Source organism: Hylobates moloch, unplaced genomic scaffold (genome assembly GCF_009828535.3).
Source record: "Hylobates moloch isolate HMO894 unplaced genomic scaffold, HMol_V3 SCAFFOLD_5, whole genome shotgun sequence".
Lineage (NCBI taxonomy): Eukaryota > Metazoa > Chordata > Mammalia > Primates > Hylobatidae > Hylobates > Hylobates moloch.
Genome location: NW_026652280.1, coordinates 79656496 through 79725827, shown reverse-complemented (window position 1 = coordinate 79725827; position 69332 = coordinate 79656496). Strand labels below are relative to the sequence as shown.

The following is a 69332-nucleotide window of genomic DNA, read 5'->3' as shown; positions in this document are numbered from 1 at the left end:
TCTCTCTCCCTCTCAGACCTCCCTATTTCCTTAGACACAACAATATTGAAACTAGGCCATTTAATAACCGTATTATGGCCTCTCCGTGTCCAAGTGAAAGAAAGTGTCCCATGTCTCTTACTTAAAATCCAAAGCTAGAATTGATTGAGCTTAGTGAGGAAGGCATGTGAAAAGCCAAACAGGCCAAAAGCTAGGCCTCTTAACACCAAATATTAGTCAAGTTATGAAAGCAAAGGAAAATTCTTGAAGCAAATTAGAAGTGCTACTCCAGTGAATGAATGATAAGAAAGCAGAACATCCTTATTGCTGATATGGAGAAAGTTTCAGTGGTCTGGATAGAAGATCAAACCAGCCACAACATTCTTTTAAGCCAAACTGTAATCCAGACCAAGATCCTAACTCTTGAATTCTATGAAGGCTGAGACAGGTGAGGAAGCTACAAAAGAAAAGTTTGAAGTTAGCAGAGGTTGGTTCATGAGGTTTAAGGAAAGAAGCTGTCTCCATAACAGAAAAGTACAAGGTGAAGCAGCAGATGCTGATGTAGAAGCTGCAGCAAGTTATCCGGAAGACCTAGCTCAGATCATTGACAGTGGCCGCACTCAACAGATTTTCAATGTAGACAAAATGCCTTCTATTGGAAGAAAGTGACATCTAGAACTTGCACAGCTAGAGAGAAGTCAATGCCTGGTTTCCAAGCTGCAAAGATCAGAGTGATTCCCTTGTTAGGGGCTAATGCAGCTGGTGATTTTATGTTGAAGCCAAAGCTCATTTAGCATTCTGAAAATTGTAGGGCCCTTAAGAATGTAGGGCTAAAGCTGCTCTGCCTGTGCTCTATAAATAGAACAACAAAGTCTGGATGACAACACATCTGTTTACAGCATGGTTTACCGAATATTTTTTAAGCCCCCCATTAAGAGGTAGTGTTCAGAAAAATAGATTCCTTTCAAAATATTACAGTGCACCTCATTACCCTGAAGCTCTGATGGAGATGTTTCATGCCTGCTAGTATCCGATCTTCGGCTTACGGATCAAGGAGTGATTTTGACTTTGAAGTCTTATTACTTAAGAAATACATTTTATAAAGCTATAGCTGCCATGAATAGTGATTCCTTTGATGGATCTGGACAAAGTAAATTGAAAACCTGGAAAGGATTCACCATTCTACATGCCCTTAAGAACATTTGTGATTCATGGGAGGAGGTTAAACTATGAACATAAAGAGGAGTTTGGAAGAAATTGATTCCAACCCTTCAACCCTCATGGATGACTTTGAGGGATTGAGGACTTCAGTGGAGGGAGTAACTGCAGATGTGAAGGAAGTGGTAAGAGAAGTAGAATCCGAAGGGGAGTCTAAAGATGTGACTGAATTGCTGCAATCTCATGTTAAAGCTTTAATGGATGAGGAGCTGTTAGGGATGACCAAAGAAAGTCGTTTCTTGATGGAATCTACCACTGGTGAAGATGCTGTGAACATTGTTGAAATGATAATGAAGGATTTAGAATATTACATAAACTTAATTGATAACGCAGGTGCAGAATTTGAGAGGATTGATTCCAGTTCAGAAAGTTCTACTGTGGGTAAAATGCTATCAAACAGCGTCCATCACAGATAAATCTTTTGTCAAAGGAAGAATCAAATGATGTGGCAAACTTCTTTGTTGTCTTATTTTAAGAAATTGCCACAGCCACTTCAGCCTTCAGCAAACACCAGCCTTGTCAGTTAGCAGCCATCAGCATCAAGGCAAGACCCTGCTGGTGGGTCTTGGAAAAAGATTACAACTCACTGAAGTGTCTGATGGTTGTTAGCATGTTTTAGCAATAAAGTATTTTTGATTAAGGTATGTACATTGTTTACCAGACATAATGTTATTACACACTTAATAGACTACAGTATAGTGTAAATGTAACGTTTTTTTTTTTTGAGATGGAGTCTAGCTCTGTCGCCTAGGCTGGAGTGCAGTGGCACAATCTCGGCTCAATGCAACCTCCACCTCCCGGGTTCTAGCACAGATGGGCACCATCACACCCGGCTAATTTTTGTATTTTTAGTAGAGATAGGGTTTCCTTATGTTGGCCAGGCTGGTCCTGAATTCCTGAACTCAAGCGATCCACCCGCCTCGGCCTCCCAAAGTGCTGGGATTATAGGCATGAGCCACCATGCCTGGCCAACATAACTTTTGTATGTACTGAGAAAGCAAAAAAATGTGTGTGTCTTGCCTTATTGCAATATTTGCTTTATTGGTGGCCTGGAGCTGAACCAGCGATGTCCCTGGGATATGTCTGTACATAAACTAGTAACGTACTGTACCTAATTGTGTTATACTTTTTTTTTTTTTGAGATGGAGTCTTGCTCTGTCACCCAGGCTGGAGTGCAATGGCGTGGTCTTGGCTCACTGTAACCTCCGCCTCCCGGGTTCAAGTGATTCTCCTGCCTCAGCCTCCAGAGTAGCTGGGACTTCAGGCGTGTGCCACCACATCTGGCTAATTTTTTTTTTTTTTGTACTTGTATTTGTAGTAGAGACGAGGTTTCACTGTGATGGCCAGGCTGGTCTCAAACTCCTGACCTCGTGATCTGCCCACCTTGGCCTCCCAAAGTGCTGGGATTACAGGCATGAGCCACCACGCTCAGCTATGTTATACTTTTATACAACTGGCAGTGTAGTAGATTTGTTTATACCTGTATCCCCACAAACATGTGAATAATGCATTGCACTGTGACATGATGATGGTTATGACATCACTTGGTGATAGGAATTTTTCAGCTCCACTGTAATCTTATGGGACCAGTGTTTATGTGGTCCATCGCTGACGTGTCATTATGTGACACATGACTCTATGGCATCCTGAGCTACAGAAGGGAGTAGGGGGCCTAAGGCTTCTAGGGGGTGGTGGTGACACAAGTTATGTGGGGGATGGGGAGGAAGTGCACTACAGAGTCTCTCAGGTAATAAAAGTTGTCTCAGAGCAGACCTTAAACAATGCATGACAGTCTGTGACAAAGACTGGCATCTAGTCTTCTGTCTTGTGAGACCAGTTCATTTTCCCTGGTTTAGAGTCCCAGGAAGGGGATTCATGATGTTCCTTTCAGATGATCTGCCCTTAGTCAGGCAAGAGACAGGAGGGCAGGACATGGTCAGAGAGACCTTGGTTCAAAGCCCTCAGCATGCCAAACCACCATACTTTGGGGTATTGTTTTCTGAGATCCAACATTACTTAACCTCTCTGGAGCCTCAGAAAAGTGGGAATGATAACTATAGACTCAGTGGGGTTGTTGAGGTTTAGATGAAAATACATACAGGTGCTCCTTGATATATGATGGAGCCACATCCTCATAAATCCATCATAAGCTGAAAATATTGCAAGTTGAACCACGGTAAATCGGGGACCGTCTGTGAATACATAGGTCAGAATGGTGTCTGGCACATAGTCAGGATTTGTAGTTGTTCTTACTCAGCATTGGGTCTTAGTCTTTTGTGGGATAGAGCAGTGAATAAGACAGACCCGATTTGGGACTGATGTGATTTATAGTCCGGTTAGTAAGGCAAATGTAGATTAATTTCACACGTACACATTTAATTGCAATTATAAGTGCTAGAGAAGAAAAGTATGAGATGCTGAGAGAATGGGTAATAGGGTTTCTAACCTAACAGTTAGGTGGCCCTGGGGGTACGTGACTTTCCCTTTCAGATCTTTAGCTCCTTCATCTAGAAAATGGGAATACTGGCACAGCTTTGTAGGGTGTGACAGCTGGTGTTGTGGAGGTGGCATGCTAATATGCTGGTAACAGGGTGCCTGATGCTCACTTAAGATGCTGCGTGAATGGGAGCTACTGCTGTGTGTGTTGATGAAATTTCCCGTCCTCGTTAGCAGGTTGTGAGCAGGATACAAGATATTTCTTCTTGCCCCGTATTCTCCTGAGCCCTGCTCAGTGTGTTTGTGTAACAAAGGTGTCCATCCTAACAATATGGCTCACCGGTTTTCACCCTGTACTGTACCTGGTGTTTTGATTTGGAGCCGAGTTAGGTAGCTGAAAATACAGCGTGAGCTTTTTAATGGGGAGTTGGTTGACTCCAGGTGTGATCCTAAATCTAGAAGGAATTTGGCCAGATGTTCATGAATTTCCAGAGTCCCATGAGGAATGTTGCCCAGCCTCATCTGCCTCTTATCTGGTCCTGCTCTGTGTTAGGGGCCTGAGTGCCCTGGGGTTGGAACCCTATGAGCTGGAACATGCCAATTGACTGTTCCACTTAACGAGCAAGGAGTGAGCACTAGGCATAAACAAGCTGAGCTCTGAGGTTTTCAACTAAACCTAGCCGAATCGCAGTTGCCCAGAAAGCTCAGGTGAGAAGGGGGGCTGGCATTGCTTTATTCATTCATCCCACCAGTGAAAAATGCCAGGCACTGAGGGAGGCACTGGGGGTAGTGTGCAGGTCAGCCTAGGGAAAACAAACAGGAGCCTGCGGTATGATAAATACTAATTAGAGAAGGCCTGGTTGTTTGGGAATATGTTATTAGGGATCAGTGTTCAGACTAAAGGAGGATAAAGGAGGAAAAGCCTTCTCACAGTTGCCTCTTATCTTTCTCCTCAGAGCATAGCGGCCTGACCACAGGGGTGGCCTTTGGGCATCACGCCAAGTTCATCGCTTCAACAGGCATGGACAGAAGCCTCAAGTTCTACAGCCTGTAGGCCCTGGCCCTTCTGATGGAAGCTGGGCCTCATCTCAATAGAGGGGTAGAATTAGGGTTTGGGGGGTGGGGGGAACCTATGGGGGGAGGGGGCTCTGTGGGGTGGGACATTCACATCATTTCACTCTGGTCTGAGTGGTGGCCTGAGAACCATGGTGGCATGGACCACCCTCATCCATGCACCTCCAGGCCCCATGGGAACGGATGTGGAAGGAAGAACTGTCACCCTCTAAAGGCCCAGGGTTGGAGCCCAGGGTCTCTCCCTTCCTGTCGTTCAATGGACGTGGTGGTGGCTGTTCCACACCCATTTTGTTGCAGTTCCTGTGAGACAGGAGAGGCTGAGCCAAGGGAACTGTGAAGGGGATGGGCAGGAGGGCTTGTGCAGGGTTTTGTAAGCAGTGATCTAGTTTCATTAAAAAAAGAAAACAATAAACATAACCACCTCCCCGTGTCTGTCTGCACCAGGCGCACCCGGGGCTGGGAAGGTCAAGGGGAGGGAGCACACACTGGGACACTGGCTTCCGGGAAGCCCATCTTCCTTTCCTTTCACAGCTCTTGCCCTTTTTTTGGTTTGTTTTCTTTTAATTGCATAGCAGAAATAAAAATAAATCTGCAGATGAAATCTGCCATGTCCCTGCGGTTTTTGACCTTGTGTTTCAAGGCCTCAAGTCACTAGTCCTGCCACTTGCCTTGTGGACTTGGTTTCCTACACAAGCCTGGAAGGGAGGGAGACCTGCAAGGAAGATTAGCTGGATCTTGCTGGTGGGGAGGTCTGAGCATCTCCATCAGGGTTCTTTAGTTGTAGGTGCTAGAAAGCCTGTCCTCAGCTGGTGTAAGTCAAAAAGGAGATTTTTTTATTGACTGTGGCGATTGAAAAGCTGAGGTAGGACTGGTTTCGGGACAAAGATCTGATAATGAATGTGCCTTATAGGGAATTCCTGTAGGGTCACGTGACTGCTTTAGATTGCAGGTCAGGAAAGGCCTCTGAAGTGATGGTGAAGCTGAAGCTGGAATGAGAGGGACCTAGGAGGGGAGGAGTGTTGCAGGCAGAGAGCAGGTTCTAGGGCTGGACTGAGCGAGATGTATGGAGGAACAGGAAGGAGGTCATGGTGGCTAAGTGGAGGGAACCATGGCGTGCAGTCTGGGGTGATTGACAGTCCCCTGACAAGGGCCATCCCAGTGGAAGGTCGGGGCTGGCTGCTTGCCTGGAGTGGGGTAAGAGGATATGAGGTGAGGAAGTGTGGGAGTCAGTGATTATAGACAAAAAATAATGCTGAGAAGGGGAGCTGAGAAATGGGGTATTACCAGGAGGGGAGCTTTGGGGGCAAAGTATGGTAGGCCGTATTGTGGCCGTAACAGGAGACCTCCAGGCATGTTTTGCTGGGGCAGTGTTCTGTTGTCAGGGAAGCTTGGGCATGCCGTATCTGCCTGGGAGGGTCAGGATGCGTACTAGCTAGGGAAAGCTGAAAAAGCCCAAAGTAAAGAAACCACTTAACTTATGCAGGTTGAATATAAACCATTTAACTTACACCAGTGTTTATTATTAAGAAAAAACCTGGGCCAGGCGTGGTGGCTCACACCTGTAATCTCAGCACTTCCAGAGGCCAAGGCGGGCGGATCACGAGGTCAAGAGTTCGAGACCAGCCTGGCCAACATGGGGAAACCCCATCTCTACTAAGAATACAAAAATCAGCTGAGCATGGTGGCGGGTGCCTGTAATCCCAGCTACTCGGGAGGCTGAGGCAGGAGAATCGCTTGAACCCAGGAGGTAGAGGTTGCAGTGAGCCGAGATTGTGCCACTGCACTCCAGCCTGGGGGACAGAGCAAGACTCCATCTTGGGGGAAAAAAAAAAGTCCAATCATACAGTTCTCCCAAGACAGGACATACTTAAAAAAAAGTTAGGACAACTGCCTAGTAAAAGGTGGGCTAACGACAGCTATGGTTTGCAGGTGGTAGAATGGGTCACTAGAGTGGGAGAGGGATGAGGGCATGACTGGTCAGGAGTCCGCCAGCCTCAGCCTCCGAGAGTCCTGAGATTACAGGTGTGAGCCACTGCGCCCAGCCACTCATTTAATTCTTAAAACAACCTTGCCCTTAGCCGGGTGTGGTGCCTCACGCCTGTAATGCCAGCACTTTGGGAGGCCGAGGTGGGTGGATTGCCTGAGGTCAGGAGATGGAGACCATCTTGGCCAACGTGGTGAAACCCCATCTCTACTAAAAATACAAAAAGTTAGCTGGGCGTGATGGTGCATGCCTATAGTCCCAGCTACTCTGGAGGCTGAGGCAGGAGAATCGCTTGAACCCGGGAGGCAGAGGTTTCGGTGAGCCGAGATTGCGCCACTGCACTCCAGCCTAGCGATAGAGCGAGACTCCATCTCAGAAAAAAGAAAACAACCTTGCCCTTTGCTGTCCAGCAACTCGGCAGATTCTTGGTCCCTGCATAACATGTGGACTTCATATCTCTCTTCCTTTGCAGAACGGAGCAAAAGGTGGGAGCATAGTCCTGGCACTGGACTCTCTGGCTTTGAATCCCAGTTCTGGCACTTAGTAGCTGCAAGACCGTGGACAGATTATTTAACTTTTTTCTGTTTGAGTTTCTTCATCCAAAAGATGGGGATAGCATACTTACTAGAGATATAGTAAGGATTAAGTGAATGTAACAAGTGCTTAGAATAGGGACTGCACATCATAAATGCTGCTACTATTACTATTACCACTCTACTGCTCCCTCTCCCTGGAGTCTGCCCTCCCCAGAGACAGGCCAAGTCTTTCAGGAAGCCTCTGGAGCCCATTGCTGCCCTGCCAGGTGAGTGAGCTTTCTTGGAGCCCATGGTTCATGCCTTTAGCATAGCTCTGTGTTACCTTGAAGGTGTCTGCACATTTGTCTTCCCTACCTAGATTTTAATCTTAAGGGCAGAACCGTGTATCCGTTGCTATCATTCATCTCTTCAGCTCATGTCACACTGCTGCTAAGTAGCAGATTGAGAGATTCAACCTTGGAGCTCAGTCCAATGCCCAGGCAATGTCTGTCTCTTTCTTTGATAAGTAAACACAGAGGGCTTGACAGAATGTTAGTTATATCAGCCAAAATGAATGAAGAGCTATCACCTCCTGCCACAGCTCACCAGATGTTGGCCCAGCTGCCTTGTAGGTGAACCTTCTGGAAGTAGATCTTGGTTGGGGGTTGGTGGATTCTAAAGGACTCACCCATATTGTCTAACTAGTGAGTTTTGTATTTAGGACCCAGCAGCAGTCAGTAGTCCCAGGTGTCCGTAGGGAAATTGTTCGGTGGTGTAATCAGTGATTACTGCATCCTTTGTGCACTTGAGCCTTTGGTGATCAAACCCTGCCTAGCCTCCACTATTGAAAGTGAGGAAGCATCTGTATTGTTCCTGAGCTTGGAGCACTAATCAAAGAGGTCACCTGGGGGCAGTGTAGTCACACCAGTCTCCCCAGTAACGTTGGTACTGTGATGGAGCTCCTCACAGTGAGTACCACAGAATGACCCTGCCAGACAGGTGGTGGTGTCCCCATTCTATAGATGAGAAGACAAGCTCAGAGAAGTGCCTTGTTTAGGCCACCCAGTAAATAACGCAGCTAGGGTTTTTAAGCCTTGTGGCTTCAGAGACCAAGCTGATTAAGATAGGCATGGGCAGCTAATGACCCACTGCTCAGCTTTGCAGGAGGTAGTGTCATAGTTAAATGCAGGCTCTGGAGCCAGCAGCCCAGGTGTGAATCCCAGCTGTGCACCTTTCTGTGATGTGCATCTTTATGTCTCAGTTTCTTCATCTGAAAAGTCAGTTCCTGGTGCCTACTTCGTAGGGCTCTTGAGAATTTTTATTTTTATTTATTTATTTTTTTAAATAGCATTTCTAATAGAATCTAGACATTGATTGGTCTGACAGGTCTTCTGTGTGGCACTTTTTTGTGTATATGTTAAACTTCTTAGTGTTTTTTTTTATTATTATACTTTAACTTCTAGGGTACATGTGCACAACGTGCAGGTTTGTTACATACGTATGCATGTGCCACGTTGGTGTGCCGCACCCGTTAACTCGTCATTTACATTAGGTATATCTCCTCATGCTATCCCTCCCCCCTCCCCCCACCCCAGGACAGGCCCTGTTGTGTGATGTTCCCCACCCTGTGTCCAAGTGTTCTCATTGTTCAGTTCCTACCTATGAGTGAGAACATGCGGTGTTTGGTTTTCTGTCCATGCGATAGTTTGCTCAGAATGATGGTTTTGAGCTTCATCCATGTCCCTATAAAGGACATGAACTCATTCTTTTTTATGGCTGTGTAGTATTCCGTGGTGTATATGTGCCACATTTTCTTAATCCAGTCTATCACTGATGGACATTTGGGTTGGTTCCAAGTCTTTGCTATTGTGAATAGTGCCACAATAAACACACGTGTGCATGTGTCTTTATAGCAGCATGATTTATAATCCTTTGGGTATATACCCAGTAATGGGATGGCTGGGTCAAATGGTATTTCTAGTTCTAGATCCTTGAGGAATCGCCACACTGTCTTCCACAATGATTGAACTAGTTTACAGTCCCACTAACAGTGTAAAAGTGTTCCTATTTCTCCACATCCTCTCCAGCACCTGTTGTTTCCTGACTTTTTAATGATTGCCATTCTAACTGGTGTGAGATGGTATCTCACAGTAGTTTTGATTTTCATTTCTCTGATGGCCAGTGATGAACATTTTTTCATGTGTCTGTTGGCTGCATAAATACCTTCTTTTGAGAAGTGTCTGTTCATATCCTTTGCCCACTTTTTGATGGGGTTGTTTGATTTTTTTCTTATAAATTTGTTTCAGTTCTTTGTAGATTCTGGATATTAGCCCTTTGTCAGATGGGTAGATTGTAAAAATTTTCTCCCATGCTGTAGGTTGCCTGTTCACTCTGATGGTAGTTTCTGTTGCTGTGCTGAAGCTCTTTAGTTTATTTAGATCCCATTTGTCAATTTTAGCTTTTATTGCCATTGCTTTTGGTGTTTTAGTCATGAAGTCCTTGCCCATGCCTAGGTCCTGAATGGTATTGCCTAGGTTTTCTTCTAGGGTTTTTATGGTTTTAGGTCTAACAGTTAAGTCTTTAATCCATCTTGAATTAATTTTTGTATAAGGTGTAAGGAAGGGGTCCAGTTTCAGCTTTCTACATATGGCTAGCCAGTTTTCCCAGAGCCATTTATTAAATAGGGAATCCTTTCCCCATTTCTTGTTTTTATCAGGTTTGTCAAAGATCAGATGGTTGTAGATGTGTGGTATTATTTCTGAGGGCTCTGTTCTGTTCCATTGGTCCATATCTCTGTTTTGATACCAGTACCATGCTGTTTTGGTTACTGTAGCCTTGTAGTATAGTTTGAAGTCAGGTAGTGTGATCGCTCCAGCTTTGTTCTTTTGGCTTAGGATTGTCTTGGCAATGTGGGCTCTTTTTTGGTTCCACATGAACTTTAAAGTAGCTTTTTCCAATTCTGTGAAGAAAGTCATTGGTAGCTTGATGGGGATGGCATTGAATCTATAAATTACCTTGGGCAGTGTGGCCATTTTCACGATATTGATTCTTCCTATCCATGAGCATAGAATGTTCTTCCATTTGTTTGTGTCCTCTTTTATTTTGTTGAGCAGTGGTTTGTAGTTCTCCTTGAAGAGGTCCTTCACATCCCTTGTAAGTTGGATTCCTAGGTATTTTATTCTCTTTGAAGCAATTGTGAATGGGAGTTGACTCATGATTTGGCCTGTTGTTGGTGTATAGGAATGCTTGTGATTTTTGTACATTGATTTTGTATCCTGAGACTTTGCTGAAGTTGCTTAGCACCTTAAGGAGATTTTGGGCCGAGACGATGGGGTTTTCTAAATATGCAATCATGTCATCTGCAAACAGGGACAATTTGACTTCCTCTTTTCCTAATTGAATACCCTTTGTTTCTTTCTCTTGCCTGATTGTCCTGGCCAGAACTTCCAACACTATATTGAATAGGAGTGGTGAGAGAGGACATCCCTGTCTTGTGCCAGTTTTCAAAGGGAATGCTTCCAGTTTTTGCCCATTCAGTATGATATTGGCTGTGGGTTTGTCATAAATAGCTCTTACTATTTTGAGATACATCCCATCAATATCTAGTCTATTGAAAGTTTTTAGCATGAAGTGCTGTTGAATTTTGTCAAAGGCCTTTTCTGCATCTATTGAGATAATCATGTGGTTTTTGTCTTTGGTTCTGTTTATATGCTGGATTACGTTTATTGATTTGTGTATATTGAACCAGCCTTGCATCCCAGTGATGAAGCCAACTTGATTGTGGTGGATAAGCTTTTTGATGTGCTGCTGGATTCAGTTTGCCAGTATTTTACTGAGGATTTTTGCATCGATGTTCATTGGGGATATTGGTCTAAAATTCTCTTTTTTTGTTGTATTTCTGCCAGGCTTTGGTATCAGGATGATGCTGGCCTCATAAAATGAGTTAGGGAGGATCCCTCTTTTTCTATTGATTGGAATAGTTTCAGAAGGAATGGTACCAGCTCCTCTTTGTACCTCTGGTAGAATTTGGCTGTGAATCCGTCTGGTCCTGGACTTTTTCTGGATGGTAGGCTATTAATTATTGCCTCAATTTCAGAGCCTGTTGTTGGTCTATTTAGGGATTCAGCTTCTTCCTGGTTTAGTCTTGGGAGGGTGTATGTGTTGAGGAGTTTATCCATTTCTTCTAGATTTTCTAGTTTATTTGCGTGAAGGTGTTTATAGTATTCTCTGATGGTAGTTTGTATTTCTGTGGGATTGGTGTTGATATCCCTTTTATCATTTTTTATTGCATCTATTTGATTCTTCTATCTTTTCTTCTTTATTAGTCTTGCTAGCAGTCTATCAGTTTTGTTGATCTTTTCAAAAAACCAGCTCCTGGATTCATTGATTTTTTGAAGGGTTTTTTGTGTTTCTCTCTCCTTCAGTTCTGCTCTGATCTTAGTTATTTCTTACCTTCTGCTAGCTTTTGAATGTGTTTGCTCTTGCTTCTCTAGTTCTTTTAATTGTGATGTTAGGGTGTCAATTTTAGATCTTTCCTGCTTTCTCTTGTGGGCATTTAGTGCTATAAATTTCCCTCTACGTACTACTTTAAATGTGTCCCAGAGATTCTGGTATGTTGTGTCTTTGTTCTCATTGGTTTCAAAGAACATCTTTATTTCTGCCTTCATTTCGTTATGTACCCAATAGTCATTCAGGAGCAGGTTGTTCAGTTTCCATGTAGCTGAGCAATTTTGAGTGAGTTTCTTAATCCTGAGTTCTAGTTTGATTGCACTGTGGTCAGAGAGAAGTTTGTTATAATTTCTGTTCTTTTACATTTGCTGAGGAATGCTTTACTTCCAACTATGTGGTCAATTTTGGAATAAGTGCGATGTGGTGCTGAGAAGAATGTATATTCTGTTGATTTGGGGTGGAGGGTTCTGTAGATGTCTATTAGGTCTGCTTGGTGCAGAGCTGAGTTCAAGTCCTGGATATCCTTGTTGACTTTCTGTCTCGTTGATCTGTCTAATGTTGACAGTGGGGTGTTAAAGTCTCCCATTATTATTGTGTGGGAGTCTAAATCTCTTTGTAGGTCTCTAAGGGCTTGCTTTATGAATCTGGATGCTCCTGTATTGGGTGCATATATTTAGGAGAGTTAGCTCTTCTTGTTGAATTGATCCCTTTACCATTATGTAATGGCCTTCTTTGTCTCTTTTGATCTTTGTTAGTTTAAAGTCTGTTTTATCAGAAACTAGGATTGCAACTCCTGCCTTTTTTTTGCTTTCCATTTGCTTGATAGATCTTCCTCCATCCCTCTATTTTGAGCCTATGTGTGTCTCTGCACGTGAGATGGGTTTCCTGAATACAGCACACTGATGGGTCTTGACTCTTTATCCAATTTGCCAGTCTGTGTCTTTTAATTGGAGCATTTAGCCCATTTACATTTAAGGTTAATATTGTTATGTGTGAATTTGATCCTGTCATTATGATGTTAGCTGGTTATTTTGCTCGTTAGTTGATGCAGTTTCTTCCTAGCATCAATGGTCTTTACAATTTGACATGTTTTTGTAGTGACTTGTACCGGTTGTTCCTTTCCATGTTTATTGCTTCCTTCAGGAGCTCTTGTAAGGCAGGCCCGGTGGTGACAAAATCTCTTAGCATTTGTTTGTCTGTAAAGGATTTTATTTCTCCTTCACTTACGAAGCTTAGTTTGGCTGGATATGAAATTCTGGGTTGTAAATTCTTTTCTTTAAGAATGTTGAATATTGGCACCCACTCTCTTCTGGCTTCTAGAGTTTCTGCCGAGAGACCCGCTCTTAGTCTGATGGGCTTCCCTTTGTGGGTAACCCGACCTTTCTCTCTGGCTGCCTTTAATATTTTTTCCTTCATTTCAACCTTGGTGAATCTGACAATTATGTGTCTTGGAGTTGCTCTTCTTGAGGAGTATCTTTGTGGCTTTCTCTGTATTTCCTGAATTTGAATGTTGGCCTGCCTTGCTAGGTTGGGGGAAGTTCTCCTGGATAATATCCTGAAGAGTGTTTTCCAGCTTGGTTCCATTCTCCCCATTATTTTCAGGTACATCAATCAGACGTAGATTTGGTCTTTTCATATAGTCCTATATTTCTTGGAGGCTTTGTTCGTTTCTTTTTACTCTTTTTTCTCTAAACTTCTCTTCTTGCTTCATTTCATTCATTTGATCTTCAATCACTGATACCCTTTGTTTCACTTGATCAAATCGGCTACTGAAGCTTGTGCATGCATCACGTAGTTCTTGTGCCATGGTTTTCAGCTCCATCAGGTCATTTAAGGACTTCTCTACACTGTTTATTCTTCACGAAAGTTAGCCATTCATCTAATCTTTTTTCAAGGTTTTAGCTTCTTTGCAATGGGCTCGAACATCCTCCTTTAGCTCGGAGAAGTTTGTTATTACCGATCATCTGAAGCTGCCTTCTCTCAACTCGTGAAAGTCATTCTCTATCCAGCTTTGTTCTGTTGCTGGCGAGGAGCTGCGTTCCTTGGGAGGGGAAGAGGAGCTCTGATTTTTATAATTTTCAGCTTTTCCGCTCTGGTTTATCCCCATCTTTGTGGTTTTATCTACCTTTGGTCTTTGATGATGGTGACGTACAGATGGAGTTTTGGTGTGGATGTCCTTTCTGTTTGTTAGTTTTCCTTCTAACAGTCAGGACCCTCAGCTGCAGGTCTGTTGGAGTTTGCTGGAGGTCCACTCCAGACCCTGTTTGCCTGGGTTTCACAGCAGAGGCTGCAGAACAGCAAATATTGCAGAATGGCAAATGTTGCTGCCTGATCCTTCCTCTGGAAGCTTCGTCTCAGAGGGGCACCCGGTCGTATGAGGTGTCAGTCGGCCCCTACTGGGAGATGTCTCCCAGTTAGGCTACTTGGGGGTCAGGGACCCACTTGAGGAGGCAGTCTGTCCGTTCTCAGATCTCAAACTCCGTGCTGGGAGAACCACTACTCTCTTCAAAGCTGTCAGACAGGGACGTTTAAGTCTGCAGAAATTTCTGCTGCCTTTTGTTCCAGGGCTCTTGAGAATTAAGTGAACTGATTCATGTAGAGATTAGGCACTCAGTAAATGTTGACTACCATGCGTCTTCCCTGCTCTGCCTGCACTGGCATTGTCCTTGAGATTTAACTGTATTGACACATGTAGCCAAGGTCATGGTGGTCCTTGACACTTGACACCTATTGAATAAAGGCATGGTCTGACTGCCTTCTCTGCTGCATTAGTAAACCTAGGGCTCTGTTGACACAAAGTGGCTGGAACATAATCCAGGCACGGAGACAGGAGTCAACAGAGCAATACAGACATGATGCTAGAGTTCCGATAGAGGTGCCAGCACAGAGGACAGGATGTGCAACTGTTGAGGATGTCAGGTGGACCTAGGGGAGGTGGCACAGCCGCATTTTGAAGTGGAAGTTCCCTAGGTGGACATAGGACAGAGGAACAGAGTAGGGGTGTCTGGTGTGAGCAAAGGCACTGGCAGCCCCACTGCCTGGGGAAGGGGTAAGAAAGCAGGTTTGAGGGAACAGGCAGCTGGGGAAGGAGGAGCAGCACTGTGGTTGGAGACAGGCCCAGCAGATTGTAGTAAGGCAGGCAAGGAGGTTAAAAGTTTTCTGAAATATTCACCCAAAGTGTCTAAAAATGTACCTGTACAGTTTAAAGAATAGTAAACATCCTTGTATCCACCAGCCAGCTGAAGAAAGCATTAGGGGCCATCAGTGTGTTCCTCAATGAATGCTTCGCTCCCTGCCCCTGCAGAGAAACCCACTACCCTGAAATTGGTGCTGACCATTCCTTTGTTTTTCTATACAATTTTACTACTACATTGGGGTTTTGGGGACTGATTTTTGAACTTTATATAAATGAAGTCATTCAATCTAGTTTCTTTGATTTCATCTTCTCAGCATCGTCCTTGAGATTTACCTGTATTTACACACATAGCCCTAGTTCATTCACTACTGGGAAAACAAAGGAAAATGGCCAAACAGAACTCACACCAGGGTACTGTGACAGCATTTATTGAAGGTAGGAGCAGCTGCAGATGTGCCGGTCCTGTGTGGCCCATTCATTCTAGGACAGTGCACGCTGGGAGAGGGATCCTGGCCATTGGGCTACGGGGCTTTTAAGCTGCATAATTAGGAAGCACAGCTCCTCCTCCTGCTGTGATCAGGGCTCTAGGGTCTGAGTTTTGCTGTTGCAGTTATCTAATGTGGTCAGCCAGCAGCAGGATTTACTGCAGTGTGTTCATGGCTGGAGAAGCATCAGCCCTTCCTCTGATATGATTAAAGGGCTGGGGTCCAAACCTTGTAGTTGATCAGTGTCTTAGGCACTTAGCAATGCTAGATTCCATGGAACCTTGTAAGGGGCCAACTCCTTTCCTGGGAGGCCAGCCTGCAAGGGACAAACAGGTTAACTCTTACCTCTCATTCATCGTAGAATTTGATTGTAGGAATATACCAGAGTGTATTTATATGTTCTAGTGTTCATGATGGACATATGGGTTGTTTCTAGTTTTTTATTTTTATTTTGCTATTATAGTGTTTCTGTGAACATTCTGGTGCAAGAGTTTTTCTAGGATAGTTAGGAGAGGACTTATATATTAGGGAATAACAATTTTTCAACATAGGTATACCAGTTTATATTCTAATTAACATTGGTAGAATGTTGCTGTCTTCATACCCTCACCAATGCTTATTTTCTGGCTTTTTAATTTTTGCCACTCTGGTGGGTGTATAATATTATCTTGAAGTTTAATTTTTCACATTCATGATTACTGTTGAAGTTGAGCATCTTTCCAGCCACTTACAGACCATTTGAGTTTTTCCTCTTGTGAAATGCCTGTTAGTGTCCTTTGCCTGTTTTTCTATTTGTGTTATCTTTTTCTTGATTTGTAGCAGTTTTAAACACATTTTTGGATAGTAATCCTTTGTCAAGAGTGTATTGCAACTATCTTCTCACTTTGTGCCCTGACTTTTCACTATTTATTGTATCTTGTGACTTCTTATTGTGAGGTGTTCATCTTGTTTGCAACTTGATCTGTCAGAATTCTCTGAGGCTTTGGCTAAAATCACCTTTCAGACAGGACCTGCACTTGCTGCTTCCTGAAGCCTGGGAATCACTTTAATTATGACCTCACCTGGGATCACTTTAAATTAAATTCAGCCCTTGAGGTTTGTTGCTAGATTGAACCTGAGGGGTTCTTTCTCTTCTCTCCTTCAGTCTGAGGATTTGACTGCACACACCAGCGAAGAGGGAATTACACTTTTCATTCTCAAGGTAATTTTTTTATTTTCAATACATCCAGCCCCATGATAAAAATAGGCAGGATTCCTTGCTGCCCACTCTTGCCAGAGGCTTGCTTCTCCTTCACTCTCGCACTGAGGACTGGGCCCTCTGGAGTTCCAGCTTTAGAGGAGGCCCTGCATCTGGACTTATTGCCTTTGTAGGTTCCAGGCTTGATCTGCAGTTCCCTGGACTCATCAAAGCAGAAGGCCAAGGTCTCCAGGGTCCCGTAGAACTTCCCAGAATAGAAGCTGATTTTACTTCCCAGAGTTTTTGCTTTTTATTTTTGACCTATCTGCATGCCTCATTCCCCACATTAATTCAACAGTAGTCTAAGAATATTTTAAAATATTTATAATCTGGCATTTTAGTTGTTTACTTCAGGTTAATCTGAGTATCTAGTGTTCCTACTGCTGGAACAGAAGTGGTACTTTTCCATGAAATGTTCTCACATAAGTGTCCAGACAGGGAGTTGAATTCAGCTGAACTAACAGGCGGTGAAGTATTCTGTCCCCTTTATTAAAAACAAAGCACCATGAAGTTAATTTGCTCTCAATGTATAATGTAAGTATATGGGAGCTGGTGGGAGCCTGGGGAATGGAAAGACGGGATTCCCTTAGGTCTTATATAGATACAGCCACAGTCTCTGCCCCCGTCCCCGTCCCCACCTCCCCAAAAGGGCAGGAAGAGACAAAACCTGATGGGCCCTGAGCAGCTCTGCTTCCTGCCACGGTCAGAGACAGTTCCTGCCACGGTCAGAGACAGCTCCTGCCACGGTCAGAGACAGCTCCTGCCACAGGTCAGAGACAGCTCCTGCCACAGGTCAGAGACAGTGGTCATTGTCCCCATCGGGTCTGATGAGTTGTTCTCCAGGCCCAGCAGGGGCCTGCTCACATCGGGAGGCGGTAAGAAGGGAGTAAGAAAGCTTTAAATTGGGCAAAATTTAGACTAAATTTTGTTATCTAGGAAAGCCAAAATTTAGATTGCTTCCCCCGAGACAAAGCTAGCACTGCAATGAACTTCATTGTTCATATAGTTTGTATATTTGTTTCAGTAAACAGACTCCTTTGACATGGAATTGTTGACAAAATCTATGCACAGTTTATCAGTTGCCAAAATCATGTGCCTATATACACTTGGAAGTAGGAGATACACAATTGCATTGTTACTGGAATATCACAATAAAGCAAATGGATACTTGGATGATTATATAGGATAGGGGAAAGTCTTTGCCTTACTCAAAAATACAAATATGAGAGGGAAAAATTCATTGTTACATAATCCTTCTAAGATAAAAGAATCCGGCAGAGAAAAGCCAATAGCCAATTAGATGGAAAATTTATAAAATGAGGATACTGGCCCCTTGATTTGTGAAAGCTCTTTACAGATGAGGAGAGAAATAGTGGAGAGTAGATAAAAGACATGAAGGGTAACTTATGTGATACCAATGGCTAGAAAGATGCTTGACTTCTAATCCAAAAGAGCCCCTTCAAAACAGCCAATGCCATTTGCCTTATGATGCTCAGATAGGCAAAGATTTAGAGTGTTACTGGCCTGTGGTGGCAAGCCTGCACAATGGCATTGGGTGGGGAGACACTCAGACAGTCCCGAGCCCCACAGTCATAAGAGGTGTGGTCTTGACCCAGCAGTTCTAAGATTGTCTTTCAAGAAAATAGTATACAAAGAACTATATGCTTAAGTAATTGTGTTCAACACTCATCATCCTTAACCCACTTGGTCTCTATCAACAGATCAAATATCATAGTTCAACCACAGTTTAGAGACTACATCTATTTGAAATGATAGGAAATGACACAAGACATCTACCCTTGTGTTAAAGCAAATTCAGTTACACAGTGTTTTCCAATTGGTACCTCTGGAAGTTTGAAATCCTTACATGAGCTTGTATGATGGAGGGAGGGGAAGAAGGAAGAGTTAATGCTGGAAGGAACAAGAACCCAGGCCCCTAAGACCAAGTCAGCCTGGCTCCTCCAACCAGTCAAGCTAAGAATCCTCACCTATGTCACACTGACCCTGCAGGATATATCCTGTGTCTCCCTGTACAAGCCAGGAAGTTGGGCAGGGCAAGACTGGCCGTTGCTAGCCATAGATGGGAAGACAGGCCCAGAGAAGGGAGGTCACTTAGCTTCCATGGCAAATGTTTGGGCCTTCCTGCCTTTTATTTTCTCCCTCTAGCTAGAGGAGTCAAAAGACAGCAGTTTCTCCTAGCCCCTCTTCGTATTGGTCTGTAAACTTGTACATACAAAACCAAACCAAAACATTGACAACAAAAACTAGGTAAGCATTAGGCTTGGGGCAAGAGGAAATGAAATTCTAGTCAGTAGTTAATAGCACCCAGTTACTATTGGCTGTTATGTACTATTCTAAGCATTCTTATCTATTAACTCATTTTAACCAATACTTTATGGGAATAGACATTAACCTCATTTTACAGATGAGAAATCTGAGGCCCAGGGAAGTTGAGTAACTTACTGAATATCATACAGCTAATAAGCCAGCTGTGGGATCCACATGCTTGACCAGTATTCTGAAGACAGGAAAGGCTGAGTATAGGCCAGAGCTGGGTGAGCAGGGGGTACATGCAGTATCAAGGCCACAGGTATGACTTGAGTACCTTAGCTCCCCTTGTAACAGCTCTCTAAGCTCGTGCTCTACCTGAAGTCTGGAAAAGTGTCTGAAACCAAGTTCAGGCTTCCCTACCAGATTCTTCTCCCTGTCCCATTGAGGCCAAACCCTAGCATCCTGCCCCCTTCTCCACCTAGAGGATCCACATGTCTGGAAAGGGCTTTGCTGCCAAGTCAGAGATGAAGGCCCATGCCATACATGGGCAAACTGGGCTCAGCGGCATAGCCAGCACTGGCACGGACCTGTCTGGTGGCCATTCCCACCATGGCAGCCAGTGTCAGGGCCAGCAGGCTGCCATTCCTCCTGTGCCAGCCCTTCCCACATGGATAGTCTTGGGAGGCCAGGGGAAGGGGATGGGAGGCTGTGGTCAGAAATGCAGCCTTTAGCGGTAGGCTGGCAGGCTCAGGGGGTCTGTGAAGTGCTCCTTCAACTCAGCCTTGGAGTAACCCTTATCCATGACAGCAGCTGCTTAGGGTGCTTTGAGGATGCCCTTGTCAGAACTCCTGTGTCTGTGAGGAGGTGACAAGCCTTCACAAGCCATTCATTCCTGCCAGGGGCCCGGTTCCCAGCTGTTGCTGTTCTTTGACTGCCAATGTCTTAACCTCCAGTATCTTTGTCCTGTTTGCTCTGCCTGAAATGCCACCATTCCTTGTGGAGAGGCAGAGGCTCCCGAGTTGAGCCTTGGGGGACATTGGCCTCTGTGCAGGGTGTGGCATATATGAAGTATTTGTAATCGACATCACAGTTCTGGAAGGACAGAGCTGACTTGGAGGAAGTTTCTCACATAAGAAATAGTTCTGTTCTAGTGGTCACAAATAACTTCTCCACACCTGGTTTCAGTAGGTTTGAAATGATTGTTTATTGAGCCCATTCACTGTCTGTTGCTTTCCCAAAGCTTCTGGGCCCAGGTCTGGCTCAGGCCCACAAAGACACCAAACCCAAGGACCAGGGCAACAGCTGGCAGCGAAAGGACCACCCAAAGGAGAGGCCTCAGGCTGGAGTTCCCATTGGAGTCTGTCAGAGAGAAGGGATTGGCAGGGCTGGGTGAGGCCCCTCCAACACTCCCCTCCACCCCAGAACTTTGTATCACACTGGGCAGAGCTGAAGCTGCCTTTCTGCAGATGAGGTGGACTGTGTCTGTCTTCACTTAGTTCCCCACTGACTGCAGTGACACCATCTCTTGCCCTCAGCTATGGCTGGAGCATCCCTGTTTTGTCAGCACAGTCTTGGGGGCTGAGAATGGGTAAGGCCTGAAGGGCCCACCCAGAAGCCCTCCTACCTGTGGGCCCAAGTGTGGGCTCCTGCCCATAAGAATCCTCAAAGCCCACTGGCCCCGGAGAGCTCACGATGTCCTGGGACCTGGCAGTGTCATTACCGTGACCTGAGGATCGTCGCTGTCCTGCCCAGGGGAAGAATGAAATCTTGGGCTGGTCTCCTGCCCCTGTGGCCCAAAGGCCAGGCACAGGCCTGAAGATGTATGAAGGAACAAATGCCACTTGCACCCCAGACTCACTTGTAGTGCCAGGGCTGCATGCAGTGGAGCAAGTCTCCAGCCCTGAGGTGTGGCAGGCAGAGGTGCTGCAGAACAAGTAAACCTGGTGGAAGGAGAAGAACATCAAAGTGGCTGGCTCAGTGCCACCGGGCAGGAAGCACAGAGGGAGGGACATGGGATCCCCGAGCTGGGCCAAGTCTAGGCTGCTGCTGGCCAGGCAAGGAGAAATCTGAGCTTCTTGACCAAGATGACTGCTGCCCATGCTGAGGGAGTGCGGAGCTGAATGTTCCTTCCAGATTTGAAATCCTCACCTTCCCCACTCCCCAAGGTCCAAGTCTGCAGTGGAGTGCCCTGCAGGCGGGGACCACCTCACTTCATAATGCCCCAGTCCTTGGCGGGCCTGCTCCACCAATGCTGCCTCTGGCTGCACAGCCCCTGGGAGGGCTGGATCTCTCCCACCTGCCCTACTGAGGGAGACAGCAAATTCCAAGGAGGTGGGACTTGGTCAGGCAGTAGGAGAATAGATGTTTGCCCTCCTTTTGTGACCCCCGGAGACCAGTGACTGGGGGCAGAGGGGAGGGCAGATTACCACTGCTTCCAGATACACAAGGGCAGGGGCAGTGCCCTACGGGAGCAGAAGCAGGAGGAGCTGACCCGACCCAGCACCCAGGAGGCCCCAACCATGGGCACCCCTCATCCAGGCAGGTCAGTGTCTCTTGGATCAGGAGGCAGCACACAGCAGAGATTGAGAACGAAGCCACACTAACCAGTGCTTACCAGTGAGATCAGTCTACATCTGACATAATAACAGGCAGTGATTTAAAAATCTAGAGATTTGGGTATGTGATGTGAAAGATACGTTGTTCAACAGGACAAGTGCATCTGTCACCTCTGAGGCCATCTGTATATTACATAGAAAACCTAAATACACCCTAAGTTTATCTACTTTTACCTTCTGGAGAAGTTGCTGAGTTAAAGAAAATTCAAAGCAGAATTACATGGAACACATTATCATTTGTGGAATCAGAAGTGAGGCGAGGCTACCCTAGAACGCCATGATCAGAGTTCAGATTTAGGGCTGATTGCAGCACAGGCAGAATCTTCCTTCCTCCTGGTGGTGTTTATGGGTTACCTCTTGCTGACCCGAAGCCCGCTGCTTCCCACGACACCTGGTAGATGCCAAGTCCCATCCCAGAACTTTTTCCACATAAGTTCACGGGGTCAGAGGGATTTGGCGACCAGCTCCTCCCCACTTAACAGATGGGGCCAGGCATGCGGCAGCCGGGGCTTCTTACCGGTCCTCTGAGGGCTCTCTGGGAGCCAGAGTCCAGGAGGGCGAAGGTGGCAACAGTGAATCGCTGGTAGTGAGACTGGAAAGGTGTGGCCCCGTCCAAGGCTACCATTTGGGTTCTGTAGCTGTCGCCCTCGAAAGGGCATCTGAGAAGAGAAATCAGAGAGGCTGTTTACAGGAGGCAGAGCAGGTAGGGGGAGCATGGGGGCACTCACCCGTCTGACAGGATGGGCCACTGGGGCTGCTGGAAGGGGTTGGCACTGGGAGCGCCCCAGCACTGGTGCAGCAGCAGGACCAGGTTGGGGTCTGTCCTCTGCAGAAGCCGGACCTCCACATGGACTGGTTCTCGGAGCAGCCTCACGATAGGATAGTCGTCCTCCCCATAGTAGGAGCTGAAGGTCTCGTCTGCAGGGAGAGTGACTCATGAGCCAGGGTGGGCTGTGCGTCAGGGAAGTGGGGGCCAGAAGAGGGCAGGGATAGCATAGCATACCCTTGGCAATCCGCAACTCAAGCCGCAGGGGGCCGGGCTGGGTCACAGGGGCAGACGATGGGGGTGGGAAAATGGACGCCTGAATGGGCAGGAAGTCACTGGCGTTGAAGACACAGCGCACATGAAGCCTGAAGTCCACGTGCAAGAGGATGGGGGAGAAGACACAGAATCAGAGCATCCTGTTTACGTAATAAACTAGGCACCAACTCCGTGGGTGCAACAAATATGGTACTGTCCAGCAGGGCAGATGGATGCTACTTAAGCAATACTGAGCATTTCCAAGGCGGGCTCAGGAAGCTCACCCTGCCCCATCCTCTGCCCACCTGGTCTCCCTGGGATGGCTCAAGCCTGTTATGCCAGGCCCTGCACCCGGTGGGAGAATACAGCAGGATAGAGATAGGCCCTAGGGGGGCTGGCACCTTGTTGGGTCTGCCCTGGCTACCCACAGCTGCCTGCTGTGCCATTTGAGGCCCCTGGAGCCTGACAGTTGAGGCTGGTGAATGAGCCTAGGTGCTCTGCCTCCCGACAGACCTGGGTTTGAGTCTCCTTAGCATTTACAGGCTTTGGGACCACAAGCAAGTCTTTTAACCTAAGCCTCAGTGTCCTCATTTGTTAAATGGCTGTGACTGCCTCCCTTTGAGGGCACTGAGACTGAATGAGATCACAAGATAATGCACCTGTGTCTTCATTGTCCTTGTAGTTGCAGCTGGTCTGCCACAGCCTAAAGGCCACAGTGTCTAGCATCTTCCTCACTAGCCTAAGGGCCATGGTGGCCACTCCTCCACACTCTGGTGGGGCCCACACCCTCCTAGCACCCCAGAGGCCTGGCACCAAGGAGATGCTAAGTAGGTATAAGTAGGTCACCCCTGTTCTGAAGGCCTTGTGTCTGAGGAGCTCTCTGGCCTAGTCCTGCCAGCTACAGCTGTTTCCCCGACTTCTGCCTCCCTCCGGGAATCCCTAGGCACTCTGTTGACCTCTGGCTGACTCCCATAGCTCTACATCAGAGAGTCTAAGGCATGACACAGACTTGTCCCCCACGACTTGGCCATAAGAACTTATGGGTTTTTTTTTAATTAAAATAAAAAATAGAAATGGGGTCTCACTGTGTTGCCCAGGCTAGTCTTGAACTTCCAGCAATTGTCCCACTTAGGCCTCCCAAAGCGCTGGGATCACAGGCGTGAGCTACCACCTCTGTGGTACTTAGAGCTTTAAAGCCAAATACATTTGAACTGTGACGCAGTCCCCTGCTCCCCAACCCTCACGGCAGGGCGGGAAGGGGAAGGAGATGCCCGGCAACCACGCAGTGTCAAGCACAGGATTTCTACAACCCATTGGCTCTGTCCCACAGGGTGAAGGTTAGGTGCTTTGCCCCTGGTCACACAGGTTCAGAGCCAGGCGTGACAGACAGATTCCCTTGGGTCACCTCCACTGGCATCCTGAGCACCTGGGTTGGTTTTGCCTCTTGAGTCAGCAGGTCCAGGAGGCCCCTAACAATGAGGGGTTCCTCCCCCACCCAGTTCCTCTCCCACCACATCCTCAGAGAGGTATCTTCAACTTCATCTGTGGCTTCTTAACCTGACATTAGGAGAAGCAACAGCCGTAGCCTCAGCCTCCTCCTGGGACCTGAAGGGAACGCTTTCAGTTGCTTTGAGCTTGGTTCTTGGAGAGACCAAGACAGGGCTTTCTCAGGACTCCAGCTCTCTCAGGACTGGCATGGGCTTCTAGCCGAGCCCTGCAGGCCAGGCATGGAAGGGCTCCACTTAACACTCAACGTCTTCCCTGAGAGAGGGACATTTACCCTGCCCAGCAGGGGAGGCTGGGAAGAGGTGGCCCCTTGCCTAAGATCACATAGCCAGGTAACAGCAGAGCCTGGGTTTGAGCTGAGATGGCTCCGAAGCCTGTACTGAGCTCTCCTGTGCCCCCTGACACCCTCGCACACAGCCACGCCTGTAGGAGGAGGGCTGCCCTTACTGGAAGGTGCTGTCCCGCGTGATAGAACCCTGTGGCCCCTTTCGGATGTGGATGCCAGACACCAGCCAGTTCTCATAGATGAGCTGGTCGCCAGCCACCTGTGGGAAGAGACAGCTGGGTGAGGCTTTCTGGTGGGGTACCAGGCCCCAGCCTGTGGTCCCGGCTCCTACCTGCATTGTGGTTCCACAGTGGGTGAGAGGGAAGTAGAAGACCACGAAAGCTTCCGTGTGCTGTGCTGGGGAGCAGCTGGTGGGGGCATAGGCCAGGTGGATGTTGGCCAGTGTGATCCTGTGTGTCAAGGCCATTTCTTGGGACACCACAAGGACGAAGTAGCCATCTCTGAAGCACTGGACAGTAGCTGGGACAAAGGCAGATGAGGGCCTTGGGGTTTGGTGTCCATCCAGAACAGAGACGGGATAGCTGGGTGACAGCCAGGCTTTAAGTGCGGGTCTGGGAGTCTGGACGCTTACTCTCCACTTAGGCTGGTGTTGGCCCCAGCAAACCCTTTATGGACTGATTTTCTCATCCATGTGACAAATTGAGTTGAACTACACTCTAAAAGTAGGTTCACCATATAATCTGTCATCCAAACCAGAGTGTTTTAGATCTGAAAGTCCAGATGTGTATAAGGTAGATCTATTAATAGTTCCCTGGGACAGTTGTTATAAGGCCAGCTGGGACATGTGACCACCCCATCTGCTCTGGGAGTCGGGCTGTCCAGGAGGAGGATAGGAAGCAGGTTCTACCAGCTGGAGGAGACAGCTCTCCTTCCGCTTCAGAATCCAGGGGACCAGGATCTTGCTGGGGTGGGAGGTTGTACCTGTGTTGCCATAGTAACAGGGAACCTCTCTGGTGTTGTCATAGCAGCAGCCAGCCTGCTGACAGGCTTCCTTTGAAGTTCTTCTCACGATGCAGGGGAGGTGCCCTGAGGCCACCTGGCACTGCTCCTGGCTCAGGTGGGTACCTAGGGTTGGGACAGAGTGATGAAGCTGAAGGCACACAGTTTGCAAATCATGGCCCTGGAATTGCCTCTGTGCTCCAGAGCTCGTGCTCTTAGCCAGCACACTAAATGTCCTCCCTCAAAACTGCATATTACTGAAATTTCTAGAAAATATTTTCTGAGAACCAGGTGTTGCTGGCAATGGTTTCAGTGAGTTTCTGCCTAAAGTTAGGAAACAAATTTATACGACCTCTTCTAGCTTTAGTAGACCTATACATGTTTAAAGCTGTTTTCCAAATACTACAAAGGAATAAAAGAATCATCTTTTTCTTAAAAAAGGAAAAAACAAAAAAAATGGCTTAGAGGCCAGTAAAAGGCTGTTAGGCCACCCTGTACTCCAGAAGGCCCCAGACAGAGGGTAAGTACACTCAGATGTCCTGCGTACCTATGTAATCTGGTTTGTTCACATCCCAGTGTTCCAAGGTGCCCCAGTGGGCTTGAGTCAGGGTGGCGAGGGCAGGTCCAGGTCCAGGGGATGGTAAAGCAGGGGTTGGGCGGACAGAGCTGTGCCCTGGGTCCAGTGGGCTGGGAAAGGCATGGCCAGAGCCTGGGGAGGTATGGCCAGAGGTGGGGAGGAAGGAAAAAGTTTGTGGGGTCGAGACAGAGAACATGGCGGGTGGTGCCAGCTGAGAGTCCAGAGTCCAGGAGTGGTCAGGTTTGGGACAGATCAGAGTAGTGTCTTGTGCCACATCCACACGACCATTGGGCAGCACAGCCTCCATGAACACCCTCAGGTGGAAACGCCCATCCTGCAGGTGAGAGGCCATCAGACAGCAGCAAGGTGAGGCCACCTAGCATACCCAGGCAGGGGACAGGCCCACGAGAGCTGAGCTGGCCGTTAGGCAGGAAGCTGGATTCATGGTGGATTCCAGAAAGTACTTTCCAGGACTTAGTTTCCCTCACCCACCAGCTCAACAGATCTTCGGCTTTGGCTCCTTTCTGGTCCATGAGGGGCCTCTTCAGCCTGACATGACACTAGGACAAGCTGACTCCTGTGCCAGAGCATGAACAACCCCTACCTTCTCCAGCACGTGGCAGCCTCTGTAATCAGCCGAGAAGACTGCAGGCTCCTGCGGCCTGGAGGTGACCCAGTGGTAGCAGATGGAGCAGTTGTTGACATCAAATCGGTTCCCAAATTCATCTGCAGTAGGGGAAGGGGAGGGGCCAGGGATGTTGAAGGGTGCAGGGAGAGGTTGCTGGGGTCTCGGAAGGAGTTCCCACTCAGCAGCCAGGAGACCTGGGTTCTTGCCTTGGCTTTGCTATTAGTTTGTTGTGTGGTCTTGGGCAAGCCCCCTCCCCTCTCTACTCTCAGTTTCCACAGCTGTAAGGGGATGGGGAGTCTTAGGATCTTTCTAGCTAGGGTTCCCTGCTCGTAGCACACGACAGCAGGCAGGCACGAAGAGGAGGTGGAGAAGGGATACACAGGGTCTCAGGCACTGGCCTGAGTATTTCACATCACTTCTTTTAAGCTTAGTGATCCACATCCTGTGGCTGAGGCAGCTGAGGAAGGGAGGGTGCGTGAGCTTTCTCAGGTGCACACGATGAGGGGCAGAATGAGGATCTGAATTCTGGGCTTTGTAGAAAGATCTGAACCCATTTCCCAGGTTAACTGTGGCTGCTGCAGTTGCTTGGAGACACCCCCTAGGTGTCCACCCCGCTTATTGGCCCAGAACAGCCTGGGCACTCTCTGGGTGTGGGCATGTCCCCATGCCCTTGTTCCATGAGCACAGCCAGGTTCATCTTCCCCACCTTGCAGATGAGGAAACAGAGGCTTATGGGTCAGGTCAGTTGTTCAAGATCACACCGTTTAGAAGCTGCAGATCCAAACCCCAGTTCCAAACCCACACCAGGCCATGCCTACTAGGTCCTGCTGCTGAAAGTGGTTTATGGACCCTCAGCCTCAGTTTTGACTGAGTGTGGTTAGAGATGCAGAGCCTAGGCCGGGTGCAGTGGCTCACGCCTATAACCCCAGCACTTCAGGAGGCTGAGGCAGGTGGATCACCTGAGGTCAGGAGTTCGAGACCAGCCTGAGCAATATCGTGAAACCCCATCTCTACTAAAAATACAAAAAGTAGCCGGGCGTGGTGGCACACACCTGTAGTCCCAGCTACTAAGAGGCTGAGGCAGGAGAATTGCTTGAACCTGGGTGGTGGAGGTTGCAGTGAGCTGAGATTGTGCCACTGCACTCTAGCCTGGGGAACAGAGTGAAAGTGAGACTGTCTCAGGAAAAAAAAAAAAAAAAAGAAGAAAAGAAATGCAGAGGCTTGGCCCTGCCCCAGGCCCACTGAATCAGAACCCGCACCTCAAAAAGGTGGCCAGGTGTTTCCCACGCACACTAACGTGGGAGAAGCTGCCCTGGGTGATGATTCTCCTTGCCCTTTTCTGTGGTGAGGTGGTGGGGGGCTGGACACCCCCAGGCTGGAGGGAGGCCTCTGTTCTTGCTCCTTCTCCAGGGGAAGGGTCCCAGCTCCCTTCTGGCAGCAGCCCGTGGCCAGGGAGGCAGGGGCCAGGACTCTGCCAGCACTCACCCACCACCTTGAAGCGGAGAGTCTGGCCTGGCCTGGGGAACACCAGCAGCTGCATTCCCTTGATCCCACAGTCATAGCTGTGCTGGAGGCCTGGGAGGCCAGGGTCGGTCTGGAGCCGCCTACCCAGCCCCAGGGTGGCGACCAGCAGTAGCAGGGCCACACGGTAACCCCAGGTTGTGCCTGAGCCTCCTGCCATGAGACGCCGCAGACACACCCCCTACCCCCTCGTCACCAGAGCTGGGCCCAGGCCTTTTATGGAGGAGGTGGGTGCCTCTAAGGGCAAAGCGGGCCCACCTGGAGGAGCACCCACCTGGCCACCAGGGGCTGTGGTGAAACTCCTGCTCCAAAGGCAGCGGAAGGCAGAAAGCTGCACGTGGCCCCTCATCCTGACTTTCTGTCCCACACCTGTGGCTTTGGAAGGGAGGAGGGAGCTTTCCAGAATACTGAGGCTGCAGATGGGCTGTGGGAAGGGATCCAGGGCTGGGAGGTGGCCCTGCAGACCTCAGGCCCTCCACTGTCTCCCTCCCACCCCAGCCTTTCTGAACTCCCTTCCTGCCCCAACAGGCTCTCCAGGCCCTCCTTCCTGCCCTGAGGCCTCAGGACCACTGGGAGCTGCCGGCCTGGTTAGTGCAGTCACAGCTCCTCAGGCAGGGCTTTAGGGGCGTTAGAGCAAGACCAGGAAGACACAGTCCCCAGAGCTGGCAGCGGAATGGGGGCTGCAGGTGAGTAAACAGACCAGTAGCCCCTCCAAGGGCTCTCCTGAGGATTCAGCCAGTCAGTATGACGATGACTATGACTAATAAAAAATAACAAGGACAACTAAATGTAATGTGGCATCTGGATGGGATCATGGAACAGAAAAAGGAAGTAAAAGTGAAGAAAATGGATTTTAGTTAATAACAATGTGTCCACATTGGTTTGTTCATTAATTGTAATAAATGTAACATACTCATGTAAGATCAGTTACGAGGTAAACTGGGCCTGCGGTGTATGGGAACTGTCTGTACTATCTTCTCAGTTCTGTAAATCTAGAACAGTTTTAAGACATAAAAGTGGCTGGAAACAAGAATGGCCTGCGGTCTGCCATGATTACAGCGCCAGGCTTTGCTTGTGTTAGCTCCTTATACCGCCTGACCATCCTCTGAGGGAGGGACTGTCACCAGCCCCAGGTCCTGGCACTAATTCCTGCAAGTGATTAGCCTAGGGCCCAGCAGCATTTGAGCTCAGCAAACATTAGAAAACGTGGCTATTATAATTAGCAGCTGCTGGAAGGGGAGAGCAAGAGCCTTGATAGCTAACAGCCGGGTTCTGGTGAGGTTGCAGAGAAAAAGGAGTGCTTATACGCTCTTGGTGGGAGTGTAAATTGGTTCAACCATTGTGGGAGGCAGTGTGGTGATTTCTCAAAGAGCTGAAAACGGAACTATCATTTGACGCAGAAATCACATTACTGGGTATATATCCAAAGGAATATAAATTTTTCTATCATAAAGACACTGAACATGCGTGCATATGTTCAGTGCAGCACAGTTCACAATAGCCAAGACATGGAATCAAATACTCATCAATGGTAGGCTCAATAAAGAAAATGTGGTACATGCCGGGCTCGGCGGCTCACGTCTGTAATCCCAGCACTTTGGGAGGCCAAGGCGGGCGGATCACGAGGTCAGGAGATCGAGACCATCCTGGCTAACACGGTGAAACCCCGTCTCTACTAAAAATACAAAAATTAGCTGGGTGTGGTGGCACGCACCTGTAGTCCCAGCTACTCAGGGGGCTGAGGCAGGAGAATCGCTTGAACCCAGGAGGTGGAGGTGAGCCGAGATAGCGCCATTGCACTCCAGCCTGGGCGACAGAGTGAGACTCCGTCTCAAAATAAATAAATAAATAAATAAATAAATAAATAGAAAAAAAAGAAAATGTGGTACATATACACCATGGAATACTACGCAGCCATAAAAAAGAATGAGATCATGTCTCTTGCAAGAACATGGATGGAGCTGGAGGCTGTTATCCTTAGCAAACAAATGCAGGAACAGAAACCAATACCACATGTTCTCACTTACAACTGAAGGCTAAATGATGAGAACACATGGACACGTAGAGGGGAATGGCACACACTGGGGCCTATTGAAGGGTGGAGGGTAAGAGGAAGGAGAAGGGGGGAAATAATAACTATTGGGTGCTAGGCTTACTATCTGGGTGATGAAATAATCTGTACAACAATCCCTCTGGACATGCGTTTACCTATATAACAAACCTGCATAAGTAACCCTGAACCTAAAATAAAAGTTTAAACAAGAAAAGTCGGTTCTAATGGTGCCCCAACCACTTTCTTAGCTGTGACTCAGACGCATTATCTATTCTGAGCCTCAGGTTTCCTGTTTGTAAACTGGGGGTGATAATGCTTTCCTTGCCCGCATGGTGGATAGGAAGACACAAAGAGACAAGTCATGATCACCAGGTTTAGTAATGATTTAACGCTTGGCAATAATTCACTTCTACTGTGATTAAAGCTCAGCTGGGAAAGCTTGGTGCGGCGGGGTGGGAGTCCCTCTGGGAGCACAGTGGGAAGAGGCACCCAACACAGCATCGAGGGTGGGCAACATGGAAGTGTTTTTGGAGGAAAGGGGTCCTGAGCAGAGGTGGGAGGAGGCGGGGAGGACAGGGATGGTGCGATGGGGATCTGGGGAGAGCAGGGCTGGAGGAGGAGGGAGGAAGCAGGTCACACAAAGGTCCAGGACAAGGACTCCAGGCAGGCTGAGGGTGCTGGCGAGGGAAGGACTAGGAGGGGAGGGAGAGGAGCCAGGCAGGAAGGGGGAGTGGGGTGGATTTTCCCTGAGGGACGATGTGGAAGTTTTAAACTTTTAATTTTGAAATCATTTCAGATTTGCGGAATTTCCATATAGCCTCCTCCAGATTCCTCAGATGTTCACTGTTCACTTTTTACATTTGCTGTAGCTCCCGCTTTCTCTCTGTGCATGTGTGCAGACACACACACACACACACGCACACACACACAAACGCACACACATGCACACATTCTTCCATGTCATTCAAGAGTCAGTTGCAGAAATGACAGATTCCCCTTTACCTCTAATTGCTTCAGTATACATTTCCTAAAAAAACAAATCACCCCTACAGTCAAGTGATCAAAATCAGGAAACCAACACTGGTATAAACACAACGATCTAATCTGCAGACATTATTGTAAGAATTAAAGAAGAAAGAAACATGAAAGGGTGGTTCAACAGGCAACAGGGACAGGTTTATTTTGAATAAACCTGAGAGGGGCGGCTGGCCGAGTTAGGTCAGAGCCCCACTTTCTTACAAATTAAGAGTTTTTAAGGATTCAGGATGGGAGAGTTTATCAGAGGCTTGGACTGCTTCTGTGTCTCTTTGCTGTGTGTATCTGGGAGGGAGAGTTGTGTGTCTGTTCCCATATATCTTTCTGCAGCTATGGGCATATCCCCCGAGTCTTATTTTATTTTATTTTATGGTTTTTTTTTTTGAGACGGAGTCTTGCTCTGTCGCCCAGGCTGGAGTGCAGTGGCGCAATCTCGGCTCACTGCAAGCTCCGCCTCCCGGGTTCATGCCATTCTCCTGCCTCAGCCTCCCGAGTAGCAGGGACTACAGGTGCCCGCCACTACGCCCGGCTAATTTTTTGTATTTTTTGTGGAGATGGGGTTTCACCGTGGTCTTGATCTCCTGACCTCGTGATCCACCTGCCTCGGCCTCCCAAAATGCTGGGATTACAGGCGTGAGCCACCGCGCCGCCGGCCCCGAGTCTGCTTTTAGCTTCCCTATCTTAGTGCCCCTGAAGGGAAAGGAATGTGCTTATTAAGGCCCACTGTTTTACTGGGGCTCATTGTGTGAGGGTGAAGTTTGGCAGTTACCCAAGAGACTTTCCCTCCACCCGACTCTGTGCTGGAGCTGTCTTATCTGTATTTTACTGTCTGCTCTTTCCAGCTGTTGTAGTTAGAAGAGAAGTGATTTCCTTGAAATGCATGAGGCTAGAAAGGGAGCTGGAGCTTAAAGTGGCAGTATGTGTCCGAGATGATGGTGCTCCTGCTCTGGCAATTATTCAACATCTGCCCACTGTCCTAACCGTGACTTTCATGGCAAAGGAGTACAGTGGTTTTGGGAGTCTGCAGGATCCAATCCAGGCTCAGAGTCTCGCTGGCGTGCCTCTTGGCCTTCTCTGATCTGGGACCGCCCTTCTATCTTCTTTTGTCTTGACATTTTTTAGTACAGCCGGATGATTTTGCAGAATGGCCCTCAGTTTGGGTTTGTCTGGTGTTTTCTCCTGGTTACATTAGATTTAGTTGATGCATCTTGGCCTTGTGTTAGTCCATTTGGCTGCTGTAACAAAATACAGACTGAGTGGCTTAAATAACAGTCTTTTTCTCACAGCTCTGGAGCCTGGATGTGCTAGGTCAAAGTGGCGGCAGGTCTGGTTGCTCCTGAGGCCTCTCTCTTTGGCCTGCAGATGACCTTCTTCTCACTGAGTCCTCACGTGGTCTTTCCCCTGTGCTGGTGCATCCTTGGTGTCTCTTTCAATGGTCAAATTTCCTCTTCTTCTGGCTGGCACAGTGGCTCATGCCTGTAATCCTAGCACTTTGGGAGGCTGAGGTGGGTGGATCACTTGAGGTCAGGAGTTTGAGACCAGCCTGGCCAACATGGTGAAACCCCGTCTCTACTAAAAATACAAAATAATTAGCTGGGTGTGGTGGTGCACACCTGCAATCCCAGCTCCTCAGGAGGCTGAGGTGGGAGAATCACTTGAACCCGGGAGGTGGAGGTTGCAGTGAGCCAAGATGGCACCACTGCATTCCAGCCTGGAAGACAGAGTGAAACTACATCCCAAAAAACAAAAACAAATTTCCTCTTCTTCTAAGGACACCAGTCAGATTGGATTAGGGCCACCTTAAGGGCCTCAATCTTAAATCACATCTTTAAAGCTCTATCTCCAAATACGGTCACATTCTGAGGGATGGGTGTGGGGGGTTAGGGATTTAGCATATGAGTTTTGGGGGGATACAATTCAGCTTGTACAGAAGTGATGTTGTGTCCTTCTCGGTATCTGGAGGCACACCCCGCTGGCTTGTTCTGTTATTGCTGATGTGACTTTGATCACTTGGATGAGGTGGTGTCTGCCAGGTCTCTCCACCATAAAGTAATGATCTTTCTCTTTGTAATTCATGAGTATCTTACAGGGAGATACTTTGAGACTATGTAATTAATACTGCTCCTCTTCAGATGCTCACCGGCTAGTGTGGAGGTTGCCAAGTGGGTGGTGGTTCTGTAACTCTACCCTTCCTTCTGCATTTATTTGCTATCATAAGACAGAACTTTTCCTAATGGGGGCTTTTAGGGGCCAGAGAGAGAATCAGCTGGAGTCTTTGAGAGGCCTGGATTTTGCCTGGTACTCACTGTTTATGAGCACAAGGGCCCTGGGAAGTCACTTACCGGCTTTTTTCCTCTATCTGGAGAGTAAGGATGAGAATGATTATGGTGGGGATGCAATTAGATAAGACATGGAGAGGTGTTTCCCCACTGGTCATGGACCCATGGGGAAAGTACGTCTCCCAAGGTGCTGGAAATGGGCAGGGAAAGAGAAGGGGGGCTTCCTCAGGGCCAAGGGCAGAACACCTTTGGGAAAAGGGTACCAGAGTATCCAAGAGAGAGAGCGAGCACGAGCGCCCTGAGCCCTCGGTTACGACTCTACGTTCTTGCAAAGACTCATGGACACCAAGACTCATCGGCCTGGGAGGATCCCAGCTCCTCTGCTCACCCACTGGAGACCTTGGAAAAGTCCCTTCCCTCCTCTGTGACTTGCTTTCCTCATCCATTAAATGGGGTTATAATAGTACCTAAATTGTAGGGCTGCTCTGAGGATTAAATGAGATAATCCACGTGAAGCAGGCAGAACAGGGTCTGCACATGGTCATCGTTTGAACACGATAGCCATGACAACCATGATTATTTTTATTGATAAGGAGAGAGGGTCAGATGGAGGTGACTTGACTTGGAATCTTGGCTTTATCCGCTTGGCTTCTGGTTTTTGGTTTTTTTTTTAGAGATGGGGTCTTGCTATATTGCCCAGGCTGGTCTCAAACTCCTGGGCTTAAGCAATCTGCCTGCCTCTGTCTCCCAAAGTGCTGGGATTACAGGCATGAGCCTTCACACTTGGCCACTTGGCCTCTTTGTAAACCTGTTTGTTCATTTCTTTCTTTCTGTTTTTAACCTATGAATTTTTTTTTAAAAATGGAACTTCAGTTTCTTTTCTTTCTTTTTTTTTTTGTTTTGTTTTGAGACGGAGTCTCACTCTATTGCCCAGGCTGGAGTGCAGTGGCACGATCTCGGCTCACTGCAAGCTCCGCCTCCCAGTTCATGCCATTCTCCAGCCTCAGCCTCCCGAGTAGCTGGGACTACAGGCACCCGCCACCATGCCCAGCTAATTTTTTGTATTTTTAGTAGAGACGGGGTTTCATTGTGTTAGCCAGGATGATCTCGATCTCCTGACCTTGCGATCTGCCCACCTCGGCCTCCCAAAGTGCTGGGATTACAGGCGTAAGCCATCATGCCCAGTTGGAACTTCAGTTTCTTAATCTATAAAATGGAATTAAGAATACAGTCCACCTAAGTGGGGCACCGTGAGATATAAGTATCAGTTGCTTGCCCTGTCTCCTCTGCAAATAGAGCCCAGGGAGGGCACTGGAGGAGGATGGAGCCTCTCTAGGCTGGAAAGACAAAATGCCCTTTCCGGGGATCCATGCATGCCAGGAAACCAGCAGGGAGCAGGCTGCCTCACTCTGGGGCCTGCAGAGTAACCCAAGAGCAGTGCCAGCTGTGTGTGAGTGTATAGATCATACTCACGGCAGAGATGCTCCCAGAAGGCCAGTGGGAGCGCATTTAACTGAAGACAGGCAACCCTGCTTCCCCTGAGGGAACAAAGAACCTCAGAGAATCTCGTCAGCTGGAAAGAGCTGGGCTCTGCCGCTGGACCACATGGCTCTGAACTCCAGCTCCTCTGCTCCCCAGCTGAGCAGGCTTGGTGGGGTTGCTTAAGCTCTCTGAGCCTCAGTTTTCCCCTTGGTGAGGTGATGATGATAGTGGTACCTAACTCAGAGGGTGCGTGTGAATATTTGATGAGCTCATCCATGTGAAAGTTTCAGCCTTATGCTGGCACATAGTAAGTGCCCCGTAAGTGTTAGCTATTACTGTTTTCATTTTTTTTTTTTTTTTTTTTTTTTTTTTGATCTCGGCTCACCATAACCTCTGCCTCCTGGGTTCAAGCGATTCTCCTGCCTCAGCCTCCTGAGTAGCTGGTATTACAGGAGTGCACCATCACACCTGGCTAATTTTTGTATTTTTAGTAGAGATGGGGTTTTGCCTGTTGGCCAGGCTGGTCTCGAACTCCTGACCTCAAGTGATCTGTCTGCCTCATCCTCCCAAAGTGCTGGGATTGCAGGCATGAGCCACCGTACCCAGAAGCTATTGTTGCTTTCAATGTGTTGAATGGTGGCCCTCAAAAGACATGTCCACAACCTAACCCCTGGAACCTGTGAATGTGGCCTTATTTGGATAAGAGGACTTTGCAGATGTAATTAATTTAAGAATCTCAAGATGAGAGCACCCTGGATGATCCAGATGAGCCTTAAGTCCAGTGACCAGTACTCTGTGAGAGACACATGAAAAGAGGGAGGGGGAAGGCCAGGTGAAGAGGAGGTAGAGATTGCAATGATGCAGCCCCAAGCCAAGGGATGCCTGGAGCCACCAGAAGCTGGAGGGGCCAAGAAAGGCTCCTTTTCTAGAGCTTTTGGAGGAAGTGCTGACATCTGATTACAGACTCTGGCTTCTAGACTGTAAGAGAATAAGTCTCTGTTGTTTAAAGCTGCCATGTTTGTGGTAGTTTGTTCTGACAGCCCAAGGAAACAAATACACCACTGTTGTTTCTGCGAGGATTGCCTGGCACATGTGTGGGCCTGAGCCCAGGCCAGGGCTGCCTCTGCCTGCTCTGCTTTCTTGTCTTCTTTCCTACTATAAAGCGATCAGTCCCCCAGGTTGTACCCACTGCAGGTGAAGACAGAGCCATGGAGAATTGCACCAGACCATGGGTAAGAAAGGTTCCAGAATGGGGCCGGGCACAGGGGCTCAGGCCTGTAATCCCAGCACTTTCGGAGGCTGAGGCAGGCAGATCACCTGAGGTCAGGAGTTCGAGACCAGCCAGGCTAACATGGTGAAACCCCTTCTCTACTAAAAATACAAAAATTAGCCAGGTGTGGTGGCGCACGCCTGTAGTCCCAGCTACTTGGGAGGCTGAGGTAAGAGAGTCGCTTCAACCTGGGAGGCAGAGGTTGCGGTGAGCCAAGATAGGGCCACTGTACTCCAGCCTGTGCAACAGAGCGAGACTCAGTCTCAAAAAAAAAAAAAAAAGTAAAGTTCCCAGAATGGGTCACCACGAGGGACTGGGGTCCTTTGGGGTCTGCACAGGGAAGCCAATTTTAGAGATTCATTCTGTTCAGCAAATATTTGTTGGGACCCTTCTCGTGTCAGGCCCTCTGCTTGCCTTTGGAGGGGAGGAGATAAAATAGGAATAAGTCTCTGTCTTCAGGTGGCTCATGAAGGTGGTGAACAGTTGTGTGAACAAGAGTTACCAGGGAAGACAAGGGGGGCTGCAGGTCAAGTGAAGTGGAGATGTGGGAGGGAGGGACAACATGTGGGTTTGTCTGAGAGAATCAGCAAAGGCTTCCCAGAGGAGGCAACCTCTAACCAGGGTTTTGAAGGATGAATAGGAGTTCACTGAGAGGCCAAGAAAAGAAAAGGCATTCCAGAGCAGGGCACAAACAGCATAAGCCAGGGCACAGAAACAGCCTGGTGTGCACAGGACAGGAGGGGACAGTGGCGAGTGCTGGCTGATGACAGGATGCCACCAGGGAGTGGCAGCAATGCCGGGGGAGGCTTGGGTGGGACTGGATCACCGAGGGGCTTGTTGGCCATTTGAGGAGTGCTGTGGGTGATGGTGGCACCAGGGAACTCAACCTGGGCCTCCCCAAGGAGGGGTCCCTGCCATGCTGCTCCTCTACTGGGTGTGGGTAGCTCGAGGGCTTCCGAGCAAGGCGCTGGAGGATCCCAGGGCAGGCCTCACCCTGCTTCCTGCCCTGCATCTCACTTCCTGTTTGACTGACTTCTTTAAAGTGGCCAGAATGGAACATAAAAAACCCTCCTGCTAAGGCAGGGCCAGAGGGAGAAGAAAGCCCATCTGGGCTGGGCCTATGCCTGGGGGCTCCACTGGCCCCTCCTCCATTCTTTTGCTCCCTTGGCTGTATTTGTTAAACATTGATGCTGTAAGTATCCTCTGAGTATCTAGTGACATTGGTGGTCTCAGAAAGAGGCCCTGCAGGATGAGTCGTGGAGGGGAAGTGGCATTCCCAGCAGCACGTGCCAAGGCATGGAGGTGGGGAAAGAAAGGATGGGGTAGCTGTGGACATGAGGAAGGGGGTGCAGGGACTGGTGGTTGGTGCACTGGATCCTGAGAGGCCTTGAATGCTAGGTTGGGAATCTGGACAGCTCCCATGGGCAGCAGAGACGCAGCAGAGGTCCGTGTGCCAGGAAGCGACAGGCTCAGATTCATCTCCTCCACAGCAGAAGGTGATGCTGAGGCAGCGAGGGACCCGACTTCCCCTCTTACTGCCTCTGATGTTAAGTTCCAAGCCTTGGAGAAGGTTGTAATTTAGGGACTAGGGCCTGAGCCTGAGTGCAGCTGCATCTTTCTCCCAGTCTTGGGGGACGCAGGCCATGGGATAAGGCACGGCATGGCTCTTCTTCAGAAAATGCCTCCGGGCCCTGCTCATCTGGAACTTGTTTTGGTTTGTTTTGGTAACTTTAAGCTTGTAGCTTTTTTTGTTTACTTAGTAATACATTTTCTCTAGAGAGATCTGGACGTGAGTCACTACAGTGATTACAGGACTGGAAACAAGGACTGAGAAGGGGCAGATGAGTAAGGGTTTTTTAGCCAGAAAAGAAGCACCTCAGCAGGGCGGCCAGGAGAGGTTGTGCAGGATGTTCACTGCACAAGGTTACCAGTGGAGGGGGCAAGGGTGGGCTGAGATCCAGAGGAAGGGCTGTGCCTTATCTTAAGCCTGATGCCCTGGTGCTGAGATGTGTCTGTGGGGTGGGGTGGTGGGGAAGGGGTGATTCTTTTTCTTAGTCCAAAGAGAAATCTGGGCTCCAACCCCTGTCCTTTGAGGGTGGGACTGTGCAGAAGAAACACCATTTAAAGTTCATATTTTATTGCTGTGAAGTTACTTGCCCAAGATCACATAGCTGAGGAGTGGCAGTGCCAGATCCAAACACTGGTGGTCTGGCCCCAGAGTCCCTGGGCTTAACCACAGCCTGACACTCTCTGTGCGCAGACAAGGCACACGTGGCCTTGTCTGTGATTCAGCGGGTTGGGCGTTGGGGGTGGGTGGAAAAGAGGGCACTTTCCCCAAGCAGAATGGAATCATCCACCTATTTCCTCTGGAAGGCTGCAAGCATTTGTCTTTGGAAGTCAAGCCTTCCCTGACCTGGGGGAGAAGAGACATTTTCCTGTTGTTAATAATTTGGATCACCAAGCCTCTTACTGATCTGCCATATTGGGCTACAATGAGATGTATTATATCCATCACAAGGGCATAGCATTTTACTCATTTTCCACTCATGATGGTAGCCTCTCAGCAAGAGCGTATTATGCATCAGGCTCTGCATTAAGCCTAGGCCTAAATGGAAGATGTTTGTGCTGTCCATCCCATGGGAGGTGCCTTTGCCTTGATACAGGGATATTGAGTTCTTAACATGTTTTAATGAGTATCCATTAGGTGCTGAGATGCTGAGGTTGAAGGGATGGTCCTGACCCCAGGAAGCTTGGTCAGCAAATGAGAGTAAGGAGTTAGGGAACAATGAAATGCAAACTTCTCTTATCCTAGGGCTTTGAACCTGTGTGGTTTTTTTGTTTGTTTTTGTTTTTTAGTTTAAATTTCCACTTTTTTTTTTGAGATGGAGTTTTACTCTGTCATCCAGGCTGGAGTGCAGTGGTGTGATCTCGGCTCACTGCAACCTCCACCTCCCGGGTTTAAGCGATTCCCATGCCTCAGCCTCCCAAGTAGCTGGGGTTACAGTCATGTGCCACCACGCCTGGCTAAGTTTTGTATTTTTAGTACAGACGGGGGTTTGGCCACGTTGGCCAGTCTGGTCTTGAACTCCTGACCTCAAGTGATCCATCCGCCTCAGCCTCCCAAAATTGAGCCTGTTTTAAATAAAAGCTATTTGATCTTTGCCTTAGAGCCTATATTCATTTTTCCCTCAGAGGGGAAGGAAGCTGATTTTTATAAGCACTTACTGTGTGCCACGAGCTTTGTGCAATCCACCTCATTCAACCCTTAAAATAAGTCCGACGTTACTGCTCCCGTTCACAGATGACAACCCCAGGGCTCAGCAATCAGAAGTAACTGACCTCTTGGCCCGCGTTCTTGCCACTGCCCCCACTACCCCACTGTACTTTCCTGGCCTTAGAGCCGTCGGGTCCCTCATGGACAGGCCCCCACACTGCCTGGGAAACTGAGAACAGCTGGAGGGGTTTCTTCTCTGAGGATGCTGGTGTCGGGAGATGGCAGCCCAGGACCAGTGGACAGATGGATGAGCCATTCTCCTTCTCACATACTTATCCTACACGCTGGTCACTCTCAAAAGCACACCCCTAGGCACACTTGGGCTCACACTCTCTTGCACACATCGATTTTTTTCACATGCACTTGCACTGCCCTCTGGACTTCTGCAGTCTCCTTCATGAAGCAGGGGTGGGTGGAGCAGGGGCTGCCGGCACTGATGGAAATTGATATTTGAACACCCGTGTGGCAACTCACTCCCCAGCTGTCCCCGCCTCCCCCAACCCCACCCCTAAACACACATGCACTGGGGCTGACAACTATTTCCTCTCTCAGCCTCCCTCTCCCACCTCTCTCTGCCCGCTGCCTCTCGTCTAGCTGCTGTCAGGAGCTGACTGCCTCCAGGGCTGGAATCCTGTGCTCCCTCTGTGCCCAGGTAAGGAGGCAGTGGCCCAGGGGCTGAGCAGCCTAGTGCCCTCTCTAGACCCACAGGAGAAGGCAAAGTTTTACCAGGTGAGAGGGCTGTTACCAGCTAGGATGGCAGAAGGTTGAGTTTACCAAAGACTGGAGGGGACTTGGTTCTCAGAGGAGGGAAGGACTAGCTTCTCTTAGGCATTAAATAGATGTCGGGTACGAGGGGAAACCACTCAACTGTCTGTCAATATTCACAAGCAGTCTGGGTGGGAAGATGACACCAGCAGGCTTAGAGTAACTGGCCCAAGGTCGTGCAGCCAGGAAGCCGAGGAGCTGGGATTCAAACCCAGGTCTTGGACTCCCACAGTTTGCACTCCACTCTCTGTCTCTCTCTTTTTTTTTTTTTAAACCTGCCAAAGCTGGACCTTAGCTGCTGGGCACCTGAGAATCCTGGGAGGCTGGGGGCTGTCTCTATAGAGTCAGAAGGACTGATCTGGCGGTTCCCAAGGGTGGCAGGACTGTGCTCTCTGATCATCCCCATGGGACTTGGATAAGCAGCAGCTGGTCTGCAGGGAATGTTTCAGGGCAGACAGGGGGTGGTACTTGGCTGTCTGCTGGGAGTGAAGTCCCAGCCGCGCTGCTGCAGCTGAGGAATGCTGGGCAAGTTGCTGTGCTTCTCTGAACTTCATCAGTTTCTTCTTCTGAAAAATGGGGTCTCATAGGTTCATTGCAAGAGTAACTACTCTGCACATTCTAAAGCTTAGGAAGTATGCCCATTCTCAGGAAACACAGGCTCCTCTTCCATCTACCTGCAGATCCCTCGCTCCAAGGGGCTCATCTGCCAGCAGAATTATAATTTGATATCCCAGGACCCCACTCTATAAAGGACTGTGGTCTCTGGAAGGGAGTGGGTTTTCTCATCCTGGCCAACACTGTTTTCCCTAGAAAGATGAGTACTGAAGACCACTGCTCCCCTCTCCTGCTTTTCTTCCTCCTCCTCCATCCTCTCTTCCTTGGAGTAGGGGTAGAGGAAAGAGCACAGGCTGAGCATGAAACTTGCTCCCCCACATGTTTGTGCTGTCTGGGTGGCTCTGGGCCAGTTGTCTAGCCACTTGAGGTTCAGTTTTCTCATCTGTAAAGTGGGATGGAGTACTAGCACCATTTTTCTACAGCCAGAAAGACAGCACCTATGTGAAGGACCTACCATAGTACCTGGAGTGTCATTGGTGCTCAGGACAACCTGAGTGCCTGTCCCCTGCTACTTGCCCCCTACCTCCTTCATGGAGCCTCATGCAATTTCCTCAGCCCTCACTGGTCTTGACCAGCCTCACATCAGATGGTCTTTCGGGCTTTCAATGAGGATGTGAGCATGCACGTCTTATTTGTTGGATGAATGCGTGATGGAGTAAGTGAATGAACAGGGGTGGGTTTCCTGGGGCAGAGAGAGCTGCTGTGGCTGCCCCTGAGAAGGGAGAGATCTTTTGGCCCCATTGGGCCTCCAGAGCCTCATGTGGGAGTTCCTCCTACCCAGCTCTCCCGGCTCTTATCTGATTTCCTCTCCAACCATCAGAGGAGGGGCTGGTTCCACTGTTTATGGTCAACACATCTAACCAGCCACCACTGACTGTGGGGAGCTCCATGGAGGATCTGTAGAGAGGCAACGTCTGGGGGCGCCATGGATGCTGTGGGTGGGAAGGGGCAGCATCTCCATCGCCCAGGCCAGCAGAATCCTCTTGCCCTAATTGTGGGGCCTCCTTCACCTGCCAGTGCTCTGGGGATGGGAAAAAGGAGTCTTGTGTGGCCTGACCTTGTTCCTATTTCTCTGTGTGATCTTAGACCATTTGCTTCATAATCATCACAATGACACTGATAAAGTGCTTGCTGTGTGCCAGGCCATGTTCTAAATGCTTTTATGTATTAAACTCACTTAATTCTCCCAATAACTCTATGAGCTAGGTGCTGTTAGGACTGACATCCAAGTTTCAGAGGCAGAAAAAGGCTCGGGAAGGTCAAATGACTTGCCCAAGCACAGCAATGCTGGGATATTATTCCCCCCGCCCCCACCGCCCAATATATTCGTGGGTCACATTGGCATCTCCTGGGGAGGGTCCCACTCCAGGCCTCTCTCTTGGTTCCCCCGTGGCCTCTGCACTTCCAACCTAGGCGCCTCCTTCCCTCCACTACAGAGCCCCACGATGTCGGCCAACGCCACACTGAAGCCGCTCTGCCCCATCCTGGAGCAGATGAGCCGTCTCCAGAGCCACAGCAACACCAGCATCCGCTACATCGACCACGCGGCCGTGCTGCTGCACGGGCTGGCCTCGCTGCTGGGCCTGGTGGAGAATGGAGTCATCCTCTTCGTGGTGGGCTGCCGCATGCGCCAGACCGTGGTCACCACCTGGGTGCTGCACCTGGCGCTGTCCGACCTGCTGGCCTCTGCTTCCCTGCCCTTCTTCACCTACTTCTTGGCCGTGGGCCACTCGTGGGAGCTGGGCACCACCTTCTGCAAACTGCACTCCTCCATCTTCTTTCTCAACATGTTCGCCAGCGGCTTCCTGCTCAGCGCCATCAGCCTGGACCGCTGCCTGCAGGTGGTGCGGCCCGTGTGGGCGCAGAACCACCGCACCGTGGCCGCGGCGCACAAAGTCTGCCTGGTGCTCTGGGCGCTAGCGGTGCTCAACACGGTGCCCTATTTCGTGTTCCGGGACACCATATCGCGGCTGGACGGGCGCATCATGTGCTACTACAACGTGCTGCTCCTGAACCCGGGGCCTGACCGCGATGCCACGTGCAACTCGCGCCAGGCGGCCCTGGCCGTCAGCAAGTTCCTGCTGGCTTTCCTGGTGCCGCTGGCGATCATCGCCTCGAGCCACGCCGCAGTGTGCCTGCGGTTGCAGCACCGCGGCCGCCGGCGGCCAGGCCGCTTCGTGCGCCTGGTGGCGGCCGTCGTGACCGCCTTCGCGCTCTGCTGGGGGCCCTACCACGCGTTCAGCCTGCTGGAGGCGCGGGCGCACGCCAACCCGGGGCTGCGGCCGATCGTGTGGCGCGGGCTGCCCTTCGTCACCAGCCTGGCCTTCTTCAACAGCGTGGCCAACCCGGTGCTCTACGTGCTCACCTGCCCCGACATGCTGCGCAAGCTGCGGCGCTCGCTGCTCACGGTGCTGGAGAGCGTGCTAGTGGACGACAGCGAGCTGGGTGGCGCGGGAAGCAGCCGCCGCCGCCGCACCCCCTCCAGCACCCGCTCGGCCTCCTCCTTAGCTCTCGGCAGCCGCCCCGAGGAACCGCGGGGTCCCGCGCGCCTCCTCGGCTGGCTGCTGGGCGGCTGCGCAGCGTCCCGGCAGAGGCGCCCCCTGAACCGGGCGCTGAGCAGCACCTCGAGTTAGAACCCGGCCCGGGTAGGGCAGCGCTCACACGAGAAAGCATCACCAGGGCGCCGCGGTTCAACTTGATATCCGGACTCCAGCCGCAGTCATCAAAGTCCGAGGGGCAGGACCCAGGCATCTGCATTTTAAAGCGCCCCAGGAGACTCTGAATCTTTTTCAGAAACAGTGAGTTAAAGCAGTGCTTCTCAAACTTTGATATGCCAGTGAATCACCTAGGGGTCTTGTGAAGTGCAGTCTGATTCAGGAAGCCGGGGCCAGGTACTGAGAGTCTGCACTTAACAAGCTTCCAGGCCGAGAAGCCACTGCGGCAGGCTCACAGGCGAGGCCTGGAGCAACACAAAGTGAAACTCATAATAGACTTCCCACTCTAGGGCAGTGGAGTCGGAAGGGCACACGGGGTGCCTCTCCCCGGAGCTCAGTTTTACCAGATGATGGGGGAGGGGGGAGGGAGTTTTATGTTAAACCATCCATGTATTTTTGGAGGAGAGGAAAGGTTTGAGAAGCACTGTTCCAGCCTGCCCTCTTTATTTAGCCAATGCTTACTGCGCTAGACGCTTCATCCCACAATCTTAAGGGGCAGCTTCTATTAGCCAGTCTTTACAGCTGAGCACATTCTGGCTCAGGGAGGTTAAGTGACTTGCCCAGTTTCAGGGCTAACGACCACAGGGTCTGCACTCTAACCCTAGGCATCACATACTCAATGACTCTGGTGAGCGAGGACATTCTCTGACCTACTCAAGGGACTTAAGATGCTACCTTGTGACCCAGCACTGCCCAAAGTGCTTCCAAGGCAGAAGCAGCAGGGGATGGTGTGGTCAAGCACTCGGGAAACCTGGGGCTAATCAAATCCAACGGGGGAAATGACTAAAAGTCTTCGGTCGTTAGAACTTGAATGGGCACAGCAACTCTGAGACTACAGCACATGTCATTTCTTGGCTAAGCTGACCAGCCTCCCTGCCGGCCTGGTGTTCTGTGGGATCCCTCTGGGCACTGGTAATCCCCAAATCTGTGCAGCCCTCGCCTCCAGGCCGCATGGGGCTGGGCAGCTACCATTTCCCGTTTACGGATGGGAGGGGTAACGTGCACCTCCGAGCTAGCACTTCCACTGCACCCTGTCTCATTCCTCCACCTGCCATGGACTTGGGGTCACAGACTGCTGTGTTTGAGCTCTGCAGCCCAGGGACTGAAAAGTTGATGCCAATGAATTTTCCTTGGTGGATGAAACATCAGTGGAAGAAGCAGATGTGACACTCTCGAGATCTTCGTCCTGTGTTTTTTCTGCCACCAAAGGCCAGGATCACTGAAGGCCCGGCTCACAGCAGGTGTTGAGCAAAGGAAACAGTGAGGTGCCCAGCTAGCTGCACAGCCACCCTGTGTTGACACCTCACCCCTGCTCCCTCCCATCCCTTCCCCCTTTACTCACAGCACTTCCCCCATTGGACACGTGGTGCATTTTGCTTGTTTATTATGTTTTCTCTCCATCAGAATGAAAGCTCCTCGAGGGCAGGGGCTTTGGTCTGTTGCCTGTATTTGCCGGTGCCTGGGATTGTGCCTGTATGCAACAGGCACTCAATAAATATTTTTGCTGTAGACTGGACAGGCATGAGTTAGATTCTCTGGGGCTTCTGCAGAGACTGGTTTGGGAAAGGGGGTGCTAGGGAAAAACTCTGCTCCCTGCAACCTCCCCATTTTAATCTTTCAGTGTTGAAAAGTGGGGAGGAGCCGGATTCAGTTTGCTGAGGACAGAGGCATGGGGTGTGGAGGTGCTCAGAGCAGCCTTTGGGAAGGTGTGGGGGAAGCTGGATTCCCAACTGCCAGCCTCCAGGCCTGGGATGGACCTAAGATGCTGAGAAAGGGCATAGACTGCTGGGGGAGTCACCCGCCAGTCACCAGCTCACTGAGGAACCAGAAGAGTGTACGGTTCTTGGTTTGAAGGCACTTGGAGAAGGAGAGGAAGGAGGGATGGGAGCTGAATCTCTTCCCGCCCCCATCTCTGCCAGGTCCCAGGCACCCTCTGGGCTTCTGTCCCACACAGACCTGCCTGGAAGCCTTCAAAGGCTGAGGAGCCCCGGTCGGGGTGGGGGGTCCCTGTTCTGGAGCCATGGGGTTGGAGTGCCGGCTCCAGCAGAGGCATCTGAGCAGCGGCCTGAGGGGCTGTGTCTGACATGGTTGTTGGCCATGGAAGGCCTCGGGCCATCCTGAGCTCAGATCTTGGCTGCCAGCCGCTGGGGCGGCTGCTTCTGCAGCAGGGCCAGGGTGTCCCGCTTCTCAATGGAGCGCAGCTGCTTCTTCTTTGCCCGCTTGAGCTTGGCGGGGTTTCGGATCTGGGGGTGGTATGAGGAGAGGGCATTAGTACGGCTGCAGCCTCGGTCCAAATTCCCAGGGGAGAGGAAGGCCACCCCACAGGGGCCTGAGATCGCAGCATGAGAGTGGGGGTACATGAGGCAGGGGTCGAGGCCCTGGTTTGCACCCCCAAGTGGGGCAGAAGGGCAGAGGGGAAAAACGAGACACTCACCACTTGGACGACCTCTGCCTTCCGCTCATTCTCCAGGCGGCGTTTCAGGTTCTCGGCCCGGCGCTGTTTCTTCTCCTGGAACATGTGGGAGAAGGGGATTTGAGTCGGGGAGCAGAGGCAGCCCTGGTCTCTCAGGCCCCAGAAGAGTGTGAGCGGATAGAATTCCCAGGAGGAAGGGGAATGGCCCTCTCTGCCAGGCTCCAGGTTGGTGATGTGTAGGTGGAGGGCCAGCGGGAGCAATCCTGTGCCATGGGCTAGTGCCAGGGGCCCACTGTGGTGGAAGCTCCTGACAGCATGTTGGGAGGTGGGTATGGGACAGGCAACTGAGGACAGGGGCTGAGACACAGGGGGTGCCCACCTGGAGATTCACGCACATGCAGACAGTGGCTCCTCGTGCCACCCTCATCAACTGCCAAGGGAGAAAGGGATGCTGGCCCTTCCCCCATTCCCACCCTCTTGGACAGTCTCCCCCTCTTCCCCTGGAGTCCCGCTGCTGCAGAATGCCAGGCTAGGGGTGAGGGCTGGGTCCCTGAGATTTTTGCAGGTGTGGGGCTGTGCAGGGGCTGCACTGCACAGAAAAGGCTATGGAGCTATCTGGGCTGGGTTCGAATCTGGATCCTGTTATTTCCTAAACAGGAGACCTTAGCTAAGTCTGTGCCTCAGCTTCTTCATCTTTACAGTGACAGTGACCACAGTATCTACCTTGTAAGATAGTTTTGAGAAGTCAATGAGGGAATGCACATGCAGGGTTGGAGAAGCCCCTAGCTCCTTGGGCACAATGAGACTCTAGATGGACTCTGTCTTGGGAGGGGAAGCCCAGCGCTCTCTAGCCATGCTGACTGTGTCCCTCAGCAAGGCCAGGGTGGGGACGTCGGCTCCAAGGCTGCTGCATGGTTAGGAGTCTCTGCTGGCTTTGGTGACGTGGGGTAGGAGGGGTGGCCTAGGCCCCTGGGAAGGAAGGAGAAGTGAGCCTTGGCCTCCTGTGGTCAGGGCAGGCCTGGGCTGGGGGCTGGGCAGGAGCACCTCTGCAGTGGACGGTGAGAAGTGAGATGGCAGCTCTGTCTTGCCCAAGAGGGAGCCAGGGCCATACAGGAAAAGAGATAAGGCCTTAGCATACAGTGGCAGACACACCGTTCCTCAGATGTCAGCTGTAAGCTGAGCTGGGGTGACTTAGAGCAGGGGACACATGACTGAGTGACTGGCCCACCCCTTTTCTCAGTGGCCAGCCTGGGACCACGGGCCATGGATGAGTTGTCTGAATCCTGTTCGGCACTCCTCCTACACCACTGGGGTCATTAGAGGAGTGGAGGAGGAATCTCCCACTGACTGCCCTGCCCTGGGGGGCAGGTGCTGACCAATGCCACTCCATTTTCTCTGCATGCTGCCTGCTGAGCGCCCTCTTCCCCCCCACCGCTGAAAAGTCCCTGGCAGATGTGGGTGAGGCTGTGACCCTTTACAGGGGCTTCCTGGCTCTGGGATGGGTGACAGGGGACAGAAGTGGAGGAAAGGTGCGGGGGCCATCCACATTGCTGGTGTGTGGGCTGCTTCTTGGAGAATGACAGCAGCCATACCGGGGACATGGATTTCCAATCTGCAAGCCCTTCCCAACTGAGTAGGTCCCAGCAAAGGGCCCTCGACCCCATCTCACTGACTGCCCTACCACCCAGGACTTCCTCCTGGCCTTCTCCCCAAGGCCCACTTCTGGTCCTCCCCCTCCGTCCCTGTCCCTGAGGCTCTTTCAGCCGCCCAGGCTAAACTGCATGGTCCCCTGGGCCTCCCTGCCCTGTGGTCCCAGACTGCACTTCTGCTTCTGGCCAGGTGCCCTTCCTCCCTGGGGCCTTCAGATTCAAGAATGTTTTTTAACCAAGTCGGCCTCCCCCAGGCACCCATGGAAGCCCCCACCTCAGATCTGTACCAGCTTAGCCCTCTGAGCCCCAGCCTCAGCCTGGCTGGCCCCTCACCTGGCGGCGCCTCTCCTTCTCCTCCTCCAGGTGACGGGCAAAGTCCTTGGCCAGCTTCCTCTCCTGCCGTTCCTTCATCTTCCGCTGCCATGATGTGCGCAGGGGCTTGTCCTGAAGCATCTGGGAGAATCTGAAAGGGCGAGAGTGGGTGCATACAGGGTCTGTGGGGCAAGCACCACCCATGCCCTGTCTCCTCTCGGCCGCAGGCTCTGGACCTTTTTCCCCAGAGCCCAGGCAGAACCACCTCCTTGCTGGCCTGACAGGCGGCCTGCCAGGGCTGCAGAAACTTGGGGCAGGAGGGAACCCTGATCATGCTGGCTGCCATTTCTCAAGCCTTGGCTACATGCCTCTGAGGTGGGTACTCCTATCCTTTCCACTTACAGAGGAGCAGGCCAAGGCACGGAAAGGTTAAATAGCTGCCTAAAGATACCTTGTGGCAGTCAGGACTTGAATCCTGTCAGCAAATGCAGAGTCCAGGCTATGCGGCCCCTGCTGTAAAGTTCTGCTGCTTCCGCCAAGCGCATTTGGCCCGGGTGTGAATGCCTCTGGAGGTGGGGCGCTCACCCCCTATGGAGGTGGCCCATTCCATTTCAGAGCAGTGTGCGTAGTTAACGTTCTGGGTAATGATTCAGAATCTTCCCCACCAAGACCGGATGCGGTAGCTCATGCTTGTAATCCCAGCACTTTGGGAGGCCAAGGTGAGCCGATCACGTGAGTCCAGGAGTTGGAGACCAGCCGGGCAAACATGGCAAAACCTGCCAAGCCTACTAAAACCTACTAAAGTTTCTACTAAAAATACAAAAATTAGCTGAGTGTAATGGGGTATGCCTATAATCCCAGCTACTTGGGAGGCTGAGGTACAACAATTGCTTGAACCTGGGAGGTGGAGGTTGCAGTGAGCCGAGATCGCGCCACTGCACTCCAGCCTGGGTGACAGAGCAAGACTCAGCCTCAAAAAAAAAAAGAAAGAAAAAAGAAAAAGAATCTCTTTCCCCAGTTGGAGATGAAATGGGCATCAGGGCTCTCAGGGAAATCTGAAAAGAGCAACGATGATTTTAGAGTTACAGGAGAACTGAGCTCATCTCTGTAAGAATGCATAATACAAAGATTTATGAATGGGATGATACATCTAGGATGTACTTTAAAATATTTCAGGGGAAAAAAAATGCCAAAGATCAGCCGGGTGCAGTGGCTCACACCTGTAATCCCAGCACTTTGGGAGGCTGAGGTGGGCAGATCACCTAAGGTTGGGAGTTCGAGACCAGCTTGACCAACATGGAGAAACCCTGTCTTTACTAAAAATACAAAATTAGCTGGGTGTGGTGGTGCACACCTGTAATCTCAGCTACTTGGGAGGCTAAGGCAGGAGAATCGCTTGAACCCAGGAGGAGGAGGTTGTGGTGAGCCGAGATTGCACCATTGCACTCCAGCCTGGGCAACAAGAATGAAACTCTGTCTCAAAAAAAAAAAGAAAAAGAGAAAAAAAGCCAAGGATCAAAGATGAAGCTAGACTAGTAAAATGCTGAGCTGTGTTGATGCTGATAATGGGGACTTGAGAGCTTTGCTCTTTCTTTGTATGCTTGAAAATTTCCATTCAAAAAAAGTAAAAACAAAATGCAAAGAAGTCTCTCGGTGGCCTCCACATGCTGAAATTAGGTCTTTCTCTTTTAAAGATTCAAGGCCCATTTTGGTGTCCCTTGGCCCTGTCGACTTCTGGCCCCAGCTCCCTGATTTCCTTCTCCCCTTCCCAAGGCCTTGCCACTGAAGGCCTGGCCTCCTAAGCACTAAGAATGGGGCACCACATGGACTTTCCCCATAACTGTAAAGCTGGGCTTCCCAAGCTGGGGTACGAGAACCCTGAAGGGACAAGGTGGTGGGAGCCTAGAGACACACAGAACCACAAGACACAGTGCTGCATCTCTGTAGAGCAGGGCTGCCAAACAGAACTTTCTGTAATGGCGGAAACATTCCACACTGACACTGTCCAATAAGGTAGCCACTAGTCATGGGTGTCTGCTGAGCGCTAGAAATGCGGTTGGTGTTGATAGAGAAACTGAATCTTAAGTTTTATTTAATTTTAATTAATTTAAATGTACATAGCCACATGTGGCTGGCGGCTAAGGTACTGAGGCAGGGCAGTTCCAGACCATTGGTTCTACCTGGGTATTGAAGAAACTCAGGCCTGGGTTCCAAGTCCAACCACTTACCACCTGGGTGACCTTGAGCAAGGCAGCCTCTCTGAGTCTCAGCATCCTCTCCAGTGGAGATGAGAATCATTCCTAACCCAAAGGGTGGTGGGAGATTTAATCGACACACACACGTAATAGGTGCTCCATAAATGCTACTCCTCAGAGAAGGCAGACAGCATGCCCAAGGGGCACTATGGAGAAGATGGCGTTTGGCATGAGCACGAAGACAGGGCTGCAGCCAGGTCTCCCTCACCACACACACTTTCCCAGCTGTGGCTGTCTTCCTCCCTGCAGCAGGAGCTGCTTCCCACCCATCTCCAGGCTCACTTACCACCCACTGAAGCTGCTCCCTCAAAGATCCCAAACATCCATTCAGTGGCCGTACTGGGCCCCTCGCCACAGACCTGCCTGCAGCTTTGGAAGCTGTTTTAGTTCTCCTGAGACAGCCTCCTCGTGGGTTTCCCTGTCTTCACCCCTGCCCGCCTAAGTCTGTGTTCAGTAGCCAGGCTGATCTCACAAGTCAGGTCATTTCATTCCTTTGCTTGACACCCTTCCATGGCTCCCAAGCTCACTCAGGAAAGCCGGAGTCCCTGCAAGGGTCACCAGGCCCTGCTGTCTCTCTGACCTCATCTCCTACTGTTCCCCTTCTCCCCCTCATTCCAGCAGCGAGACCTCTGGAATGCCTCTCAAACGGGAGCTTGCTCCCACCTCAATAGCCTCTGAACTTCCCTTTCCTCTTGCCTGTTTCCCCAGATCTCTGCCTGGCTCCCTCTGCTCAGGCCTGTTTATCTGCGAGGCCATCTCTGAGCACTGTGGCGATACCCTGCCCTCCCTGTTATTCTCTGGTCCCCATCCTGGTTTATTTTTCTTTAAAGTCTTTATTACTAACATATCATGTGTGTACTTGTTCTTGATCTGAATGTTTGCTTCAGGAGAGCAGAGACTTTTTGTTCACAGCCATGTTTACCCAAGATCCAAGCAATGGTTGATGAATGAATGAACTATCTTCTGTCCTCATTCATCCACTTGCTCAGCTTAGTGCCCTACTCTGCGCTGGGATCTGGGGGATCTAGTCATGATAGGTAAATCCCCACTCTCGCACTCTCACGGAGCCTCTGGTTTAAAGGAAAACAGGCAGTCAATAAGAATCACGCAAATAAATAAGCATTTGTGTAAATGGAGGTGTTACAAAAGAGAAGTACAGCACACAATGATAACATAAAGCATGGGGACTTAACCCTAGCTGGATAAGCCAGAGAGGCTTTTCAGAGGAGGCGACATTTGAGCTGAGCCCTGAAACATGAGTGGGGGATTGGCCAGGGGAAGAGCCTTTCAAACAGTGGGAACAGCACGAGTGAAGGCGCTGAGGAAGGAGGGAGCGTCACACACGGGAGGAACATGGAGGGGACATGTGTGGAAGCTCTAGCGATGGAGGGGAGAGGAGGGTGGGCCTGCGGACCTCATTAAGGAGGCTGGAGTGCGTGCTCTGAGTGAGCAACAGCGAGTCAGGAAGGGTGTGCAGTTGGGCAGGGAGCTGGGACCACACACCCTCTCTCCAGACTTCTTGGTCAAGTGATCTGTGGCCTCCTACTCTGCTCCAGCTGCTGATCCTGTGTCTTGTGCGGGCCCCTCCCTTCTCCCCGCCGGTGCATGGGCCCAGCCCCCTCTAGCTCAGCAAGCCCATCTCCCCACCTGCAGTGTGAGTACTGGGACCCCAAGCTTCACCCGCTCAACTTGTTCATCACCCTCTCCCCACCTGAACCAGCCTCCTCTGGTTCCACATGGCCATCAACGGCCCTGCCATTCTCCTGTGACCCCCCGGGACAGGGCAGAGGGGTAGTGCCATCATCTACTTCTCCAACAGCTACAGTCACTCTAGCTTCAAAGTCTCTCCCATGGGAGACTTGCAGTAAATTACTCTGTAAGCCTCAGTTTCTTCTGTTCAATCAGGGGTGGGGGGATAATACCCACTGCCTAGGGTTTTAAGGGCCTAGCACGAAGCCTGGCACAGAGTCAGCTTCTTCCTTAAAAACACCCTCCCTCCTCATGGTCCCTCACAGGCATACATCCCTGACTCCCCTGTGGTTCCCATTAGCTCGAATTGGAACTGAACCCCACACCTCTCTTTCATGACAGCCTACACTCTTCCTTCTTCAGATGAGCTACTTCGTTCCTTCACTAAATAAGCATTCATTGAGCATTTACTATGCCCTTGGCACAGAAAGACAAGAAAGATCTCGCGCCTGCCCCTTAAGAAGGTTGCAATCCAATTCAAGGTGGATCTACAGGGACTGGGTAAAGGGGTTTTTTGCACACAGGCTTCGGAATCAGATCTGTGCTCAGGTCCTGTGCCTACCATTCATTTAGCCTTGGTTTCCTCACACAAAAAACAGGAATAATACCACCACCTGCTTCACAGGGCTGACGTGCAGATTAAGTGTGATGACACATGCTGTTCCATGTTTGAAAGGCTGTTGACTGGTAAATCCTTATTAAGGACACGATGTCCTATATAATCAGTGCTCAGTAATACTTTTTATCTTAAAGGCAAATAACTGTAACAGACTGTATTGGATGAAGACCTCACTGCTTTGATCAAGTAATGGCTGGTTTACTTGCTTCTGCCTCCCTCACTAGAGAGGGCAGACAACGGTAAATGTCTGTTGAACGAATACACACCTGAGGTGCTACAGGAGAGGCCCATAGGGACCCTGAGGAGGAAAGGCATCAGAGAAATTGATCTTTGAGGGCCTGGCCCCACCCTCTGCCGGATCCCAGGGCATTTTACCACATTCTGATTGTAATTACCTTTTTGCTAACATCCTCACTAACGTGAGCTCTCTCTAACCCTGGGGCTATTCTCCAGGCTGCAGCAGGGCAAAGGCGGGGTCCCAACACCATAGAGAAAGCAACCCCTGTCCATGCTGTCCCCCACTTCACCTTTTCTTGGAGCGGTCCTTCCACACTCGCCCCGATTTGGGCTTCCCCTTCGGGATTACAGGAAGCTCCTCTTTGTTCAACTTCTTGGACGCTGGGGCCTGGGATGAAGAGCCTTTTCGCTTCTTTGCCCCGAAGCCTCTTGTCACCGTCTCCCCAGCTGGAGGTGGCTTGCTTGGCTCATGCTGACCCCGGGGGGCGCCAGGTGCCCTGGGTGTCAGCTCCAGTAGTGGCTGAGAGGGCTCCGGACCGGGAGCTTGCTGACCGGAGTAAGGCTCTGGTGATCTTGGGCCCGGCGGTAGCTGATGCTGGGGGACTCCCGAGGTCAGCTCCTCCTTACTCTGGGCCAACTCTGAGGCCAGTACTCCCTGGTCCTGAGAACACTTTGGTGCCTCCTCACTTGACTTCGGCTGACATCGAGGGGATTCAGGACTGGACTCCGGCTGTCTTTGAGGCGACTCCAGGTGTAGGTCTTGCCGACGCTGGGGGGACCCTGCGCCTGGCTCTGGCTGCCTTTGGGGGGACTCCAAGCCTGCACCCTGCTGCAGACGGGGTGATCCTGGGCTTGTCTTCGGCGGCCTTTCGGGGGACCCCAGGCCAGCCTGCTGCACACTCGGAGGAGACCCGGGCTCCCTGGTTTCTTCTGGGTTCGACTCGAACTCCACAAGGGTTCGTCTCGCCCGCGCAACTGAGATGAGGCTCTCGGGGGATTCGGGCCTTAGGCCTCCCAGCCGTCGGCTGCGCCTTAGCGGTGTATCCATGGCTCAGCCGGTAAGTTTCCACACCCTTGCACACGTGCAGCCCCCGCCGACAACCGGCGCCTTCCTATGACGTCAGGAGTCGCCACGTCCGTGACGCACAGGAGGGGCGGTTGCTGAGGCGGCCATGTTGGTGAGGGGTGGAGGCGGGACCGGGGTTGGGGCGAGTGGGGCTCAGCATGCTCATGCGCAATTCGCGCGGACGCAGTTAACGTGTGGTTGATGAACCAGTCTTTTTCCTAGGATTCGCTTTTGCCTTTCTTGCAAAGTTTCCTGGGGAAAGAAGAGCGAGGAAGTAGAAAAGGGAAAGTGGGAGGACCCATTTCAGGGAGAGAACAGAGTTGAACAAAGGTCCGAGGAGCCCATAAGCAAGGCCAGGTGGAAGTTTTGCGGCCAACTCCGGTGCAGTTGGGCAGGGTCCTGCCCTCCTTGGGCCTGTTTTCTCATTTGTAATATGGGTCATTTTGCACTAGCTTCTTGCATCCCAAATGATCCTGTCAGAGTCCTCCCAGCTGCCTGAGGGAGTGCTACCTGGGGGTCCTGGAGGTGGAAGATCGGTCTTTTCTGTGTTAATTGTTCACACTCTTGCTTCTCCCGTCCTGTGCTTCCGTATATAATCCATGGCTCTCCTCCCTTTTCAGCGTTTTCAACGTTTATGAGTGAAGTTGAGGTACCAATAAGATGCGCCACCTTTGTCCTGTGGCTCACCTGGGCCCTCGACCGGCTGCATACCCTCCCACGTCCCTCTTCTTCTGCCCCAGTTCTAGAAACATGTTGGATCATCTCCGATCTTCCTTTCAGCCCAGACAGTGGTTTTTGCTGGTGTATGAACCTGCTTCGCCTCCCCTCCCTTCCCTTGCTGTTCACCTGTAAATGTACTTTGCTTACTAAGCACTTTGGGACCTCACCAGTGAGCAGGTGTTGCCTTCTGGACCTCCCAGGGCCTAGAGAAGACTCGGGATGTGGGGTTGGGGAATGTGGGGCTGTGGAGACCTTCCTGTGAGACCCAGGAGTGGGGCTTTGATTTACTTACAGCATGCTTCTTAGGAAGAACATCTTGGAAGTGGCCCAGTTGTGAAATTCTTGGAACTGCCTGGGGTTGGCCATTAAAGGTCCCAGGGCCCGTGTCCGACATTCCAGTGGTTTCTTTTAGAAATCATTGTTTCTCCAGCTGGGGGCTTGTGAGAGGGCCTGGGAAATTGTTTTAAGAATATCAGGAGTCAGAGTGCCGTCATCTCCCTCATGTTCTCGAGCCAAGGATACCCCTGCAGGGGGACTTTGCCTGCCTCACTGCTCCTCCCCTGCCATGCAGCTGTCCACAGCAGAAGCAGCCGGGACACCTCCTCGCTCAGCTCTTCCACCCCCCAACTGTCAGAGGAGTGAGTTCCATTCAGTTCCTTAAATGCCCTGCCCCTGCCTGGAGACCCCAATGATCCGACACTCAGAACCAAGCCCGGCAGGTGTTGCCAGGGTGCTGGAGGAGACTGTACGCCCCTCTGCCCTGCTCCAGTCCCCCTTGGCTTGCCCTGCCTCCTAAGCTCTTGTCCCCAGCTGGAGGGATCACTCTCCAGTGCCGATTGGATCATATGCTAGTCTAGCCTGAAATACTTCAGAGGGTGATCTCAGGTTTTCACCAGAGAGAGGGAGATGTGTTTTAGAGGAGGCCTTTGGGTGGCCCCCAGACATTTGGAGGTACTTTGTCAACCTCAGCATCAGGTGGGCTCTGGCCCAGAACTCCCTACTCCCACATGAGCTCAGTTTGTCATTGTCATTATACATGGTGTGCAGAGGCCCAGAGGAGACTCCTGAAATTTTCAGAAGAGCCTGGTGTGGTGATCGCTGTTGGGACCCTGTCCCCTTACACTCCTTTGCTTTCTTTTAAAAATTATTATTTTTGAGACAGGGTCTTGCTCTTTTGTCCAGGCTGGAGTACAGTGGCACAATCACAGCTCACTGCAGCCTTGACCTCCCAGGCCCCAGGGATCCTCCCACCTCAGCCTCCTGAGTAGCTGGCACCACAGGCCCGTGCCACCATGCCTGGCTATTTTTATTTTTTTGTAGAAACGGAGTCTCCCTGTGTTACTCAGGCTGGTCTTGAACTCCTGGGCTCAAGTGATCCTCCTGCCTCGGCCTCCCGAAGTGTTGGGATTACAGGCGTGAGCCACTATGCCTGGCCGTGCCTCTGCTTTTATTGCAGCTTTCTACATCCCAGCTTTCTTGCCTTTAGGTGGTAGGATACTGAGGGGCTTCTCTGCAGCCCCCAGAGGCCCCCAGCAGGATTGAACTCGCATTGCCCACAAAGGTAACCTGCTCATGCACATTCTTTTGGCTTCATCCCTGTCTCTTCCCCACTTTCTTATAGATGCTTGCTGAGGTCATTCTCAGAGCAGACAAATATTGTACTTAATCCTCTTCTCAGAGTTGGCTTCTGCAGAAACCTAGCCTGAAGCACTGGTGCCAGCAATGATTGGTCCAGGCATTGTTTCAAGCACTCTGCAAGTACAAATCCATTTCTTAATGCTTCTCCCAACAATCCTGTGAGGCAGGTGCAGTTGTTATTACTCCCAGTTTACAGATAAAGAAACTGAGAGGCCGAGTGCGATGGCTCACACCTGTAATCCCAGTACTTTGGGAGGCCGAGGCGGGCGGATCACTGGAGGCCAGGAGTTCAAGACCAGCCTGGCCAACATGATGAAACCCCATCTCTACTAAAAGTACAAAAATTAGCTGGGTGTGGTGGCTGGCGCCTCTAGTCCCAGCTACTCAGAAGGCTGAGGCAGGAGAATTGCTTGAACCTGGGAGGTAGAGGTTGCAGTGAATCGAGATCATGCCACTGCACTCCAACCTGGGTGACAGAGCAAGACTCTGTCTCAAAAAAAAAAAAGAAAAGACAAGACAAGACTGAGGCACAGAGAGGCTGAGACACTTGTAAAGGTCACACAGCAAATAAGTGGTAGAGGCAAGATCCACACCTAGACTGTCTGATTCCAGAGCCACAACTCTTAACAGTAAATCTGCCTGTTACCCAGGCAAGGAAACAGGCATGGGAAGGCTAAGTGCTTGCCCAAAATCAGACAGCGACACATTCAGGAGCCAGGATTGTGGTTCCAGAGGTGGCCTGCTTAGCTGCCTTGCAGCTGCCCCCACATGGGCCTTGCTCACCTATTCGTCACACTGATCCTGGTCTGTGTGCTGGGAGGTGCTGGGTACCACCTGGCACACACCATCGTGCAGAATGTGCTGAATCAGCAATACCAGCTTATTTATGTAAGCTGAGATCTGCTGACTGACGGAAACCAAGAGCTGGCAGATGGATGGAAGATAGGGATCAGGTGTTCTCCTCTGAGTCATTGACCTCCCCTCAGCTAAGGGGTGCTGCAGTTGAGAGAGTCTGACAGTCCCCAGATGTCAGGGACCTGGGTCCCCATGATTTTCTGTTCAACACCTAGACTTGCCTGAAATACTTCAGAGGGTGATCTCAGGTTTTCACCAGAGAGAGGGAGATGTGTTTTAGAGGAGAACTTTGGGTGGCCCCCAAACACTTGGAGGTACTTGGTCAACCTCAGCATCAGGTGGGCTCTGGCCCAGAACCCCCTACTCCCACCTGAGCTCAGTTTGTCATTGTTATTATACATGGTGTGCAGAGGCCCAGAGGAGACTCCTGAAATTTTCAGAAGAGCCTGGTGTGGTGGTGTACTTGCAGAGTGCTTGAAACAATGCCTGGACCAATCATTGCTTGCCCCAGTGTTTCAGGCTGGGTTTCTGCAGAAGCCAACTCAGAGAAGGGCAGAGAAAGGGCCCCTGGCGGTCACCGGCAGCGTTAATTGAGCACTTACCACGTGCCAGGCCTCTTCTGGGTGCTCCTGTGCTCCCCAGAGCTCCAGTTCGGGAGGCGATTTTCAGCAGGAGCACAGTGCTCGACATGTGTTTGTTGAATGAATGGATCCTCATTACGACCTTACAGGGCTGGGGTGATCATCCTCATTTTACTGACCAGGAAATCCCACTCCCAGAGAGGCTGCACTTTGGGGCCAGGGTGACACAAAAAGAGGGTGCAGGGTGAGGTCTGGAGCTCAGGGCTTCTTGACTCTAAGCCCTAAACCTCCCCCTGCACCAGGCCCAGGACTGGGACATGGGGCTGACTCAGTCTGGGGTGTCATTGGCAACCAGCACGTTGCTGAACATGGCAGGAATGAAGGCAGGACCCAGATGGGCAGAGGTGCAACTGGGTCTCAGCTAATCTTCATTGTGCTGCAAGGCTCCAAGCTTGTCTTTTGCTCAAAGCTGTCTCAAGTATTTGAAGTCAGTTTTCTTGTAGCTTTTCCAGAATTGTCTTTTATCCAGGTTAAACATCTCCTGTTCCTCCCATAACATGATAAGTCTTTGGGAAAGACACCAGTTCTCTACAATGCTTCCAGAATGTGGGACCCAGAGCTCCTAATGGCGCTAAGGTTGACTGCCCCATGGACGGCTGAGTGGATTTGTCACCTCCCTACTCCATGATCTTTATCAGTGTGGTCAAGATCGCATTCAAGCCACCCGTGGACATCTGATTGAAACCCTCAGTCTGGTTCCCGTGGCTGTCAGGCTCCCCTGCTCCCTACATCCCCTTGCTCTGATCTTGGACATGAACGGTTGGCTTTTTTGGGTAGTGAAGGATCTGTCCCTGTTGCATTTTGTTTTTGCCTCTCCTCTTTCAGTAGTTACCCCCACTTTCTCTTTTGCATGTGTGAAGAGCTGCTTCTAGGTACCTTGAATCAGGTGCCGCTGAGAACGTGGAACACGACCAGGGTGATTGTGTGAGTTCTTATCGTGCATGCTTATCTCAGAGGCTCATCTATGCTGTGTGCTTCCAACAGCTCACTATCAGTTTCAGACCCTTGAGAGGAGGTGGGAAGAGACCTCAGTAGAGGGGCCAAGGGATGGGGGAGGATGGAGCGGTACTTGAAATCCCAGCTTGAGACCTCCCAGCTGCCCCTACAGGGCATTGCCAGGGTGCAGAGAAGCTGCCTGGCTGGGAGAGGCCCACTTTGCAAAGCTCTCATGTATCTGCCCCTGCTCGGGGCTGAGGAGAGCAGAGCTTATCTCCTTATCCTCTCACGGTATCTGCAGGTTCTGCTGAAACAGGAAGGGGCCAGACCTGCTACCCCCAGGTCGCCATGGAGAGGGGGAGGAGGAGGCAAGACCTCCTCTCCCTCCTCAGGCCCCTGCCAGCCTCCATAGCATTTCTCCTGCTCCAAGGCAGGCCAAGAAGAGGTGGGGTGGGTTGGGTAATGAACACCTGAACCAGGTAGAAAGTAGTTAACTCAAGAAGGGGGCATGGCATCTCATACCCCATTCCAACCTCACCCCAGTGTGTCCAACAGCAATGCTTTTCAAACGTCAGTGAGTGTTGGAATCATGGAGGATGTGTTAAAACACAGATTCCTGGGCTCCGACCCCCCCAAATTAAGATTCATGAATTTGCATTTCTTTTTTTTTTTTTGAGATGGAATCTCACTCTGTCACCCAGGCTGGAGTGCAGTGATCTCGGCTCACGGCAACCTCTGCCTCCCGGATTCAAGCGATTCTCCTGCCTTAGCCTCCCAAGTAGCTGGCACTCCAAGCATGCACCACCACGTCAGCTAAGTTTTGTAATTTTGGCAGAGACAGGGTTTCGCCATGTTGGCCAGGCTGGGTTCAAATTCCTGACCTCAGGTGATCCGCCCGCCTCGGCCTCCCAAAGTGCTGGGATTACAGGCGTGAGCCACTGCGCCCAGACTGAATTTGCATTTCTGACAAGCTCTCAGGTGATGCTGCTGCCACTGGTCCACAGACCACACTTTAAGGAGCAGTATCTGGTGGGAAGGAATGAGCAATGCAAGAGCTTTCTTTCTTTGCCTTCTGTCTAGGGCAGGGGCTGAGTTCATCATACTATCGTTCATTTGTTCACCAAGTCTTTTTTGAATGTTTATGACAGGTGTCATGAAGAGGTACAACAGGGAAGAGGGCAATCATGGTCCCTGCCTTAGTGGATCTTATGGCATCTTGGGGACACAGATAATAAACACCTGAATCTGAAAATTATCCTTTGAGGAAGGCTGAGCAAGAATGAATTCCCCCATTTTACAGGCGAGGAGATGGCATCTCAGAGAGGTTACCTGACTTGCTGAATGTTACCCACATGTTAAGTCACAGGACTTGAACTCAGGACTTCTCAACTCAGAATCTGGCCCCTATTCCCTGGCTATGAGCCATCTCAGCTTCATGGGGCTGCATTTAGATGGGAGAGCTATAGACCCTGTGCATATGTTGCCAGTGGGTGAAAGCTGCGGGCTTCATCCCTGGGTATGGAAGAAGAGCTTAGACAGACAGATGCGTAGGCACACATATTTACATCCCGTACATATGGACTCTCAGTTCCTAAGACCTGAAAAATCACAGTTTCATAGTGAGTCACTTCCCCTCTCTTCCTCTCTGTTCACTTATCCCTATTCTCTCATTTCCTCTAATATTTGGCTTCCTCTCTGTTCACTTCTCCCTATTCTCTCATTTCCTCTAAAGCTCTGACCCTTGCACAGTGCGAGATCTGCCTAAGTGATGGTCATCCCTTTCGATCAATATGGTGGCTTCATCTCAATGGCAACCCCCGGAAACCCTGCCTTGGTGACCAAGGAGGAGCATACCAGGAGCAAATTATGAGACCTTTCCTGAAGCGTGGATCAGCTTGGTTCCTGGTTTCTTGATTTCTTGGTTCCTGTTGACCATGTGATAGGGAAAATCTCTGCTTTCTCTACCACTGAGTTTCTCTGACACTCTAGTGGTGACCGAAACCAGCCCCAAATCTGATTCAGCGGGCTCATACAATGCCAAGTTGGTGAGATGAGCCCTCCCCTGAGTCAACAGTCTTCCTTCTCTGTTCTCATGGAGCAAACAGAACGTGAGCCCCTCAAGGACAGAGCAACTCCACTGGATCAACGAGGCTTGTTCTTCTGGATCTCCGATGCCATGGTGCATTCTTTCAAAGGGCAGTTATAGAAACGAGCAGATCATTTCCCCAAAAAGGCCCATTCCCATGTTTACCAATTGAAAAGTACATCACTTAGGGTAAGCTTTCAGGACATAAGAATGGTCAGCAGTCTTGATGAGAACACATTTTATTGCAGTTAATTAAACATCATAAAAATGGATCACTTCCACTGGCAGTTTAAATGATTGAGATTCTTTCCAGTGTAGCTACGAAGGCTTTGGCAGATATTACCCCATTTAATTCTCTGAGATTCTTTCCAGAGTAGCTACGAAGGCTTTGGCAGATATTACCCCATTTAATTCTCACAGTAACCCCATGAGGAAGTTAATATTGCTGCCCTATTTTTCAGAGGTGGAGAAACTTGCCCAGGGACAGGCAGCTGGTAAGTGGCACAGTGAGGATTTAAATCTAGTATTCTGCTTCCAAAGTGTGTACAGTTTTACCCATACTGCTTTGCCTCTGTGTTTTAGGCACTTGACCTAAATCAAGAACGAGTCTCCTCTCTAGCCCAGGCCTAATTTTTCTATTCTTTGAAAATAAGCCAGAAATTTCAGATCATTACAAGTACCTTCTATACAGGGCAGGGGCTGATCGACTGAAGTGTTATTCTGCTACTCTTTTGTTCTCTGCTCCAAACCAAAGATTATGCAACACTCAGATGTTATCTTCTGCTTGAGTGGGTTTTGCTCTCTGCTTTCAAGATGACTCTGGGTAGATCGAGATATCCCACTTGTTCGGAAATTAGACACAGGTGGAGTGGAGCTGACCCCGCTGGTACCAGCAGCCTCAGCAGGTGCCCGCAAATATCTGAGGCTGGTATCTGCCTGGCCAGGGCGTTCATGAATTCTTTGCCCAGAGCAGGCGCTCAAGTTCAGTGCTCGATGCTACATCGCCACCTGGTGGCCGTATATTGCAAGTCTCTGGAGCTGCCTGTGTAGAGAGCCACTCTACCAGGGTTTACAGGGATATAATTTATCCTCCAAACAGAAACATCTGTTTAGATGGGACATTGGTTGCAAACTAGGTCTATGCCACGGGGACATATGGTGACTGTTTTGGAGTCTCCCAGTTACTGGGATATGCATTCTGCTATAGGCTGTCATGTGACAGAGGTGGGAACCAGGAAGCGCTGCTCTGAATGTTCGTCAGTGGCTCTAGTCCTCTTGCTCCTCCAGGGCGAGGTGTCCGGGTTGTGTCATTTCCTTCTGAATCAGTGCTATACAATTTGCTAATGTGAGGCCTTGGGCAAGGTATTCAATCAGGCAGCACTTTCAGAGTGTCTTCTAGAAGGAGTCTCTATTCTAAGGTAGAGCTTTGCATATATTAACTCACAGAGTCTTCACCACAACCCTATGAGGTGGGAATTAGCGTTAGCCCTATTTTACATTTGAGGAAGTGGAGGTCCAGAGAGGTTAAGTAACTTGCCTAAGATCACACAGCTAGGGAAGGAAAGAGCCGAGAGTCAAACCCAGACAGTCTGGCCCCCGAGTTGGCACTCTTGGCCATCATATCTTTTGGGACTCAGTTTTCTCATATACATAGTCTATGTATATACAAAGACTATGTTTTTTCCAACATGTACATACCTATGATAAAGTTTAATTTATGTTAGGCTCAGTAAGAGATGAAAAATAATAGAATTAAAAATACTGTAATAAAAGTTATATCACTTTGGGAGGCCGAGGTGGGCGGGTCACTTGAGTTCAGGAGTTTGAGACCAACCTGGCCAACATAGCAAAACCCTGTCTCTACTAAAAATTAAAAAAAAAAAGCCAGGCGTGGTGGCACGAGCCTGTAATTCCAGCTCCTTGGGAGGCTGAGTCAGGAGAATCACCTGAACCCAGGAAGCGGAGGTTGCAGTGAGCCGAGATCACACCACTGCACTCTAGCCTGGGTGACAGAGCGAGACTCCATCTCAAAACAAAACAAAAACAAAAAGAAAAAGTTATATGAATGTGGTCGCTCCAAATATACTGTTTTTTTTTTTTTTTTGAGACAGAGTCTCACTCTGTTGCCCAGGCTGGAGTGCAGTGGCACGATCTCGGCTCACTGCAGCCTCTGCCTCCCAGGTTCAAGCGATTCTCATGCCTCAGCCTCTGCCTCCCAGGTTCAAGCGATTCTCATGCCTCAGCCTCCCAAGTAGCTGGGATTACAGGCACGTGCCACCATGCCTGACTAATTTTTGTATTTTTAGTAAAGATGATGTTTCGCCATATTAGCCAGGCTGGTCTTGAATTCCTGACCTCAGGTGATCCACCTGCCTTGGCCTCCCAAGGTGCTGGGATTACAGGCATGAGCCACTGCGTCCAGCCAGCTATTTCTGGACTGTGATGGACCATGGATAACTGAAATCACAGAAAGTGGAACCTCATGTCAGGGGGGACTCCTGAATACATTCTGATTGCTTACTACCTATACACTTGTATGCACTGAAAATTTTTCTGAGAATTGCTTGGGTGCCTTGGGTTGGGATGGAATACATTTTTCCCATTTGCATTCATGAAAATATATTTCTTTTTTAGACAAAGTCTCACTTTATCACCTAGGCTGGAATGCAGTGGTGCGATCTTGGCTCACTGCAACCTCTGCCTCCCAGGTTCAAGCAATTCACGTGCCTCAGCCTTCTGAGTAGCTGGAATTACAGGCGTGCGCCACCATGCTTGGCTAACTTGTGTATTTTTAGTAGAGATGAGGTTTCGTCATGTTGGCCAGGCTGGTCTCGAATTCCTGACTTTAAGTGATCTTCCTGCCTCGGTCTCCCAAAGTGCTGGGATTACAAGCGTGAGCCACTGTGCCTGGCCACATTCATGAAAATATTTTTATTTAACAGCTTCTCATTTAGCAGCAGGGTTTCCAGTAACAAATCCATTGAGTGGGAGAGCAGGTGGATACTCTTGCCCACTTGTCCATCCACACATACGGACGTGAGACACCTTAAGGTCCCTGCTGTGCACACACACGGACAAGATATGCAACTTTAGTCACTAAATCCAGGTGGATGTGACCCGAGCCACATGTCAACTTTTTGTTGATAGCACAACAGCAACATTGAGGGATGTTTCTTAGAAAGAGCAGACCGGTCTCCATACTGGGGTGTGTATGAGGGTGGGGGTAGTGACCTCTGGGGCTGGGTGTTACAAAGGGAAGGCCAACCCTGCAGCCAGGAGAAGGGGAAGATGGCAGAGCCCCGGAGGTCAGATGCTGGGAGGAGCTCAGCTCCCAGGAGCAGCAGATGCCTTGAGTGCAGGCCATGGCTGGGGGCTGTGGCGCCTGCGTGGGTGGATCCTGGGAGTGGCTGCTGGGGCCGTAGGAAGTTCCTGAGCTGGGTTCAGGTACTGGAGCCGGGAGAAGAAGGAAGGGCCAAGGCCACTCGCCTTTAGTCTGCCCAGAAGAAGCCCGTGTGACCCCGTGATCCTTTTAAGTTTTTCCTTCCGTGCTTTCTCTGGTGATCCAGGCTTTCCTCTCTGCCCACAGCCCTCCACAGACCAGGTGGCGGTAGCGTGAGTCGCCAGACCTTGTGCTTTGGGCTGAGTCCTTCTCGTAGCTCTGGTCTTCCCTGGGGAGAAGTTGCCCAGGAGTCATACCTGGATTCTGGGGATGGATGTGATCTCAGCCAGGTCACCTTAGTTCTCTGGGCCTCAGTTTCCTCATCTGTGACACGGGGTCAGTCTCTTCCCTGCCTCCTCAGGCCTGTCATGAGGGTCGGGGAAAGGAGCTTGTGGAAGCCCCTTGATGGAGGGAGCTGCTATAACCACCGTCTCCCAACCCATGTAAGGCTATAGTTGTCAGCCAGGATCCAGAAGCCTCACCGCTGCCCTTCCTTCCTGCAGCATCGGCTGCCACCACCAGAATCTGGCAGCACCATGGGCACTTGTCCCAGCCGGTTCTACCTTGGCGCTGAGCTATAAGCTTTTGTAAACATCTTCTTCCCTAGCCACCTCCCTGTTCTCACATGTCCCTCAAGACAGCATCTCCCCAGTGTAGACCAAGTGGGTCTCAGCACGGCCACGGTACAGACGGTTTAGGACGGCACGTGGGTTTAGGCACCCATGTCTTGGTGCATGTTCAGATGGGGATGCCCAGTGACCAGAGAGGCCAGCCAGATGGCTGGAGTGTTCCAAGAGCACTGGTATGGAGGAAGCCAGGAAGGAGAGAGTTTCGAGGAGAATTAAGATGTTAATTTGGAAATTCAGTTACGTTGTCAACAATACTTTGCCATTCTTTAGGGATTCTAAGTCATACCCAGACTATGACAGAGATTTGGTGAGAGCTGTGGCCATTGCCAGTTCCACCCAACATGTTGTTTCTCCAAGATTATGTGCAAAGGCATGGTGGGGAAAATCTGAATTCAGTTTAACTGGCCAAGCCCTTAATCTGTGTTTTATTATAAAAGACAATAAAAGATGTCACTGTGCTGAAGGAGCTTGTGGTTCAGTAGGGAAGATATGCATAGACCAAAGGGCAATTGTCTGTGGTCCGTGGAATTTGACCTTTCTGCTTCTTGGGTTTTGCCCATTTATTTATTTTTATTTTTTGGAACTAAGGGACAAGCCCTTTCTAATTGACGGCCACTCACTGTTGTCTTGCACCCACTTTATAACTCATGCCACTCACCTGAGCCCTGAAGGGCTGTGTGAGATCCTTAAAACTGGACAGTAAAAAAGCTGGGCATGGTGGCTTATGCCTGTAATCTCAGCTACTCGGGAGACTGAGGAGGGAGAATCACTTGAGCTAGGAGGCGGAGGTTGCAGTGAGCCGAGATTGCGCCATTGCACTCCAGCCTGGGGGACAGAGCGAGACTCCATCTCAAAACAAACAACAAAAACCTGGACAGCACACATGAGAGCCAGACCACAACAAGGCACCACACACACAACAAGGTGTGTATTGGGGATAAGAAGGAAGGATGAGGAGGGGGATGGGGTGGGATGTGGGCTGCGGGCTGCGAGATTTCCAAGCAGAAGAACCAGACAGAGGGGAGTGGAGACCCAGGACATTTGGAGGTGGCGGTGCGGGGTGGATGCCAGGTTTTGGGTGTGGCTGGAGCAAGAGATTTCTGAAAAGGAGAGGAGGCTGGTGGGGTTCTCTACTGGCTGCAGAGGCCACTACTGAAGGGACACGTGGATAATACATACGCTCTTCCAGGCTTTTCTCTTTGCCCCACCCAGAAAGCAGCCATGCCTCTGGGGCAGGTGGGTTAGCTGCATTGCATATGGCTCTCTGGACTCACAGGTGAGTCAGACTCAGAGATAAATCAGGCTGCCAAGGAGCCCTGGCTCCGTTCTTCCTTCCCTTCCTCTCTTCAGAGCCCCTGAAGCCACATTCTCCCACAGATGGGGGGTGGGGGATCTGTTGTTCTCTGGGAGCTCCTCTTGGAGGAGTCTTGCAGGATTTTGGGTGGCGATGATGGCCTGGGGAGGAAAGTGAGTGGAGGCAGCCACGTGGATGTCCAACGAAGTCGTGTCCTGGGAAGGCCTGGTGGGTGGTGGGGGCAGGGAGGCAGAAGCTGTGGCTCACCGAGGGGCAGAGCATGTGGGGTTGGGAATGGGAGGACGGTGTTGCCCTGCTGCACCCACAGGCCAGAGACCTCGCACAGTCCCCGAGCTCAGGCCTTCGTTTCCTCCTCTAGCACAAGAGTAACAGGCCATAATCAGCTCACAGACAGGGCCTGTCCCCTTCGCAATTGGAGTTTCCCTGAGCATTGCCCTGGAGTCAGGACAGGTGCCAGGGAGTCTCTGCAGCAAAGAAACAACTGCCTTTCCTGCTCGTTGGAGGGGCAGAGGCCAGGAGAGAAATCAGCTGTGCCTTTTTTCACCTTTGTGCTCCAGCCTCTAGGCTCACTGCTTCCCCTTCCTGGAGAGAACGGAGAAATCTGTCAAGGTCTGAGGTCTAGGGTTTTCTCGTCTGAGTGAGTGAGGAGACAACCAGGGCAGCAACGTCATCTTTGAGTCTCGAGGACTGCCCTACTTGTTCCCAAGGCAGGTATTCTGGGGAAGATTTGGCCCATCAAAAAAATAAAATGGAGTTGTCTGAAGGGGGCTGAGGGAGAAGAGGAGATGGGAGCTTGGCTAGGAAATACAGACTGGCCGTTTCTGGGGGAGGTGGGAGGCCTGGAAACCTGGAGGGTGGTGGGTGTGGGTTCACAAATGGTGGCGTGCGGGGATGGATCACTCTGCACCCGGACTCCAGGGCAGGGGGGAGGGGCTCACTGGCAGGCCCAGCCCAGCCCACCCCGAGGGTGTGAGGGGCATACCCAGGGTGGTCAGCAGCATTGTGTAGCCAAAGGGGCAACAGAGCCCACCATGGATGTGGTCCTGCCCCCTCCCCACTATTATAAGGACAAAGCCCTGGAGTTTCCATAGGACCCAGTGGAGCTGGGCAGAACGCAACAATGACTGAGAAAAGCAGGCGGGTGGGGTTCACAGCCAGGTTTCACTCGGTTAAGAAAGGTAGAGACATGGAAGGTTTTATTTGCCCGTGGTGCCCTTTAATTCCATGGTGGAGCGTCACGTGCCTCAGCCCATGGTTTCCGTGTGAAATCATCCTGAGAAGGCGGGGAAGTTACTTTATTTGATAGGTGCCTGACAACATTGCTGTGAATAAAGAGGGTGATGATGCAGCAGGACACACACACCTCCCACACATACACAGGCACACACCCACGCACACGCCATTCATGTGTACAGGCAGAGGCACTCGCACACGCTCTTGGGCTGTCTTCTTTCATCTTGGAATCATCCTCACCCCCACGGCTTCTCTTGCTTCCCATGGCCACACCTCCCTCTGTCACTAGTTTTTTCTCAGCCCTGTCTTCCCTCCGTCCCTCACCTTCCTGCATCCTTTTGTAGCCAGGCTGGCTCCTCACCTCGTGTGGACTGGCCCTAGCTTTGATGGCCAGGGAGGCTTTGGGCAGACAGGTCCTTTGTGTGGCCCTGTGTGAGCCCCCTCACCTGGGCAAGTCCCTTATAGCCCTGACCCAGCTCTACCACTCACCTGCTGTGCCACCTTAGGCAAGGCACTTGACCTCTCTGAGGGCAAGAACTGCTGGCCAGAGCAGGGCAGGGGACTCACTGTGGGAAGGGTAAAGGGCAGGATTAAATAGGAAAGAAGTTCCTCAGAGCCTGGAGTGTGGTTTGCACAGTGGTTTGCACAGGAGCTGATGAGCCAGTGGGGCATTGCTGGCTCCTATCCAAGTAGGAAATTATCCAGACTTTCTATACTGCGGTCCTAGACAGATCTTCCGAGGACACAAACCAATGGCTCCCTATGGCCTACAGCACAATCTGGACTCTGGGGCCTCATCCTAGCACAAGGTTCCCCAGCCTCAGCAGTACTGGCATTTGGGGCTGGGTGCTTCTCTGTTGTAGGGCTGCCCCTAGCATATAGGATGTCTAGCAGCGTCCTCACCCTCTACCCAAGATGCCAGTAGCATCCCCATCCCCATCATTAAAACGAAAAATGTCTCCAGACGTTGCCAATTAGAACCACTGCTCTAGACTAAATAAATGGGAACTGTTAGAGGTGGGGGCGGGTTGGGAGGGGGCTGGGGATTTTAAAGGCTTCCCAGGTGGTTCTGATCCATGTGGGACCTCTGAGCTGGTCCCACTGCTGCGATATCCCTACCAGTTGTCATGTCAACTTCGAGCAGACCCCAGACAAGATGTGGAACCTCCTCAGAGGTTCAACCATCATGCTCTGTCCCCCTTACCTCCCACCCTGCCCAAGAGGTTGGGGTAGAAAAAAGTAAGGTTTAAATAGCTAGGACATTCCCACGAGCTTCCTCTCCGTGAGCTGATGCCCAGAGTGAGTCTGTGCGGGAGAGGGAATGTGGTATTCCCGCAGTTGGTCTGTGTTGTGTTATTAAACTATTTGGGAAATTTAAGAGATCTTCAAGGACAACTTTGACCCCACTTGATTTTTTTTTTTTTTGAGATGGAGTCTTCCTCTGTCGCCCAGGCTGGAGTGCAGTGGCGGGATCTCAGCTCACTGCAACCTCTGCTTTCTGGGTTCAAGCAGTTCTCCTGCCTCAGCCTCCCAAGTAGCTGGGACCACAGGCGTGCACCACCGTGACCAGTTAATTTTTGTATTTTTAGTAGAGACAGGGTTTTGCCAAGTTGGCCAGGCTGGTCTCGAACTCCTGACCTGAGGTGATCGCCCGCCTTGGCCTCCCAAAGTGCTGGGATTACAGGCGTGAGCCACTGCGCCCGGCTATCCCCTGCATGATTTTTATCTTATCCACTGGCTTGGGATGCTAACCTCTGTGTAATGGGAGTTTCCTGTGTTTGGAGGCCACACTTGCTCCCTGCTTCTCTCATCTCATGCCTTTGCCCATGCTTGCCCTGTGCCTGGAATATCATTCTTCCCCCTGGGACTCAGCTCAGGCATCTAATCCTCCTACAGCACTTCCCTGGCTGCCCCAGCCCAGGCCGAATGTGGCTTGCTCCTCTGTGTTCCTATGACACCTGGTGCCCGGCCTCCTAATTTCACTGTGTTGTCTTGTGTTGACTTTTTCACTCCCTGGAGCCACCTTGCAGAAGGGCCTTTTCACTTCTGTTTCAGAGACAGAAGAGCCTGGACTTTGTCATTGATCAGACGAAGGCTTGAGTCCTGTTTCTGCCAC

General features: G+C 50.4%; 4 protein-coding genes across 4 annotated transcripts in view; 2 read left to right on the top strand and 2 right to left on the bottom strand.

Annotated features, from left to right (window-relative positions):
- The window catches only part of PRPF19 (pre-mRNA processing factor 19), a 16054-nt gene extending 10742 nt beyond the window's left edge, over nucleotides 1–5312 (top strand). Inside the window, exon 16 of the mRNA XM_032152998.2 lies at nucleotides 4590–5312. Coding sequence (XP_032008889.1) covers nucleotides 4590–4687 — 98 coding nt within the window. The 3' untranslated portion in view covers nucleotides 4688–5312. The remainder of the gene's footprint in view (nucleotides 1–4589) is intronic.
- Nucleotides 5313–19969: 14657 nt separating this feature from the next.
- Nucleotides 19970–28117, bottom strand: ZP1 (zona pellucida glycoprotein 1). Its single transcript, XM_032152997.2, has 12 exons — nucleotides 27902–28117; nucleotides 26393–26514; nucleotides 25759–26122; nucleotides 25194–25337; nucleotides 24544–24731; nucleotides 24374–24471; nucleotides 22403–22530; nucleotides 22128–22317; nucleotides 21917–22058; nucleotides 20643–20724; nucleotides 20409–20528; nucleotides 19970–20143 (listed from the first exon to the last, which is right to left on the bottom strand). Exons 1-12 carry the CDS (start codon nucleotides 28095–28097, stop codon nucleotides 20001–20003), a joined length of 1917 nt encoding a protein of 638 aa, XP_032008888.1. The 5' UTR covers nucleotides 28098–28117; the 3' UTR covers nucleotides 19970–20000.
- Nucleotides 28118–39901: 11784 nt separating this feature from the next.
- Nucleotides 39902–44940, top strand: PTGDR2 (prostaglandin D2 receptor 2). The gene is made up of 2 exons (XM_032152995.2): nucleotides 39902–39982; nucleotides 42147–44940. Exon 2 carries the CDS (start codon nucleotides 42156–42158, stop codon nucleotides 43341–43343), a length of 1188 nt encoding a protein of 395 aa, XP_032008886.1. The 5' UTR covers nucleotides 39902–39982; nucleotides 42147–42155; the 3' UTR covers nucleotides 43344–44940.
- CCDC86 (coiled-coil domain containing 86) lies at nucleotides 44782–53774 on the bottom strand. The gene is made up of 4 exons (XM_032152996.2): nucleotides 52949–53774; nucleotides 47820–47949; nucleotides 45859–45933; nucleotides 44782–45667 (listed from the first exon to the last, which is right to left on the bottom strand). Exons 1-4 carry the CDS (start codon nucleotides 53704–53706, stop codon nucleotides 45548–45550), a joined length of 1083 nt encoding a protein of 360 aa, XP_032008887.1. The 5' UTR covers nucleotides 53707–53774; the 3' UTR covers nucleotides 44782–45547.
- Nucleotides 53775–69332: the final 15558 nt, after the last annotated feature.

Coding starts and splice junctions, on each gene's coding strand:
- ZP1 (XM_032152997.2), bottom strand. CDS start 28,097: ATGGCAGGAGGCTCAGGCACAACCTGGGGTTACCGTGTGGCCCTGCTA. Junction 26,515..27,901: donor TCTCCGCTTCAAGGTGGTGG/GTGAGTGCTGGC, acceptor CCCCTACTGCAG/ATGAATTTGGGAACCGATTT. Junction 20,725..21,916: donor AGAGAGCCCTCAGAGGACCG/GTAAGAAGCCCC, acceptor TCCTTCCACCAG/GTTTACTTGTTCTGCAGCAC.
- PTGDR2 (XM_032152995.2), top strand. CDS start 42,156: ATGTCGGCCAACGCCACACTGAAGCCGCTCTGCCCCATCCTGGAGCAG.
- CCDC86 (XM_032152996.2), bottom strand. CDS start 53,706: ATGGATACACCGCTAAGGCGCAGCCGACGGCTGGGAGGCCTAAGGCCC. Junction 47,950..52,948: donor AAGGACCGCTCCAAGAAAAG/GTGAAGTGGGGG, acceptor TCGCCCTTTCAG/ATTCTCCCAGATGCTTCAGG. Junction 45,668..45,858: donor AGGCAGAGGTCGTCCAAGTG/GTGAGTGTCTCG, acceptor TACCACCCCCAG/ATCCGAAACCCCGCCAAGCT.